We start from the raw sequence: 65,990 nt of genomic DNA on the forward strand, positions 1-65,990 counted from the left end.
AGGACAATGAAATTCTTGCTTTGGTTCAGCACAACAGAACATAGTAGGCATTTACTACAAAACAGATCAGTGTGTCCATATACCATAATATAAATATATACACACACGAATAAATAAACTGATAAAGTGCAAATAACAGATAATGGGTTATTAATAATCAGAGTTTTGTCCGAGCCAGGTTTAGTAGCTTGATGGCTGTGGGGAAGCAGTTATTCCTGAACCTGGCTGTTGCAGTGTAGGTATGTAGCAAAAAATAAGCTATTGGGAAAATAATTAAAACAAGAAACTGATGTGACAGCTCTGCCGGGAACCAGCAACAACCGATGGGCTGAAATGCCTCCTGTGTTGATTTAAATATTCCCATCACTTTTGCTCGTACAACACCAGTCTGCATGCTGGCACTTCAAACAAGACGTTTTTCAAACTTCTAACATCATCATTGCAACACACTCGGCTGAAGCTTCCTCTGTATCCTGCCCATTGTAGGCGGATGTTATGAAATTTGTCTTCACTGGAACTCGTTCTGTCTCACGGGAGAGGCTTCTGGCTGTTGCTCAGCAGTGAGCCGACAGGCTCGCATCTGACATGTAAAATCTTGTGCTATTTGGATAAGAGCTTGGGATTGTTCCAGGTCATTTACCATTTTGGAGTAATTATGTAAGGAAATAACCATTCCACTTTGGACGGTATATAATTCCTCAGCAAGGATGGAACACCACGGCACAGCAGTAAATCTCCCCAACCTCACACCTCCAGCGACCTGGGTTCAATCCTCACCTCCGGTGCTGTCCATGTGGAATTAGCACATTCGCCCTGTGACCATGTTTTCTTTCAGTCCCCTCTTTCCAATCTTTTGCTTCTTATCCCTATTTGCTGATCACCCCTCACCTCTCTCACACCTCGGTGACGGCTGTTGCTATCACAACATTGCCGTTGAAGGAGCACGGTCTAGGTCACGCCCTCGCTCGCATCAGCTTTCCCGCCCCTGGCGCGGGTCGAGTGCCGCGAGACGGGACCGCTCTCGCGAGGCTGGGCCGGCGCTCGCGAGCTTTGCCGTCAGCCAACCCCCCTCCCCCCCCGCCCCCGCCATGTTGTGCTGGTATTTTGGTTTCGCTTGGCTCGGCGACGGCCGCCACTGAGAGCCATCCGGCTGGCTGGGTGGAGCCGCTTGCAACGAGGGAGGAGCGGCGGCGACGACGACGACAGCGCTGACGGTAAGAGGAAGAACTCGCGGCGGCGTTTGATCGCTTCGCCTGTTAACGCGGCGCCCCAGCTACCGGGAGCAGCGACGGGGCCCGGGATCTGCGGATCAGCCCCCGGCTGTCACAGGCCCTCCCCTCCCGGGGCTGCGGGCTTCCAGCACCGCCGCCTGCCAGTCCAGTCCAACCCCCAACCCGGTGCTCTGGGGCTTCCACTGCTCTCTCCCGCCCCCCAGAGCGCATCCTATATCGGGAGGGGGGAAGCTCGGCTTCGTTGCCACGTCCAAGGGCCCATTTACTGAACATCGTTTGGACGGGCCGCTGTGTCCCAGATCCCTGCAGCGTGTGGCCTGGGCCCCTGTCAGTGTGGACAGTCCACTTTCGTTCCTTGGAGTAACTTATTGTGGCCAGTGACCTTTCTCAAACATCTTATCTATGTGGCCTGAAGCACTTTTTCTCCGTGAGTTTTAGTGCATGGATTTTGCTCTGAGTGTTGATCAGTCTGGAAGTCGGGCTACTCTTTGTAATTTTTGGTTTTATGTACTATGTGCCCCGTTTAATGTCCTTTTTTTTAAATGGAAAGGTGTAGCTTGACTGCTTCGTCGCAAGAAACTGTTAACATGGGCAAAGGTGGCCTGAGTATTCAGCATTTGCCTGTTAGTCAGTCCAGACACCTTGCTTTTGGGAAATGTGGACATAAAGTAGCGACAGTGGGCAAAAAAACAGCGTGCTGGAGGAACTCAGTGAGTCAGGCAACATATGTGAAAGGAATGACAGGCAGCCTTTCGAGTCAGAACCTTTCTTCAGACTGATCCAAAACATTGCCAACCTATTGCCTCCATAGATGTTGCATGTCCTGCTGAATTCCTCAAGCACTTTGCAGTTGCTGGAATCTAGACCAAAAACAAAGTTGTTTGTGTCTCCATAGTGACAATGGGAGTTTATTCACTTATCAGTGTGATCAACGTGCTTAGTTTGCAACTGAGTTGCTGTTTGCCCATGGAGAGTTAATGAATATTACCAGTTGCCAAAATGAGTTGTTGGATTACACAAAAAAGCTGGAGAAACTCAGCGGGTGCTGCAGCATCTATGGAGCGAAGGAAATAGGCAACGTTTCGGGCCGAAACCCTTCTTCAGACTGGGATTATTAGGATTATTCCTTCAGGGTAGTCTGATGCGAAGTGCACAAACATGCAGTTAAATTAGATTAATATTGACATGACTAAGAATGGTAGGTTACAACCTATTCTGTCTCTCTATGACGGCATCTGTCTGAACTGGTCAGATTACTTGTACTTTAGACTACACACCTTGCTGTATGGAAGACAGGAGAGAAAGTCATGTCACTGTATGATTGGGATTCTTGACTAGTTCATTTCAGATCAGCCTACAAATTTATGTCTCAATAGTTTGATGCTACCTGAATAGATTGCAGGACGCTGGTCAACTCTACCCTGAACAAACGCTAATCCTTGATTTCTCTTGGCTGTGCTGATTGAACTCTGAAAGCTATGATTGGTTACTCTTTAACCTTAAACAAATATAGATTCGTATAGAGATCATAGAGCTATTTAATAAGACAAACTCAGCACCCCCTCACCTCATTATCACCACTAACTATACTCTTCCTATTTGCCCAATTATTTTTTATTTGTTTTCAGTATTTCTGGAAGTTTGGATCAAATCTGCTTCCAGTTTTCAGGTAGTGCAGATCACAAGCCAAATTCTCCCCTTTCCTTTTGTTTCTTTTGCCAGTTATCTTAAAAATAAAATACTGCAGATACTGAAGAACTCAAGTGGAAAAAAAGCAATGCTGCAAACAACTGTGTCAGAGTGACAATGGAGAGAGAAATAGTTTGTTTTGGTTTAATCCCTTTGCAATTGGGGTTGACTAGATAAGTTTTCAACTCGATAATATTGAAGAAGGCTGTACACGATGAATGGTGCCAGTTTCTATCTTTGAGTCTTATATAGAGCCCATTCCACTGTATATTAATTTCGTTATTTTTTCTCAGACATTTGGTGGTCATCAAAGAAAGGCTTGTATTTATTTCAGAACGTCCGTGAGCAGTTTACAGTCCATCGAACAATTTTGCGGTAATGCAGTACAGCCATTTAGCATGGATTGTCTTTAAAAAAACACCAGAAACAATGTCCAGTAATCATATTGTTATATCCAAGCTGGATGAGGGATAAAAAATTAACTTGTTCAGTGAATCTTTGAAATAGTCCCTGTGATTTGTTGTACAGTTGCCTGAAAGACCAGGTTCAACATTTCATCCAAAATATGGACTCTCCTCAACTATGCAGTACGCTTTCAGTACTGGTCTAACAGCCTAGTTAATATGTTTGAACCCCTTGCTGATGAGCCCAGGTTAAGATTTGACATGTAATAACTGACATCTTTTAATCCCAGACTCTGCTTACAATGGCTGAAAAAGGTTAAATTGACGAGGAAGGATGATACCACATGTTGAGAGGAAAATCTTGAATTTGCATGTATTTTGTACCCTTCAGTATGCTGCAGACTATTCAAGACGTTTCCTGAATTTTTGTCAAATTTTTGTGTAAAATAAAAATTTGATGCAGTGGAGATTGTTAATTGTTCATCTAAGCATTGTCTGTCAAGTGTGCTGATATTGAACTGTCCATGTAAGCCACCCAGAAATCCCAGCAAGCTTTTTACTTATTGCAGCAATTATCAAGTAAATATTTAGCGTACTTATTGGCTCTGCTTTGACCTCAGTTTGTTACAGGGAGTTCAACATCCACACAAAAGCTTTTTCCCCCTTAAATTTCTCTTTGATTGTTTTTTAATTTAACATAGTTATTTCTAACCTTTATTGGCAGAGGGTGATGGTTATGTTGAAAAAGTTCCAGAGGATGGTATAATTATAGTGTTTAAAATACATTTAGGCAGGTTCGTGATAATAAAAGGGCCAAACACAAGCAAATAGGACTAGCTCAGATAGACATCTTAGTTGGCACAGTGTGTTCGGCTAAAGGCCTGTTTCCATTCCGTATAACTGTGACTCTATAAAAGACTAATTGTATAAGATCTGCCTGCTCTACCAGCTGAAGTGTTAAATTTCTATGCACAAAACCTTGTTTTAATTAAGTTGACAGGGAGAAAACACCATCCCTTGATTGGAGGGTTAGTAACCAGAGGATTCTATTGAATTACTGATCCCCATCAAGTAAACTGTCCCTGCCCAACTTCTTGAGAAAATCAGAGATAGGTAGTAAATGCTGGGCTGAAAAATGAATAAATAAATATTATCCCTTCAGATCTTTAAGTTTGTAAACCACTGGTAACATCCTGTTGAGCCTATGCTTTAAAGTTTTTTCTCTTTCTTAATAGTCCTGCTAAGAACTGTACTGCACCAAATATGGAAATGTCATACAAGCTTCTTTACATTTGGACACAATACCAAGATTGCCTTTGCTGTTTCTCTAACCGTGTTGGCTGGTACTGGTAGCTAGATCAGTTTCACTCTTTAACCAATTTAAAATCATGCTGATTCAAATGGATTTCCTTTTTCCTTTTTTCAGAATATATTAGTCAATATTTTTCTACATTCAATTACATCTGCTTCGCTCCTTTTGAATCTGGCATAATCCTCTGCAGCAGTTTGCTGTACTCCCCAGGTTTATTTTCATTGACTGGTTTCACTGCTGCCTTTGTTCCTACATCCATTTTTTATTGTACATAATAATAAAAGTTCCAGTACAGACTCTGTTGTGCCATTCATCATATCTTCCTGGATCAACTTGCCCTTTGACTGTTTCATCATTCCCTTTAATTCCAGTGGCAAATGCCCATACTATTTTCATCTGATCGTGTCTAATGCACCAAAAGTTTTTACGAAAACCCACATATGTTGCATCTCCTTTTGTAAATCTTTATAAACCACATTCACTATATTTCCTTCATGTATCCTCCGACTACAAATAACGTTAAAGGCTGATCAAATATGATCTACTTTGGATATCTATGTTCATTGATTGTTCTTTATGCATATGCTTAATTTTATTCCACATGGTTCCAATAGTTTGCCAACAATGAAACTAGGAAAAATGTCCTTTCCACAATTATGGAAATTATGATTACCTCAGGGTAATCCAGTAGATGAAAACCAGCAGGTCCTATTGCAGTTTGAGTGATTAAACCACTGCTCCAATCACCTAATGATTGTAGGCCCACTTCTGATCTGCATCTAATGTCTAATGAAAATCAGAGAAAGTAATTTTTCAATAATGTGGAGGAGGACTGCCTCCTTCATTTTGTGGTGCTCTTCCCCCAACCTCACTAATCTTTTAATTTCCCCATATCAATCAATTTTTCTTCTGTGTTTTTCTTGTCGTTTGATATAATGGTTTATGCACGTCCTGTGTTTATCTGATCTTTGCATTCTAAATCATTTCTGCAGAGTTAATTTCCCATTGTTTGAATTTTCCTCTGGTCAGATCTTATTTTTATGTGTCTCAGTAATCTAGTGGCTTTTAAAAGTGAATGTCATTGAAGGGTCAAATAAAATTCTTAAAGAGCAGGAGGTGACATGAAAGTTTTTAAAACCCATTTATAGAAGGATGAATGTAGAAGCAAGAGATTCTTTAGAAAGCCCTTGTCAAAAATTGATGAAACTAGAATAGCCACATGTATTTAGAATCAATAACTTCTATGGTAAAATCTTGTATAAGCTCAAATATTAGAATAAAGAATGGGAAAGCTCCGGGCAAATGAAAAGTACACTGCTTGAAGAGGTTCTATTACAATGCTTAGGGCCTGATTAATTGTTGGTAAAGGGCCTGTCCCACTTACGTGTCCTTGGCACGCAAATTACGCGGCCTCGTGGTCGCGTTGAGCCGCGATGGGCTTGCGAAGGTCGGGCGCGAATTACATGCGTACGCACAGCCGTCTGGAGCACGTGACGTCATTTGAAGATGGACACAAAGCTGGAGGAACTCAGCAGGACCGGCAGCATCTCTGGAGAGAAGCAATGGGTGACGATTCGTGTCGAGACTTCTTCAGTTCTGAAAAGAAGGGTCTTGACCCGAAACGTCACCCAATGCTTCTCTCCAGAGATGCTGCCGGTCCCGCTGAGTTACTCCTGCATGTTGTGTCTATCTTCAATTTTCTTGGCCCAACTCTGGGAGTATAAGTGGGGGCGGATCCGGATCACAACGGCCGTGAGCCCCAGGCAGAGTTCGGCGATCGTTTGCCTGCTTCTGCTGCTGTTGAAGGTGAGACGTTGCGTAGCGCCAGGGTCTTGGGCCTGTCCCATTTTGGCCGTCAGTTCCGCGGCTGGCTGTTGGCACTCGAAGATTTTGTTCACTACAAAAATTTTGGAGCCCCGAGCGATGTCGCGCATAACTACATACCCCTCCGCGCTCCTAAGTGGGACTGGCCCCGCGCGGCCATACGATGCCCGTATGCCTCAACGCGACCACGAGGTCGCGTAATTTGCGTGCCAAGGACACGCAAGTGGGACAGACCCTTAAGTGTTTGGTAAACAGTGTGTGATAGAACATTAACTTATTTAGCAGTGTGACCCTTGTGTGGTGGTGTTGTACACTGTGAAAGGCATCAATTTTTTTTATTCTAGTGTGGATTTAATTCTCTTTTAAATAAAATGTGTGCTACTGTTTCTTTTGACACTTACTCTTTTGAACCTCTTATATTTAACCATTCTCCATTCTGGGAAGGGCCTAGTGTTAACAATTTAGGGGAGTGCTTTTTCTGAATGTTGTGAATGTTTTATTCAAAATATAGGGAGTGTTCTTAGAAGGCACATAAAAACAGGTAACATTTTAAAGATTTGGAGAGGAAACATTCTAAATGTTGAAGGCAGTATAGAGAAGTTAAATTGAGACGGGAAGGTCATGTGAATTATTTTTTTTTTACAAGTATGTGACTTTCAATTAATTTTATACATTGGTCATCTGTGCAGACAATCTTGTGGATCTGGGCAATGCAGTTGGGAGGTGGAGGAGTCAGTCACATAAGAAGAATGAACCAATCTGAGGTAAGTAAAGAAGATAGAGCTATTTTATATAGTACCTTGTTTTATATAGTACCTTTCCAACCTACAATGCCACCTATTAAATGCTAATTGAAACAGGAAATGCTGAATACTTTTGTATAAAGCAACCAACTTATATTGTATGTTTTAAATATTAGGTCAAATTGTTCATCTTTCCAAAGCAGACATTCCTTTCTCATATTTTGCTTGGGCAGCTTTCACTCATTTCGACTTTCCACTGTTATTGCCTGACCTAGGTATTTCTAACATTTTCTGTTTTGTTTCGGATGTTCAGCATATGCAGTACTTTTGATTTTCTCTTTTAATTAATGTTGAGTTACTATTGTAAAGCAGAAAAAATGCAACAGCTAATTTTTCCATACCAAGTTCCCACTGGCATCCTTGAAGGAATGATCAGATTATCTGTCTTAGTGATTGAGAGATCGCCACCATTCCAGAGAGAGCTGCGTGTTTTTTTTTTTAATGTTGTGCCATGGGACCTCTATGAGAAAGGAGATGGAATACCAGTTTATGTTTCATTCAAAAGAAAACAGACCAGATTGTGCTGGTACTATACTAGACTAGCTGCCTGGATTGTGGTCATGTTCCTGCCAGCCAAAAGGTCAATGGATTATTAAGTGTGATCTTGAGTGCGGAAAAACATTGCATAAAACTGATAAATCTATATTATACTTAAAGAAGTTTCACAGTTAGTGTAAAATATATAATGTTATTGAAACAGCCCATTGGAAATTTATTTCAGTTCCCCAAAGACTTGTAGATTTATGTTGGTGACCTATGCACAGGAAATATTAAACCCCATCCCCCCCCCCCCCTCCCCAAAACTCTTTGGTGCATTTGTGAACCAACTTGCGTGAGACTGTGCTATTACTGATTGCTTCCTTTGAGGCCCTTGTGAAGGATATCCTGAAGGCGCAAATAGTGTGTTGTGAGGAAAAGCAGCCTATAAGATACAAGCTCGCGATAGTCTGGTGTTGGGGGTGATGGTGGGATAAATGTCTGGACTCTGACCATCAGAGATGGACCTGATGACACAATAGATGCTGGATCTTTGGACCAGCAATAGGCCTGATGGTGAACTAGGTACTGGAACTAGGTTTAGGTTTATTATTGTCATGTGCAGTGAAAAGCTTTAATTTGCATGCTATCCAATCAAATCTGATATTGTACATAAATACAATCAAGCCAAACTCAAGTACAATAGGCAAAATTAAGGGAAGGATACAGAGTGCAGAATGTATTTCTCAGCATTACAGCACAATAATTCCAGAGACAAAGTCCAATGTCCCCAAAGAGGAGGATGAGAATTGGACTGTATCCTAGCTTATGCAAGGACAATTCATATGCCTGATAACAGATGAGAAGAAGCTGTTTCTGAGTCTGAGGAACTATGGTGCTGGGGGTAGGGATTATGGTCAGCTGGGCCCTTCAGTAGTTTTTATTGGCGAAAGAAAATATAGGGGTCCCTTTCTCATTCATTCAGAAATACTCCTGACATCCACAAAGTAATGCCTTCTTTGGAAGGATGAATAATTTGACATAATATTTAAAACATACAATTTGAATTGGTTATTTTATACAAGCACACATTCTTAATGGTGATACGGCCTCTTGATATAGATAGATATAGATAGATATAGATAGATATAGAGATAGATAGATAGATAGATAGATAGATAGATAGATAGATAGATAGATAGATGCGCACACACACACACATTGCAGTTGACAGTGATTACGATCTATTCATGGTTATTTAACATGAAATGGTACGGGAAGTGAAAATTAGTGTTTCTTTTCAGCCTCCTGTTCAGAGGTTCAATATACAGTGGCTTGCAAAAGTTTTCATATCCCTTGAACTTTTCCCCATTTTGTCACGTCACAACCACAAACATATTGGGATTTTATGTGATAGACCAACACAAAGTGGTGCATAATTGTGAAGTGGAAGGAAAATGATACATGGTTTTCAAATATTTTTACAAGTAAAAAAACTGAAAAGTGTGGCATGCAAAAGTATTCAGCCCCCCTGAGTCAATACTTTGTAGAACCACCTTTCGCTGCAGTTACAGCTGCAAGTCTTTTGGGGTATGTCTCTACCAGCTTTGCACATCTAGAGACTGAAATTTTTGCCCATTCTTCTTTGCAAAATAGCTCAAGCTCAAGATTGGATGGAGGGCGTCTGTGAACGGCTATTTTCAAGTCTTGCCAGAGATTCTCAATTGGATTTAGGTCTGGACTTTGACTGGGCCATTCTAACACATGAATATGCTTTGATCTAAACCATTCCATTGTAGCTCTGGCTGTATGTTTAGGTCGTTGTCCTGCTGGAAGGTGAACCTCCGCCCCAGTCTCAAGTCTTTTGCAGACTCTAACAGGTTTTCTTCCAAGATTGCCCTGTATTTGGCTCCATACATCTTCCCATCAACTCTGACCAGCTTCCCTGTCCCTGCTGAAGAAAAGCATCCCCACAGCATGATGCTGCCACCACCATGTTTCACAGTGGGGATGGTGTGTTCAGGGTGATGTGCAGTGTTCGTTTTCCGCCACACATAGCGTTTTGCATTTAGGCCAAAAACTTCAATTTTGGTCTCATCTGACCAGAGCACCTTCCTCCACATGTTTGCTGTGTCCCCCACATGACTTGTGGCAAACTGCAAACGGGACTTCTTATGGCTTTTTTTCAACAATGACTTTCTTCTTGCCACTCTTCCATAAAGGCCCGATTTGTGGAGTGCACGACTAATAGTTGTCCTGTGGACAGATTCTCCCACCTGAGCTGTGGATCTCTGCAGCTCCTCCAGAGTTACCATGGGCCTCTTGGCTGCTTCTCTGATCAATGCTCTCCTTGCCCGGCCTGTCAGTTTAGGTGGACGGCCATGTCTTGGTAGGTTTGCAGTTGTGCCATACTCTTTCCATTTTCGGATGATGGATTGAACAGTGCTCCGGGAGATGTTCAAAGCTTGGGATATTTTTTTATAACCTAACCCTGCTTTAAACTTCTCCACAACTTTATCCCTGACCTGTCTGGTGTGTTGGGCTTCATGATGCTGTTTGTTCACTAATGTTCTCTAACAAACCTCTGAGGCCTTCACAGAACAGCTGTATTTATATTGAGATTAGATTGCACACAAGTGGACTCTATTTACTGATTAGGTGACTTCTGAAGGCAATTGGTTGCACTGGATTTTATTTAGGGGTATTAGAGTAAAGGGGGCTGAATACTTTTGCATGCCACACTTTTCAGTTTTTTATTTGTAAAAAAATTTGAAAACCATGTATCATTTTCCTTCCACTTCACAATTATGCACCACTTTGTGTTGGTCTATCACATAAAATCCCAATAAAATACATTTACGTTTGTGGTTGTAACGTGACAAAATGTGGAAAAGTTCAAGGGATATGAAAACTTTTGCAAACCACCGTAAGTTACCTCATATAAATTACAGATTTTATAGTAATAGGATTAAACTTTGTTCTTCAATGTTACTTCAATACTTTTACTCGAGACCTCAGCCTCTCAAAAGCCTGGGTCGTGCAGAGTTTTTTTTCATCCCTCAGCTGGGACTTATCTAAGTGCAAATGGAAGTCTCATTCAAGAAGTCTCATCTTTGTTTTATATCAGTACTTATGTGGGCTTTTATTACCCAAATGATTTCAAATCAAGCTTCACCAAATACAGAGCTGTTTTACAATTTGTCATCAAATCATCCGATGCTTAATCTGATGCAAAATACTATTTTATTTTATTTTTAAATTATTTTTTTTGCCTCGCCAATGTCTACAACCAATAAAGCCATTACAGTCATAGAGTGATACAGTGTGGAAACAGTGCCCTTCGGCCCAACTCGCCCATACTGCCAGCAATGTATCAGCTACACGTGTCCCACTTGCCTGCGCTTGGTCCATATCCCACCAAACCTGTCCTATCCATGTACTTGGCTAACTTGTTTAAGCGATGGGATAGTTGTGTGCTGAGTCCCATCTTGTATACAATATACACTTATGACTGTACACCAACACACAGTACAAACAGGATCATCAAGTTTGCGGACGACACGACTGTGGTGGGACTGATAAACAACAACGACGAGTCTGCCTACAGAGATGAAGTCCAAAAACTGACTGTCTGGTGTACCAAAAACAAACTGGTACTCAACCCATCAAAGACAAAAGAACTGGTCGTTGACTTCAGGAGGAAGAGGAGAGAGGAACCTGCTCCTTTATACATCAAAGGAGACATGGTGGAGAGAGTCACTGGCTTTAAGTTCCTGGGAATAAACATCTCCCAGGACCTCAAATGGCAAATGAACACCGTCACTCTCGTGAAGAAGTCACAGCAGCGGCTGTATTTCCTGAGGTCTCTGCGGAGAGCAAACGTCTCACAGCCGCTGCTGCTGTCCTTCTACCGATGCGCCGTGGAAAGTATCCTCTCCTATGGCATCCTGGTGTGGTTTGCTAGCTGCACTGTGGCTGAGAGGAGGGCGCTGCAGAGAGTTATAAAAACTGCACAGAGCATTACAAACGCTCAACTGCCCTCCTTGGATGATATATATATAGGGCCCGATGCTTACGCCGGGCCACAAACATCAAGCAGGACACATCCCACCCTGCCAACCACCTTTTCACTCTGCTACCCTCTGGGAGGCGATTCAGGTCTCTGAAGGCTAAAAAATAGTTTCTACCCATGTGCGATAAAAGAGCTTAATTCCAACAGCGAACACTGGGGAAGCAAAATGTAATTCCAAGAAATGCAACATTCTTTTAAAATTATTTTTAAATACTTATTTATTATTTTTTACTAATAAGTGTACATATGTCAATGGTTGTCGTGTTTGTATTTTTTAACCGGAGGAGATGCAATGGAATTTTGTTGCACAGTATTGTGCAATGACAATAAACGTATTCATTCATTCATTCATTCATTCATTCATAGTCCAAGCCTTAACTACCTCCTCTGGCAGCTTGTTCCGTACACCACCACCCTTTGGGTGAAAAAGTTACCCCTCGGATTCCTATTAAATCTTTTCCCCTTCACCTTGAACATATGTCCTCCGGTCCTCGATTCCCTTACTCTGGGTAAAAGACCGTGCATCTACATGATCTGTTCCTCTCATGATTTTGTGTATCTCTATAAGATCTCCCCTCATCCTCCTGCGCTCCATGGAACAAAGACCCAACCTACTCAACCTCTCCCTATAGCTCACACTCTCTAGTCCTGGCATTATCCTTGTAAATCTTTTCTGAACCCTTTCAAGCTTGACATTATCTTTCCTATAATATGTTCCCCAGAAATGAACACAATATTCTAAATGCGGTCGCATACAACTGCAACATGACCTCCCAACTTCTATATTCAATACTCTGACTGATGAAGGCCAATGTGCCAAAAGCCAACCTGCGACTCGACCTTCAAGGAACCATGCGCCTGCACTCCTAGATCCCTCTGCTCTACAACACTACCCAGAGGCCTACCATTTACCGTTTAGGCCCTTGTTCGATCTCCCAAAATACAACACCTCACACTTTTTTGTATTAAATTCCATCAACCATTCCTCCGCCCACCTGGTCAATTGATCCAGATCCTGCTGCAATCTTTCACAACCATCTGCACTATCTGCAAAATTCCAACTTTTGTATCATCAGCAAACTTGCTAATCTTGCCCTATATGTTCTCATCCAAGTCATTGATGTAGATGACAAACAGTAACGGACCCAGCACCAATCCCTGAGGCACACCACTGGTCACAGGCTTCCAGTCTGAGAAGCAACCTTCCACCATCACCCTCTGCTTCCTTCTATGGAGCCAATTTGCTATCCTTTCAGCTATCTCTCCTTGGATCCCATGCAACCTAACCCTCCAGAGCAGCCTACCATGCGGAAACTTGTCAAATGCCTTACTGAAGTCCATGTACACAACATCTACAGCTCTGCCCTCATCAACCTTTTTGATCACATCTTCAAAAAAATCAATCAGATTTGTGAAACACGACCTTCCACGTATAAAACCATGCTGACTATCCCTAATCAGCCCTTGCCCATCCAAATGCCTGTTTAACCTATCCCACAGAATGCTCTTCAGTAACTTACCAACTACAGATGTTAAGCTCTCCGACCAATAGTTCCCAGCATTTTCCCTGCAGCCCTTCTTGAAAACGGCCACAACATTTGCCACCCTCCAATCTTCCGGCACCCCTCCTGTATTTAAGAACGACTCGTGAATTTCAACCAGGGCTCTCGCAATTTCCACTCTAATTCTCCGCAATGTCCTCGGATAGATCTGATCAGGCCCTGGAGATTTGTCTACCTTCAAACATGACAGTACCTTCAGTACTTCTACGGTAACACTAACTGCTCTCAAGGTGCTTCCAGTGACTGCTCCAATTTCCCCCGTCCTACTGTCTTTCTCCCCGGTAAATACAGAGGAGAAATACTCATTCAGTACCATGCCCATCTCCTAGTGATAATCATATTCCTGACTTGGTACCTTGCTGTGGGCAAAATTGGCTGGCACATTTCTTGCAATATAGTAGTGACTACACATCAAAGGCACTTTGGGGAATTCTGAGGTTGTGAAAGTAATTTATATAAAAAATGTTTTTGAGTCAATCAGAGTGAAAGAGAAAAATAGAACCTTTGTTTTTAGCTAGGTTTCAAAGCACAAAACTACAAAACAGCCATTTTTAAACTTTTTATATTAAATAGTTGATTGTGGCTAAGCTCAGGTTTTTATAGAATTGTAGGTTTGTAATGGCACAGGAGGCTGCCGTTTGGTTTATTAAGTTTATGCCTCTCAGGCAGAACAATCCTGTTAATTACATTCTCCCTTTTTTTCTCCCCCAGTTAGCCCTGCAAATTATTTTTTCGCCATTGCTTTTCCTGTTACCTACTGAAAAAGCAAACTGATTCTGTTCTGTCACAGTGAATTTCAAATCTTACGTACCCTGTTGTTTTTCCTCTTATGTCCCGTGTATTTTTGTTTTAAAATTTTTCAATCTGTGATCCTTGAATAATCCACTAATGACAGCAGTTTACACCTTTTTTTCCTTTTCTAAAGTGGTCATGGTATTGTACAGCTCTATCTCATTGCTCACCTACCTTTTTACCCCAAAGGAGCACAGCTTTTCTTGTTTTTAGCCTTACAGTTGAAATCCCTAGCCCTTTGGACCATTCTAAACCAGCTAAAGTGGAATTTGAATTACAAGTTCAAGGTCAAGTGAGTTTATTGTCATGTGTCCCTGTTTAGGGCAATGAAATTCTTGCTTTGCTTAAGCACACAGAAAATAGTAAGCATTTACTACTAAACAGATAAATGTGTCCATATACCATGATATAAATATATACACACATGAATAAATAAACTGATAAAGTGCAAATAGCAGAAAGTGGTTATTAATAATCAGAGTTTTGTCCAAGCCAGGTTTAATAGCCTGATGGCTGTGGGGAAGTAGCTATTCCTGAACCTGGTTGTTGCAGTCTTCAGGCTCCTGTACCTTCTACCTGAAGGTAGCAGGGAGATGAGTGTGTGGCCAGGATGGTGTGGGTCTTTGATGATACTGCCAGCCTTTTTGAGGCAGCGACTGCGATAAATCCCCTCGATGGAAGGAAGGTCAGAGTCGATGATGGACTGGGCAGTGTTTACTACTTTTTGTAGTTTTTTCCTCTCCAGGGCGCTCAAATTGCCGATCCAAGCCACGATGCAACCGGTCAGCATGCTCTTTACTGTGCACCTGTAGAAGTTAGAGAGAGTCTTCCTTGACAAACCGACTCTCCGTAATCTTCTCAGGAAGTAGAGGCGCTGATGAGCTTTTTTGATAATTGCGTTAGTGTTCTCGGACCAGGAAAGATCTTCAGAGATGTGCACGCCCAGGAATTTGAAGTTCTTGACCCTTTCAACCATCGACCCGTTGATATAAATGGGGCTGTGGGTCCCCCTCCTACTCCTTCCAAAGTCCACAATCAGTTCCTTGGTTTATGTTTGGCAATACTTCATTTCCTTTGTAGTTTCTTCTGATTGTTTTTTTTCGTTATTAATCATAAGAATCTTATTTTCTGAATTGAATGAACATAGACAATGTTAAAACGCTCATATATTGCAGTATTCGGTGCCCTGGGCTAATGCTAGAAGTTTTTCAGATGGAATTATACACCTGAAAATGTGATTAAACTACTGCAAAATAACTTTCAGACAGGAATTGAATAAATATTTGAAATGTTAAAAAAGTAATGAATATAGAGCAGGGTACTTAAAGCATATATGGATTGCCAAATAAGGTATTGGTGGTTTTAAGTTAAATTAAAGGTAATATATCTCCACGACATGATCAAGTACATCCTTGTTGGAAGTGAGGAACGAGATTGCAGAGGCCCTTGCTGTGAATACTTGCATCATCATTAGCTGCAGGTGAAATTCCAGAAGACTGGAGAGCAGCTAATGTTGTGTTGTTATTTAAGGCAGCAGCAAGAACCAGCCAAGGAACCACAGCCTGAGGTCAGTGGTGGATAAGGTGTTGGAGGGGATTCTTAGGGATAGGATCTACCAACATTTGGATAGACATGGACTGATTAGTGATGGTCAGCATGGCTTTGTGCTTGGGAAATCGTGTCTCACAAATCTGATTGGTTTGTGAGGTTTTTTTTGTTTAAGAGATCACCAAGAGGATTGATTAGGCAGGGAATCTCACCAAGGTTCCGCCTGGTAGGCTTATCTGATAAATTAGATTACATGGAATCCAAGGTGAACTAGCCAATTGGATTCAAAATTGGTTTGGAGGAAGGAGTCAAAGCGTTGGTTTTCTAATTGGAGGTCTGTGACCAACTGTGTGCTGCATTGTCTTGTTTGCCACAAGATCCAGATCAGTTGGGAAAGTGGGCCAAAGAATGGCAAATGGAATTTAACTCTTGACAAGTGTGAGGATTGTCACTTTGGTATGACAAACAGGGCAGGACTATCATACTGGCCTGGTGCAGGTTACCAGCCCAGTAAATGGTAGTCCTGGAGAGTGTTGGAAAACAGGGGGATCTTGGAGTACAGGTGCATGATGTGGTGAAGAAGGTGTTTGGCATGCTTGCCTTCATTAGGAAGGGTATAGGACAAATGTTGAGGCATCATGATACAGCTGTACAGGTTGTTGGTGGGATCACGCTTGGAAAACTGCAGTTTTGGTTGCCCATCAAGGATGTCTTAAGTTGGAAAGAGTGCAAACTAGATTCACCAGTTATCTGCATACCACTCTTGTATGTTGCTCACAATACAGAAACAAAATGCTGACTTGCTCTTAAAATGGTTCACAATTTTAAAGAGCAAGACTATTGTACCTGGTATTTGAGGTTACTAACATGTGTATGTGTATTCTTGTTCAAGGTTTCAAGGTCAGTTTATTGTCACATGTACCAATTAAGGTACAGTGAAATTTGAGTTACAAAATTGTGACTATGTCATGAAAGTTCCACTTTCATGACATTCTACATTAAAAGTATTATACTGCGCACAATCTCTTGTTGCATAACACCTAATTCCTGGCAACTCCTATTTTGTTAGTTGGTTAAAAGTAAAACGGATGTTAAGCAGAAATTAACAGGTTGAGAAACTGATGAACAATCAATCCGGAACAGTTAGTCAGGGGAACCTAATGATTGGGGGGAAAAAAGCAGATGCTGAAAACATTAAGGAGATATACCGTATTTCCCAACAATGAAGACGCACCCCGAATTTAAGTTGCTAAATTTTGAAAAATGGATGGCAGGACAGGATCAAGGGTTTGGTTTAGTCCAGGGGTCGGCAACATCGCCTGCGTGCCCCAGCACTGGCTGCAGTTCCCAGATCCCTCGCGTCCCTGGGACTGGCTTCAGTTCCCAGATCCTTCACGTCCCTGGGACTAGCTGCAGTTCCCAGGTCACCTGCGAGGCCCAGGACTGGCTGTAGCACCCAGGTCTTCTGCCCCGCGACTGGCTGTAGCTCCCAGGTCGCGTGCGAGCCCCGGGACTAGCTGTAGTTCCCAAGTCGCTTGTCCCGGGACTGGCTGTAGCGCCCAGGTTGCCTGCTCCGGGACTAGCAGAGAGAGAGAGAGAGTAAGCCCGGGACGGAGCATCCAGCCTTCCGTTCAGTAGCTACCCGGCAACCACCACCTCCACCGGTTGCGCCTGTGCCGAGGGACACCATGGTCAGCTGGCGGGCCGACCGGCAGAAGGCGCAGAGGTGGCGGCCAGTTCCGCTGTCTGGTCCCGGCAGCCGCTCGCAGCCACCCGAGCTACTTCCCTCCCCGGGCCAGAGTCCCCACACGCTGTGAAAGGAACTCTTCCCACCTTCCCAGGCAACATTGTGCAGAGAAAGACATGGCTGATGTCTTGAAATCAATCTTGATGTCATGGTTGAAAGACACAAAGACATGGCTGACATCTTCTTGTCAGCACCTGTTGATACTTCTGAAGTGGGGATCATTCTGATGGAGGATCTAGAATCTCAATTGCAAATTCAATTTGAACCAAAAGGTTTGAATGTGGTTGGAGATTTTAATGTTTTATTGTGCTAGCTTTATTACTTAGTAACTGTAATACAAAATAATATAACATGGTTAAACTGTACAAAATGTTTAGATAGACTTTCACCCTGCCATCAAATTCACCTGGATTATCTCTCTGTCTCCATCCCAGAAGAACGATTATTAATGGACATCTATTACAAACCTACCAGTTTCCACAGCCACCTGGACTATACTTGTTCCCACCAAACCTCTTGCAAATATGCTATTCCTTACTCTCAATTCTTCTCCACCACATCTGCTCCCAATATGAGGTGTTCCAAACTAGGACATATGAGATATCCTCATTCTTCAAGAAACATGGGATTCCCCCTTGTAGATAATGCTCTCACAGATGTCTCCTCTGTGTCCCGTAGTTCTACTCCAGCTCCACCTCCCCACAGAAGCAACATGGACAGAGTTCCCCTGGTTCTTGCCTTTCACCCCACCACCTCCGCGTCCGACACATCCTACGACATTTCCGTCACCTCATAAGGGATCCCACCGCTAATCACATCTTCCAATCTCCACCTCTTTCCGCCTTCCGCAGGGACTACGTAACTCCTTGGTTCATTCATTACTTCCTACCCAAACCACCTTATCAGGTACATTGCCCAGCAACAGCAGGAGATGCAACACATCCTTATACAAGTCGTCAAGTCAACTTTATTTGTCACATACGCATACAAGATGTGCATGTGAACGGGTCCTTTTCACAATGGCAGGCAGTGACTAGTGGGGTACCGCAAGGCTCAGTGCTGGGACCCCAGCTATTTACAATATATATTAATGATCTGGATGAGGGAATTGAAGGCAATATCTCCAAGTTTGCGGATGACACTAAGCTGGGGGGCAGTGTTAGCTGTGAGGAGGATGCTAGGAGACTGCAAGGTGACTTGGATAGGCTGGGTGAGTGGGCAAATGTTTGGCAGATGCAGTATAATGTGGATAAATGTGAGGTTATCCATTTTGGTGGCAAAAACAGGAAAGCAGACTATTATCTAAATGGTGGCCGACTAGGAAAAGGGGAGATGCAGCGAGACCTGGGTGTCATGGTACACCAGTCATTGAAAGTGGGCATGCAGGTGCAGCAGGCAGTGAAGAAAGCGAATGGTATGTTAGCTTTCATAGCAAAAGGATTTGAGTATAGGAGCAGGGAGGTTCTACTGCAGTTGTACAGGGTCTTGGTGAGACCACACCTGGAGTATTGCGTACAGTTTTGGTCTCCAAATCTGAGGAAGGACATTATTGCCATAGAGGGAGTGCAGAGAAGGTTCGCCAGACTGATTCCTGGGATGTCAGGACTGTCTTATGAAGAAAGACTGGATAGACTTGGTTTATACTCTCTAGAATTTAGGAGATTGAGAGGGGATCTTATAGAAACTTACAAAATTCTTAAGGGGTTGGACAGGCTAGATGCAGGAATATTGCTCCCGATGTTGGGGAAGTCCAGGACAAGGGGTCACAGCTTAAGGATAAGGGGGAAATCCTTTAAAACCGAGATGAGAAGAACTTTTTTCACACAGAGAGTGGTGAATCTCTGGAACTCTCTGCCACAGAGGGTAGTCGAGGCCAGTTCATTGGCTATATTTAAGAGGGAGTTAGATGTGGCCCTTGTGGCTAAGGGGATCAGAGGGTATGGAGAGAAGGCAGGTACGGGATACTGAGTTGGATGATCAGCCATGATCATATTGAATGGCGGTGCAGGCTCGAAGGGCCGAATGGCCTACTCCTGCACCTAATTTCTATGTTTCTATGAAAGTGGCAATGCCTGCGGATTGTGCAAAAACAACAGAATAGAACAGAACCAGTATTTGCATTTTAGAAAAAAAATTTAAAAAGACACGACACAACCGTAAATTAGTCCCTGATGAGATAAGAGTTTACAGTCCGGATGGCCTGTGGGAAGAAATTCCGTCTCATCCTCTCTGTTTTCACAGCGTGACAGCGGAGGCGCTTGCCTGACTGTACCAGCTGGAACAGTTCGTTGCTACGGTGGTAGGGGTCCCTCATTATGTTGCTTGCTCTGGATCTGCACTTCCTAGTGTATAGGTCCTGCAGAGGGGGTTAGTGTAGTTCCCATAGTGCGTTCAGCCGAACGCACTACACTCTGCAGAGCCTTCCTGTCCTGGGCAGAGCTGTTCCCAAACCATATTGAGATGTTGCTTTCCAGAATAGAAGCACTGAAGGATCCTCGGAGAGACTCTGAATTTCCTCAGCTGCCTGAGGTGGCAATGGTGCTGCCTTGCCTTTCTCACCAGTGCGGCAATGTGTGTTGTCCATGTCAGATCCTCTGTGATGTGGACTCCAAGGTATTTAAAGCTGCTCACCCTATCCACAGTAGTCCCATTTATCTCCAGTGGCATGTACATCCTCAGATGTTGAGCCCTTCTAAAGTCCACAATCAGCTCCTTAGTTTTTGTGACATTCAAGAGGAGGCTGTTGTCCTGACACCAGAGTGCCAGATCAGCCACCTCCTCCTGGTAGGCGTTCTCATCGTTATCGGAGATCAGGCCCACCAACACAGTATCATCAGCAAACTTGATGATGGAGTTGGAGCTGAACCTGGCCACACAGTCGTGTGTACAGGGAATACAGTAGGGGGCTAAGGACGCAACCCTGGGGGGATCCTGTGTTCAGGGATAGGGGGTTGGAGGTATGTCTCCCCATCTTGACCACGTGGGGGCGAAGTTCCAGCAGCTTCTCAGCAAGTCTGGTGGGGACTATGGTATTGAAAGCTGAACTGAAATCAATGAACAGCATCCTCACATAGCCCACCATCTGGCTATCAAGGTGAGAGAGAGTGGTGTGCAGAACCTGGGAGACTGCATCATCCGTGGATCTGTTCGGACGGTATGCGAACTGCACCGGGTCCATGGTACGAGGGAGGAAGGCGCAGATGTGTTCCTTGACCAGCCTCTCGAAGCATTCCATGATTACCGAGGTGATTACTGGTCGGTAATCATTCAAGCAAACTGGAGAGGCATTCTTTGTCATTGGTACAATGGTGGATCTTTTGAAGCAGGCAGGGACCACGGACTTGGCCAGAGAGAGGTTGAATATTGTGGTGAGCACTGGAGCAAGCTGAGTAGCACAAGACTTTAGTACTCGCCAGATATACCATCTGGGCCTACAGCTTTCCCCGTTTTCACACGCGTCAGAGCCCTCCACACGTCGTGCTCGGTCACCGAGAATGTGCACATCCCCCGTGGTGGACCTCCCTCCAGCCTTGCTAGCCAGCACACTGGCAGTGTTGTTGATAGCAGGCGAGCTAAGGGCGATGTACGATTTGAATCGTGCGTAAAAAGTCACGACTCCCTCCAGGGACCCCGACAGTCCTTTCAGGTTTGACAGCGGTTCACATGTACCTCCTCTAACCTCATCTACTGCATGCGGTGTTCCTGGTTGAGACCAAACACCTGTGACCGTTTCGCTGAAAACATGCTGGGTCTGCCTAGGTTGACGGGATCTTCCCATTCCATTACTGCCCTTTCTGTCCTGGGCCGTCTCCATTGCCAGAGTGAGGCCACACGCAAATTGGAGGAACCGCACCTCATATTTAGTTTGTGTAGCTTACAACCCAGTGGTATCAACTTAGAATTCTCTAATTTTAAGTAACTTCTACTTACTCCCCTCCCCCCTTGCCTTCTTTGGTCATTTATGGCCGGCCTTAACTATTTCTGGTCCTTTCTCTCCTCGTGCTCTTCACTCCCACCTCCACCTCCACCCCCACCCCAACCCTCTACTTTTAGTCTGAAGAAGGGTCCCTACCCGAAACGTCAGTCATCCTTTCCTCCAGAGATGCTGTTGACCCACTGAGTTACTCCAGCAATTTGTGTCTATCTTTGGAGAAATTCTTTGTTTCTACGCTCTGTTTTTACAATATTTTTGTTTATCAGACTTTTGAACGTTTTCAATTAGTGTATTTTTTTTTCTGGAAATGCTCACTCTCTTGAAAATGCACACCCTCAGATCTTTAATGGTTTTTTTTCTATCAATTGGAATGGATGCAGAGAATTCTGGAGAATGTTTCACCAGCAGTTAGCTTACCATATGGTACATGTGTTTTTGTCCCTTACCTAAAAAAGAATAATGTAGCATTGGAGGCAGTCCAAAAGGGATTCACGAGGCTAATTCCTTGGATGAGATTTGTGCTTTTCAGAGAGGCAAAACAGTTTTAGTATTAATTCATTGGAGTTTAGCAGAATGAGAGGTGATATTATTTTGACCCAAAGATCTAAGGGGTCATGAGAGAATGGATATTAAAATGATTTTATTAGGGGGTGAATTTCGAATAAGGGGATGTAGTTACAAGATAAGAGACTATTTATTTAAAATTTGTCGTGTAAAGTGTGTCGAAATTTCTTTTTGCAAGGGATGGTGAATTTCTGGAATTCTTTGCTCGCAGGGAATTGTAGACTAGATCATTAGAAGTATTTGAGATGGAGGTGGATACATTTTTAAAAGCTTGGAAATTGAAGGCGATGGGGAACTGGCACAGAAGAGGAGTTGAGGCCACATGGATCAACGATGATCATATTGAATGACAGATCGGTCTTGAGGGCCAGATGGCCTACTCCTGTGCCTCGTTTCTTGCATTCATGGGCATATGCCTGGTTTCATACATTTTGCATTACCAAGAATATGAAGAAATGTATAACTATATTTGAATCTTTTTTTTACAAATAATTTGGAATTAAAACCAGATAATGAATTAGCATAAGTTTTTAACTTAATACTTTTTTTTACTTTTACATCAGACAGTGGGTCAAGCTGAGAGAGAGAATCGCAGAAACAGACAATCTTCACATTTGTTTTCAAAAAATTAGTTTCTTCGGCTGCAGCGGGTGAGTGGAACAATTAACATTTACTGAGTGGGGAAAAACCCCTGATACCATGTGAATTGATTCATGTTTTTGTATATTGACGATGTATATCTACAAGATATATTTAAAAATAGTGTGCCGAGGTGCAACTGTGAACTTGCACGTTTTTTTTTTGTTTACATTGATTATGTTTGCCAAATTGCTGTCAATTTGTCATGATGCAATTACATCATATCTCCTAAAGCATATACTGCTATACCATATCAACGACACATAATTATTACAGGTTCACAGATCTGCATAGAAAACTTCCATTACTTCCACATGTACAGGGCAGTTTAGGATGGAAATATAAAATAAAGTACTTAAGATTTTTGAATTGGATGACCAATATGTCCCAGTTACCTATCCTTGCTGTCTCTGAAAACTGCACTTGGTGCTGAATCCTCATGTATAATGTGTATTAACTGTTTACCAGGGCTTGATCCAAAGAAAATGCTTTCAGAGTCTTGTCTCGGAGAAATATTTTTCTGATGTAACAGCATTTGTTTAATGGGGATGGAGCCAGGCATAGTCAATGCTGGCTGCAAGCCCTGCTCTTCACCATTTCTCAAGCAATGAAAGCAGCCAAGTGTTCTTTTTTTTTCCAGGGAAGCAGAGACACAGACTACAGTGTGTTTATTTATGCAGCTGTGATATTAGTTTATTGAAGGAAAACAGCATTTATTTATTGTCCAGAAAGCAGTTACAAGATGCTTAAGTGAGTGTTGCAGCTATTTCTGCAAACGTTGCAGACTTGGAAACACCTCGGCCTTCTGGCTATGCAACCATTAGTTCTGGCAAGCCTATGCTTCTCTGTATCCTGCCTTTTGACAAACATCAAGGGAACTAAGACCATCACAACATTGTTCATTCTTCACTGTGCTCTAAACCTACAACCATCCCTATTCCCATGCCCCACTCATTAGAGTGACGCAACAGGAGGAAAAACTGCATTTTTTATTTTTCTATCATTTTTGATCAACTTCACTTTACTCCACAGTTTACCACACTCCAAAATTAAACAAATGGGGTAGAATAATAAATATTTGGGTAGTTGCCAAATGAAAAAGACAATATTCAGCCTTCTGATGAGAACCAAATAAATGGTCAAGGAATTGAATGATTGCTTGATACTTTGTTATCACATGTGACAGTGAATTTTTTAGTTTTGCATACCATACACAAAGTAGGCAAAGTATGCAAAGAGTCCCCAATGGTCCCTCTTTGTTCTCGCCCCCCCACCCCCACCCCGGATCCCTGTTTGCTCTCTCAGGGTTTTGGCACTTGGGAAGCAGCACAGCTGTTTTCCTGTTTTCAGCATGGAGAGGCCTGATCGATGTCTTTCATAGCATCCCCAGAAGTACTAAATGCATGGCATGCCCCCATACCATCCCCACTTCTCTCCACTCTTACACCTGGACTTCCTTCGTGCTTCCTCAGTACATGATTTTGAGTCCTGATCCATCCCCTGTTTTTGTCTATGCCCTTGGACATCCAGCATAATGCAGGAAATGGTACACTTGTCCCTTTACCTCCCCCCTCGACTCCATCCAAGGACCAAATTAGTCTTTCCAGATGAGGCAGAGGTTCACCTGCACCTCCTCCAACCTCATCTACTGCATGCAGGAGTCAACTACTCTACATCGGCGAGACCAAGAGCCGGCTCGGTGATCGCTTCGCTGAACACCTCCGCTCAGTCCATCTTAACCAACCTGATCGTCTGGTTGCTCAGCACTTCAATTCCCCCTCCCATTCCTACTCTGACCTTTCTGTCCTGGGCCTCCTCCATCGCCAGAGTGAGGCCCAGCACAAATTGGAGGAACAGCACTTCATATTTCGCTTGGGTAGTTTACACCCCAATGGCATGAACAATGATTTCTCTAATTTTAGATAGCCCTTGCTTACTCCCTCCTTCTCCACCCCCTTCCCAGTTCTCCCACAAGTCCTACTGTCTCTCCGCCTACTTCCTTTCTTTTTCTCGCCCCCCCCGGACATCAGTCTGAAGAAGGATCTCGACCCGAAACATCAGCAATTCCTTCTATCCATAGACGCTGCCTCACCCGCTGAGTTTCTCCAGATTTTTCCAGCATCTGCAGTTTGTTCTTAAACAACAAAGAACTGCTCATTGCTATTTCCAAATCAGGATGGTGTGCAACGGCAGGTGGCACTCGTCGATGGGTTCCCTTTGAACATCAAGAGGAAGTAGTTAAACCAACTTCACTTGTGTGGCACAAATGTTAATTGATGATGGGGTGTTTTTATTCTGTTTCCCACAGTAATGTGGAACTCACCATGCCTTTCTTTTACACATCTGTGATATTCATGGACTTGAGATCTGGAAATTTACTTCTTTCAATTTTCTTATGATTTGTGCAAGCGGGCCATTCAGCCCCATGAATCTGTTTTTCCATTCAGTTGGATAAATTTGGTCTGAAACTTCTTGCCAAGTTTCCATTACCATTGATAACCCTTATCTATCAAAACTCTGCCAGTTTCATGTTGGAATGTTTATTTGACCTCTAATTTCAGCAGTGGTTTGGGGAAGCTGTATCAAATCTCTGGCAAATTTTATGCGAAGAATGAGTAAAATGGTGTATAATGTGGAGTTTGATTCCAACACGGGTTCATTGGGATATACACTATTAACTACAAATTCTGTGAAATCTGTAGAAGTACGATTTATCTGTGGTTTTAAGTTAGCATTTTTACAAATTCAGAAATTAATTATTTCAACCCATAACTTTTAGAAAATGCCTGATGGGAGACAAGAGTTTTGCTGTGATTGAGACTTGCAACATTGTAAGGCAGAATACGAATGGCCCAGGGAAACCAACATATTAATGTTCAGGTTCTGCATGACCTGCGGCAAAAGTTCCCTGAAGTACCTGAGTGTGTTGTCTCCCACTGTATGCTGCAGGTAGGTGAAGTAATATTGGAGTAAATTTATTCCACTGTCCTGAACTTTGATTGTTGTCCTCTGATGTGGGAACAAGTCGATTGATCTTTTTGTAAATGTTAAATCCCTTGTTCAAAGGTTCAAAAAGGTTCAAAGGTTATTTATTAGTCACATACACCTAGGTGTAGTGAAATGCTTCTTGCCAGTGCAGCACATAAAGAAAGAATACAGACATAACATTAATAAGAGATTAAACATAAAGAACATCCCCCCACAATGGCTCCCACCATGAGGGAAGGCACAAAGTCCAGTCCCCAACCCCAGTTCACCCATAGTCGGGCCCATTGAGGCCTCCACAGTTGCCTCTACGGAGGCCCGATGTTCCTGGCCGTTCTCGCCGGGTGATGTTGCTCCGGCGTCGGGAGAATCCTCGCAGCGGCTTGGGACACCTGGAACGGCCGCTTCCGTACTGGAGGCCGCGGCTTCCGAAGCCAACAAGGCCGCGCCGGTTGGAGCTCCACAACTGGCGATCTCATCTAGAGATCCCAGGCTCCCGGTGTAAAGTTCGGCGCCGCCGCCCGCAGCTGGCCGCTCCTCAAACCCACAGCTCCGCGATGTTGTTCCCAGCGGTCTCAGCTCACTGGAGCTCCAGCGCGGCGACCCAGGCAAGGCATCGCCCGCTCCACGATAGCGCTCCAGCACTGTGCCGCTGCCGAAGCCGTGGTTCTGGGCAGTGCCCGACAGGAAACACCGCTCCAGGCCCGCTGGTAGGCCGCGAGGACGGGTTGAAGCTGCAGCCCGGAGAAAAGCTGCCTCTCCGACCAGGTAGGGACCCTGAAAGGTAGTTTCCCCCTTCCCCCTTCATCATGGAAAAGGTGTATATTTGAAAGGTCCTGATAGTTCTATTTTCTATTTTGCACTGATTCTTCGGAAATCAGCAATTTCTGATGAATTGCTTAATCAGAGCTGAATTCTGGTGACATAGCTGTTGGCTGTCTTTTCATAGGCTTTATTAGTCTTGATACATTGTATGGAGCTTATTACACTGTTTAAAAGGGTAAGGCATTCTCAGTGCACCCTAGCTAACCAACCAATGACTTCCTTCCATTTCTTTCTCTAGTCTTTCATTCTCTCTTTCATTATATTTTTTCACAAAATTCATATTCCTTGCTAATATGGGAAAACTGTTATTCTTGACAAGCAGTTGAAATTTGAGGAACAAAATTTCAAAGCATTGTTTTTGTTTGGTCTATATTTTCCTTTGCATTCTAAACATAAATTCACCATCAGAGGGAATATCAATGCGAGTCAAAAATAAAACACCATGGATGCTAAAAATACAAAATGTTAAACGCAAAGCACTCAGCTAATCAGGTAGCTTGTGAGGAGAGAGCAATGGTTAAAATATCAGAGGTCATTGATTTGAAAAACGATTTATTTATTTCTCTCCAGCCACTACCTGAATGTTTCCAAACATTTTTGTTTTTATTTTGGGATCAATGTGGGGTAAATTAATTTATTTCCTAATGTTCTCTTGCTGTTTTTCCTAGAACGGTAACAATTTGGATGCTTGCTGTAAGTTTTTAATGCAAGAGAGCACCAAATATCTTTATGGAGAAGGAGATCTGAACTTTTTGGATGATTCTAGCATTTCTGGACTTCACAATCACATGTCTGAACTCAATCTGGATGTCCAGTCCCAGAATGTATATCAGCGCTGGAAGGATGGAAGTCAATTAAATGGAAGCAAAACACTAACTCATAACGTTAGTGATGGGGCACTCCAGACTGCTGTAACCAGCTATGAACCCACAGAAGAGGCACAAATAACACCAACGCAATTGGCTGGAGGTTTTAATATGTTTGGAACAATGGATTTGAGTCGCAGCTCTTCTTCGCCCCAGCAACTTGGACTTCTTCAGCCATTAGGCTCCAAAGGAATATCAGGCACAGCTCAACAAATGCCCAGGTTCAACCCAATTACGGTCACTCTAGCGCCTAACATTCAGACTGGCCATAATGCTCCTAAATCCTTGCACATACGTGGTGTACCCCCACCTGTACTTAATAGCCCTCAAGGTAATGCTATCTACATTAGGCCTTATGTGACAGCACAAAGCAGTACAGGACGTCAGATGTCACAGCAGCCAGGTTGGATATCTACGCAACATACCAGTGCTTCACAGTTTGGCCACAATCAACAGCAGCCAGCCTTCCAGAGTCCTCAGCACTCCCATCAGGTGGAGCAAGTGCCAGGCTTTTACAGCCCTATAACTTCACAGTGTGGTTCAGCACATACCTCATCCCAGCAGTCTGCTTATCCAGGCCAGCAAAGCCATCAGACCTCTCATGTGTACATGCCTATCAGCTCCCCTACAAGTTCTCAACTGCCCCCATATCAGTCATCCAACAGTGCACCTTCAATTTACAGTCAGTATAACATACAGAATATCTCAACGGGGCCACGAAAAAACCAAATTGAAATCAAACTTGAATCGCCACAGAGGAATAATTCAACGATGCGTTCCTCCAGCTCTCGCACAGCACCTTTACCTTCCATCAGCACCCACCCTGGAAGCAGGGGTCAGCCCAAAGTCTACATTTCCGCCAGTCCCCCATCCTGCGATGAAATAATTGGACGCAACCAGCCAAAAGTCTATATCTCGGCAAATTCGACTACTGACGAATCAGGCCTGCGAAATCCACCCACTGTGTATATATCAGCAAATCCAGGGTCAACATCCTCGTCCCGAAGTGGTGCAGGACAAGTCAGTGTGGGCACACAGCAGGCCTCTTTCATTCAGCCTGCCTATATCCGCCATCATCCACCCAAAAGTCGGAGTGGGGGCAATTGCAATGCTGCCACTTCTCCACGAGTTGTGGTCACCCAACCCAATACCAAGTACACTTTTAAGATCACAGTTTCACCAAACAAGCCACCTGCTATTTCCCCTGGGGTTGCATCCCCAACGTTTGAACCTTCCAACCTCTTAAGCCTCCCCGATCATTATGCAGAGCCTGAACCTGTCCAGCATTTGCAGCTAGGGGCTGACCCTACTTCAACTCTCGATGATCGGATTCATGAAGCACGAAGAATGAGTGCAGGATCTGATGACGCTGCCTATACAGAAGGTATAAAATGTTTTTTTTTTAAATGTAATTTGCTTAGGAATTTTATAACTCTTTCATACTACATATGTCCTAATTTCCATATAATTTTTAAAACTAGATTGAATGCTGACATCATTAACCTTGCATTGGTAATGGATTCTTTACAGGTACTGAAATGAGAAGAAAATGATTTGCTTCGTATATTATTGATAAGAATTCTGTTTCATAAGAAGAATAAGTGGCACTCGTTCTAGCTGAAATTGCTGAATTTATTTTCTAAACCCACAGTTCTAGGTAGTTGAATTGTATGTAAATTACCTCTAGTGTCACTAAAGGCAAAGTGGGGTGGTGGCTCCACATGGAATCCAGAATAACACCAGTTACATACAAATGAAGCCATCAATAATTACATGAACTTGATCTAGGAATGGCTGTATATCTGTGGCATATTCCTATTCAATATTGTAACATTCCCACAATAAAACTCTTGCTTAGTTTATAGGACAACTGAATTACTGTGTGCCCTGGTATTGCAGAATTACTGCTGCCTTCCAGCGAATGCGATTGCATGCCTCCGATACTGCCTGCTGTTGGATCATCTTGCAGTACTGCTACTCTACTCCCTTTTGTAATGGTACAACTGTACCAGGACTATATCACCTTGTTTTATCGTATTTTCACAAATCCCTTCTGAGTTTTGTCAATGCAACTGTATTTCCTGCTGTAGCTTTCAACTGCTATTTGTTACTGAAGCTTTGTAAGTAATTGTTATTCTGCTGTGTTCAGGCAGTATTGTATACTATATTGCCAAAATATTACACTCTTAATACTACTCTATGCCATGAAGTATGACAGTAGTACTGTGCTGCTGTATTGTAACTTGTGCTTTAGTCTCCGTTGAGGATAGCTTCAGTAATCTTTAACAAGAGAAAATGCCTCACTATCTGGTTGAAGCGAGAATGTTCCATAGAACCATTTGGCATGACCAAAACGTCAATGTAAGGGATGAATTTTATGAAAATAGATAGATAGGGTTATGGGAAGATATTCCAGAAGCGTGGAATGGAAATTGTGAAATTGCAACTGCCAGTTGATAATATGCAAGAGGCCAAAGCCAGAGGAATGCAGTGTCCACTTGCAGTACTGAAAGTGTTTTATTAGAATGCTATAACCACACACAGACAGAGCAACGTTAGAATAGTCTTTGCTGGGATGTAATAATTCAGCACTTGTGAGAACAAGGGAACACCATGCAATTAATTGAAACATTCTTGCTCCTGCTTGTTTCACATACGGCACTGCATCACACTTGTGCATTTTACTTTCTATCAGTATTTCAGCAGTAGTATGCTGCTTCCTTGCTCTCATGTTGTATTGTAGCACTGTAACTCTATCTCCAGCTCCCATTCCATCTTGTAGCAATACTACTTTACACCCTGCTCACAAATGATATTCAGTGGGGGAGGATTTGAACTAAAATGGCACAGAACTGAATAACAGCAAGATTAGAGACCAGAGAGGAAGAGCAGTATCAACAAATCAGTTGGATTAAAAGCAGGAGGCTTGGCTAATGTAAACAGTGTGAAGAAAACAGTTTCAAAATATTAAACTGTATTAGAAAAACAGTTAGAGAATGTGAAAGTAATATAGAGCAATTTTAACTGAGAAAATCAGAAAACGTGAAATTCAGCATATTTCCAAGTTAGAATTAAGAATGTATATAAAGATTGGAATTCTCAGTTTGAGAGCATTGACAAATAAGGGGTGTAACATAATTGCTGTAATAGAGTTGTGGCTTAGAATTGGCTAGGGTTGCAATAATAGGACTGATGTTAATGTCAGCAGTTTACGAGCAAGAGACAAAAACAAATAACTGAAACCTCTTTTTGAATCGATGACATTGTTCAGTAGCACCAATGGTTTATTGCAGCAGGAAAACACTTATCTGGCATGGAAAGCATTTCAACATAAATTTTATTTTCATTTTTTAAAAGTGCTTCTACTTTTATCTACTTGTATTGTTTACAAAGTATCAATTTTTGGGTGTATGATGATGTAGACCTTCTGAAAGCCAAGTAGTTAAAATAAAAGGTGTGTCCAAGTTAAAAAGTGAATTATTTTTCTGAAGTTTAATTATCATGATCATTTTTTGGAGTATAACTTTCCTTCTAAGTGATCTGCACATTAACAAATTAATGTGCCTTCCAGCTTTGTTAGTGCATCAGAAGGCCAGAATGGATCGATTGCATCGAGAACTTGAGCTGGAGAAGAAAAAGTTAGACAAACTGAAGAGTGAAGTCAATAAGATGGAAAGTGACCTTACCCAGCGGCGGATGAAAAGATCAAATTCAGCTTCCCAGATCCCATCGGTATGATTCACTAATTTTAGTTGATTTTCTTTTCATTTACGTCTCGGTTCGGACTCGACAGATCTCACTCTAGAAATTTGAGCGCAGCAATCTGAGTTAATAATCCCAATGTTTCCCTAAGGATGTGTGCGCTACATATCCAAATAGAAGACACACACTGCCCTCCATAATGTTTGGGACAAAGACCCATCATTTATTTAGTTGCCTCTATACTGCACAATTTGAGATTTGTGATAGAAAAAAAATCACATGTGGTTAAAATGCATATTGTCATATTTTAATAAAGGCCATTTTTATACATTTTGGTTTCATCATGTAGAAATTACAGCAGTGTTTATCCATAGTCTTCCCCCCCCCCCCCCCCATTTCAGGGTACCATAATGCTTGGGACACAGCAATGTCATGTGAATGAAAGTAGTCATGCTTAGTATTTTATTGCATATCCTTGAAGTCTGCGATTCATGGACATCACCAGTTGCTGGGTGTCTTCTCTGGTGATGCTCTGCCGGCCTGTATCACAGCCATCTTTAGCTTATGCTTGTTTTGGGGGCTAGTCCCCTTCAGTTTTCTCTTCAGCATATAAAAGGCATGCTCAATTGGGTTCAGATCGGGTGATTGACTTGGCCACTCAAGAATATACCATTTTTTAGCTTTGAAAAACTCCTTTGTTGCATTAGCAGTATGTTTTGGATCATTGTCTTGCTGTAGAATGAATCGCCGGCCAATGAGTTTTGAGGCATTTGTTTGAACTTGAGCAGATAGGATGTGTGGCGGCGGCTCCTACAGCCTGTCTGTCTTTTTTTTATTTTTGTCTAGTTGAATGTAGTGTTTGGTGTTTTTTAAGCTTGGTTTTAAATGTGTATATGTGGGGGGCGGGGGGAGGGGGAAACCGTTTTAAATCTCTTCCCTGTACGGGAGACCCGACCTTTTCCCTGTCGGGTCTCCGTTGTCGTTGGGGCCTAGCACCGTGGAGCGGCCTCCAGCCTGAACGACCCGGGGGCTCGGGAGTCTGCGGAGCTGTGGAGCTGCGGACTACTCACCATCGTGGGGCTGGCCGGCCTCGGAACGTGGGGAGCGGTGGTGACTCGCTGCTGCGACTCGACTCCTGGGGCTCGGAGGCTCCAGCAACGCAGCCGCAGGTCCGGTGGACTGGGACATCGGGAGCTCGCGGGTCCGGGGGGAGAGAGAGACCGCTTCCCGGAGCTCCCGCAACGCGACTTATCCAGCCCGTGTCGCGGGGTTGGAACGACCTGGAGCGGGGTCATACATCACCCGGCACGGCTTCATGGCCGTGGGACTCACCATCGCACGCTGGGGCTCCGACCTTGTACTTTCAGACCAGGAGCGGGGCCGTAAATCGCCCCGCGCGGCCTAAAATGGCCGTGGGACTTATCATCACCCGCCTGGGGCTTGGACATCGGGAGAGACATGGAGAGCAGGGGAGAGAAAAGACTTTGCCTTCCATCACAGTGGGTTCACTGTGATGGATGTTTGTGTGAACTTAATTGTGTGTATGTCTGTAGGACATTGTCTTTGTTTGTATGGCTGTGGAAACAAAATTTCGTTTGAGTCTCACTGGGGCTCAAATGACAATAAATTGTATTGTATTGTGTCGATACACTTCAGAATTCATTATGCTACCAGCATCAGCAATTGTATCATCAATGAAGATAAGTGAGCTGGAGTAGGCCATTCGGCCCCGAGCCATTCAATGTGATCATGGTTGATCATCCACAATCAGTACCCCGTTCCTGCCTTCTCCCCATATCCCCTGACTCCGATATCTTTAAGAGCCCTATCTAGTTCTCTCTTGAAAGGATCCAGCGAACCGGCTTCCACAGGCCTCTGAGGTAGAGAATTCCACAGACTAACAACTCTCTGTGTGGAAAAAGTGGTTCCTCATCTCTGTTCTAAATGGCTTGCCCCTTATTCTTAAACTGTGGCCCCTGGTTCTGGACTCCCCCAACATCGGGAACATGTTTCCTGCCTCTAGCGTGTCCAAATCCTTAATAATCTTATATGTTTCAATAAGATCTCCTAAATTCCAGAGTATACAAGCCCAGCCGCTCCATTCTCTCAGCATATGATAGTCCCGCCATCCTGGGAATTAACCTTGTGAACCTACGCTGCACTCCCTCAATAGCAAGAATGTCCTTCCTCAAATTTGGAGACCAAAACTGCACACAATACTCCAGGTGTGGTCTCATCAGGGCCCAGTACAACTGCAGAAGGACCTCTTTGCTCCTATACTCAACTCCTCTTGTTATGAAGGACAACATGCCATTCGCTTTCTTCACTGCCTGCTGTACCTGCATACTTACTTTTATTGACTGATGAACAAGGACTCCCAGATCCCGTTGTACTTTTCCCCTTTTCCCAACTAGACACCATTTACCATATTTCCCGGCGAAGAAGACGCACCCCATTTTGAGTTGCTAAATTTTGAAAAAAGGCGGCGGGAAAGGATCAAGGGTTTGGTTCAAGGATGCAATGAGGACCGGGGAGCCTCCATCTTTGCCTGTCCCACAATGCGCTGTGCGGTTCAGATCTATCCCTCATTGCTGACAGCTGATTTATATTCACTGCAGTATATATGGCTGCAGAAACGGCATTTCGTTTGGACCTCAACGGGGTCCAAATGACAAATAAATGTATTGTATTGTATTGTATTCTTTGGCTGGTTGGCTAGGTCCAGTTTCACCCTTGCAAACACTTTGCTGATGGCAACATTCTACCAGGACTCGGATGTTTGCAAGGGTGAAACTGGACCTAGCCACCCAGCCAGAGATTGTAAATCAGCTGCCAGCAATGAGGGATAGACTTGGCTATCCCTCAGTACAGTAACATGTTCTTGATGTTGCTGAACTGAGGGATAGCCAAGCCTATCTTTCTTGGCTAACAACCTAACCTTTGGCCTCCAAGACGCAGGTAAATTTTCAGGCCTTGTTTTAGGCTAAAAAGTAGCGTCTTCTTCGCTGGGAAATACGGTAGATAATAATCTTCCTTCCTGTTTTTGCTACCAAAGTGAATAACCTCACATTTCTCCACATTAAACGTCATCTGCCATGCATCTGCCCATTCACCCAACCTGTCCAAGTCACCTTGCATTCTCATAGCATCCTCCTCTCAGTTCTCAATGCCACCCAGCTTTGTGTCATCTGCAAATTTGCTAATGTTACTTGTAATCCCTTCATCTGAGTCATTAATATATATTGTAAATAGCTGCGGTCCCAGCACTGAGCCTTGCGGTACCCCACTAGCCACTGCCTGCCATTCTGAAAGGGACCCGTTAATCCCTACTCTTTGTTTCCAGTCTGCCAACCAATTTTCTATCCAAGTCAGCACTCTACTTCCAATACCATGTGACCTAATTTTGCCCACTAATCTCCCATGTGGGACCTTATCAAATTATTTCTGAAAGTCCAGGTACACCACATCCACTGGCTCTCCCTCGTCCATTTTCCTAATTACATCCTCAAAAAATTCCAGAAGATTAGTCAAGTATGAATTCATTATGCTACTACCATCAGCAGTTTTATCATCAATGAAGATAAGTGAGCCAGTACCTTCAGCAGCCATGCATGCCCAGGCCATAACACCCCCACCACCGTGTTTCACAGATGAGGTGGTATGCTTTGGATCTTGGGCAGTTCCTTCTCACCTCTTGCCATCACTCTGATATCAGTTAGTCTTAGTCTCATCTGTCCACAAGACCTTTTTTACAGTCTTTTGCCTGTAGCGTTAATCACGTTATGCCCTCTCATCTAAATGTAAATATAAATTCCTTTGGTATTATTTAAAATAAATGAAAATCCAGCAAATTGCTGATGTTAGTAAACGTAATTAAAAACAAAGTGATTGAAACACGTAGCATCTGGGGGGAAAAAAAGAGATGGTTAACTTTTCAGGTTCTAAATCCTGTATAGTTAATAATAGGGAGGTGTTCCCTATATATTTGTTGAATTTATTGAATATTCGCAATTAATATTTGCATGTGAAGAAGAGTCCCAACTCGAAACACTGTATAACCATCTCCCTCCATAGTTGGTTCGCTGAGTTCCAAGGTTTCACAAGGTTCTAGCATCTGCAATCGATTGTTTTTCAATCAGTTTATTCCCTGTTGCAGTTCACAGAAGTATTAGCAAATTAGCAAAATCTTTTACTGACCACATTTTACGAAGAAAGCATGTAATCAGCTTTCAGATATTTTTAGATGACCTGAAGCAGTGAAGGATTTTGTGTAATGCATGTATTTTATTCTTTAATGTGAATGTCGAAAATGTGTTTAGTCCACACAGTAAAGGCCACTAATTCAATGTCACTGCTTAATATAAGCATGCAATGCTGAAAATGTATAATTGTTCTATAAAAATAATAATTTGTTTACTGAACAATAATTTGTCCAGTTAGAAATTTTAATTAGTTTGATAACAGCAATGTGAACACTCAAATGACAATTCAGTCGTGGGGTGGAAGATTGCAACCTTCATGTGGTCCGCCATGTTTCGACGAATGCAATCAACCCAGCGTGCACATTCAAATAAGATCAAATAGAAAAAGTTGTCCTACAACTTTAGGCTGTGCACGCCATACGCAAGAAGACAATTCAGTCTTCTGATCATTGCCCTCTCCAGATGCTGCCTCATGCTGATTTCCTCCAGAACTTTATGAATTGCCATTAGCAAAACACAGCTGTTTTCTTGTACAAATCAAATATCCAGTACCTCTATTTAAACCTGTTATAAGGAATTTTTAATTTGATAGTGCTGTTTCTTTGAAATTGCTGTAATGACAACCAATATACATTTTGGCCTTTCAGTTAGAAGAAATGCAGCAGTTACGAAGCAGCAACCGGCAGCTGCAGATTGATATAGACTGCATAACCAAAGAGATTGACCTATTTCATGCAAAAGGTATGATGTTATCATCAATTTATTAGCAATCAAACTGTGTTACACTAATAATGTTCTATAAACAGTTTTAAAGGATCACCAACAGCTTTATGAGTTAAACAAGTTGGAATGGATTTGCTTTAAACTATAGATTGTGAAAACGTAATTAGTTCAGCTACATCATTACAGAATCATCAATGACTTAAAAAGAGCTTGCCACACTGTGTAGCGTGTATTGAAGAATCTGAGAACAAGAATACAATAGCAATCATGCAGGCATAGACATCTGTGTATGTACTGGGACCCACCCTTACTTCTCTTTGTATCACAACATTTTCACATCTCTTTCGGGGAAAGAGATAGTTGGGCTGCATCAAAACCAGCATGAATCATGAGGGGTCAGGTGCTCAGCAATCGGTGAAAGTATCTTTAAGATTGGAACAGAAGCAATTGAGGGATTTAAGCAAGGATTTTGAAAGGTTTGTTCATTGATTTGTGAGTAACTCTTGCTGAGTGCTAGAATACTGCAGGAGGTATGGATTAGCTGAAGGTCCTGTCCAGTGGTGGAAGTATAAGTGACCAGGAGCTTTGGAAGTATTTCATGTAAAATGACTGTGGCATACGGCAGCACATGGCAGAGGTGAGCATTGTAATGGGAGGTCTGGGTAATGGAAAACATATTGAATAAGAAGCTTGGGTTAAGATCAAACAGAATGTTGCTATAAAAATGGGCATCTCTTCCAATCTCCAGCAAAAGGCCGTCACAACTTCAAGACTAAAAATCAGTCCAACAGCACAGAAGCAGTGGAGTTGTTTTGAGAAGGTACACAAAATTGCTGGGGAAACTCAGCGGGTGCAGCAGCATCTATGGAGCGAAGGAAATAGGCGACGTTTCGGGCCGAAACCCTTCTCAGTCTGAAGAAGGGTTTCGGCCCGAAACGTCGCCTATTTCCTTCGCTCCATAGATGCTGCTGCACCCGCTGAGTTTCCCCAGCAATTTTGTGTACCTTCGATATTCCAGCATCTGCAGTTCCCTTTTGAACAACAACGAGTTGTTTTGAGAGTTTGATTGATAACACTGCATATTATCAGTGGGGCATGACCCTAGCTCTGCAGATTATTTTGAAATTGGGTCAGATGGTAAATTAACTAGAAGCCCAAGGGTGAATCCTTGTGAGACTGCAAGTTATGGTAGTTAAATTGAGATAAGAGATACATTGCTGGAGTTGCCCTGGCTATAACTGGATAAGTTGTACAGATACTAAGACAAATTCCATTGATTTGGACTATTGTGTGCAACAACCAAAGCTGCAGAGGAGTCGGGGATGTTAATATACCAAAGTCAAGGTCACAGAGAAGAGCATTTTTTGACATTGATCAGCACTGAGATTTTTTTCATATGGGAGGTGAACACAAATCTGACAAATGATGAGTTCATTGCAAATGACGAGTTCATGAAATTTGAAGCACTGGATACTGAATACTGGACTGGACTAGATACTGAAGTTAATGGTGACATACTGAATAATGGGAGATGGTGATGATGAGGAACAATTTACAACACTGCTAGGAGGTTGCAGTGTGACTTGGATAGATTGAGTGAGTGGGCAGATGCAGGGGCAGATCTACTATGAAACTAATTAAGCTTAAGCTCCAGGACCCCTAATCCCGGAGGCAACTTGGTCCAGATATTCTTCTGATTTAAATCGGAAATTCCGATTTTTTTTTCTTTCCCCCCCCTAGAAATGAACCTGATTTTTCACCTCGACTAAATCCCTCGCCTCAACTAAACTTCACCTCACACTTAAACCTCAACTCAGTAAACCCCACCTCGACTGAACCTCCCACCTGATTACCGCCTCTCTCCCGTGGGGAGGGGCTCGACCTCAGCATCAGCGTGCGTGCGCCCCTCCACTCTCTCACCGGCTCTCTCGGGCAGTGTGCCTGCGCCGCGCTCTGCCCCACCCCCCTGGTTGGAGCCGTTCCGCTCATGCGAGGCGCTGCCAACGGCCGGGGAGGAGGGGCTATAAATAGCGTGAACAGGAGAGAGACGGCGATTAGTCGAGGCGCGGATTATGTGTGAGGTGGAGTTTAGTCATGAGGTGCGAGGTTTAGTTAAGTTGAGGTGGGGTTAAGATGTGAGGTGAGGTTTAGTGAGGTACGGTTTAGTCGAGGCGAGGTTTAAGTGCGAGGAGAAGTTTGGTGGTGAGGTATCGTCGAAGCGAGGGGTTTATGAGCGTGAGTAGAAGTGGGTGTCTGAGCTCAGGAAGGGAGACCGAGGTGTTGCTGAAGGAGATGAGACCACTGCCTTCTGTGGCAGAGAATTCCACAAATTCACAATTCTATGTGAACATTTTTTTTCTTATCTCAGTGCTAGGCAAAGAGACATTTCAGGTAACATTTTTTGTAAAGATTTTTTTAGCTGTATGAGGCCATTTATTGAAACATATAAGATTATTAAGGGGTTGGACATGCTGGAGGCAGGAAACATGTTCCCGATGTTGGGTGAGTCCAGAACCAGGGGCCACAGTTTAAGAATATTGGCTAGGCCAATTAGAACGGAGATGAGGAAATACTTTTTCACACAGAGTTGTGAATCTGTGGAATTCTCTGCCACAGAAGGCAGTGGAGGCCAATTCTCTGTGGAGGCTTTCAAGAGAAATAAATAGAGCTCTTAAAAATAGCGGCGTCAAGGAATATGGGGAAAAGGTAGGAACGGGGTACTGATTGTGGATGATCAGCCATGATCACAGTGAATGGCGGTGCAGGCTCGAAGGACTGAATGGCCTACTCCTGCACCTTGTGCCTATTGTTTATTTCATGAAATATATATCTTTTGGGGGTTATTTTATTGCTTATGTGTTAGAAAAATTTAAGCTTCTGTTATGTAAACTATCAACCGAAAGCTTAAGAATCACTTTCAATTTATTGAAGATGCAGGAGCTTGCCCCCTGAACCCCCACCGGGGTGCTGCCCCTGGACCACGCTGGGGGCCTAGCCAGCCTCTTGGACCCCCGGCCAATACTTCCTAATTAAAAATAATGATATTAATAATATAGTGTAATTCAACACAAAATAATAGTTAAAATAAAAATTTAAAGGTTATTAAAGTATCATGTAGGCTAGTTGTGCACGAAAAAACGTTCAAATTAAGGATGTTTCATTCTAAATATATTTAATATAAAATAATTACATTTAAAACACACTTAACATTTATGACAGAAATTAAAAAATGTTGGTGTTCTGTCGTGGAACAACCACATTGACGAAGATAACAGTGGTTACCCAGAACTCGTTGCTGGTTGCGAAGAGACCCCCATAACAGTTCAAGCTTCGTGACCCCAAAAATGTAGGTCCGCCACTGGGCCTCCTCCTGCACCTGTTTTCTATGTTTCTATGAATTAGTTGGGTGCCAGGAAGGAAAATGTTATGAGCAGAAGCTTAGAAGAGTGCATATTAGCCTCTTACATTGGAATTAACTCCATCTTTCATTAGCTGCATTACCTTCTAGTATCATAAGCAAGGAAATGTAAAAGCATATTAATTTTTTTTAGCCATGTTGAATCCTTATGTGAAAGGTAATGTGCCCAATAAATGTTATGTTACATTATCAAACTGTAAATTCTCCTCCTAGGACCACACTTTAACCCCAGTGCTATACACAATTTTTATGACAATATGGGATTTCGAGGTCCTGTGCCACCCAAACCGAAAGGTAAGCTACAGGTTTTATATAACGACTGAATGTTGCTTATGCTAGGGGAGAATTTAGTCAGCTGTAATTTAGCTGTATGATGTATTATTATATGTACTTAATAAGTGATGTTCATTTTAGTCAAAATGACGTGTCATTATACTATTTAGAAAGAGTTGAATAGATATTTAATGAGAAAATGGGTTTAAGGGGTGTAAGTGTTCCTGTTGATGGCACCATTTAGCCATCAAAGTCCCAAGTCATCCTTTACAATTCTGTCCAGCAATGGATAAGTGGTGTCAGTCCATGAGAAGATATAATTGCAGATTACTGCAATATCCCCATCACCTATCAATCCTCCGTGAGTTTATTAATTAAAGGAATGCACAGGCTAACTTAAAGGATGGCTAGTTCAGAGTTAAAATAGATTTCTAGTGTTACCTATTGACAAGGTTCGGAAACAACCCACCTTATGTGAGAAAGAGTACAGTGAACCTGCGATTACCTGTTGTTGGCTGATGTTTCTGGATAACTTAGGACCTGTATTGTGAGAGTATAGTGCCCTTTAGGTCACCTGAAGCCTCCTATACATGAATGCTGATAATTCCAGCTGCACTTCTCCAACATCTTTCTTGACTGTTTTCAATGTGCCTGCTTCAACTCCTTGCCTCGTTCGTTCGCTCATGTGTCAGACGATGTAGCTCGCTGTTGGCTTCTGTCATCGTCTTTGCCTGACATGGAGTCTTGGAGGAGATGTCATTTCCTTACAATAAGCATTTAAAATACATACTTGTCATCAGTGATCTCTGGCACAGCTCTGAGAAATGATTCCACCCCCTTCTTTGTCATTGTCTCAATTTGAACCAGTTTGTTGACTTTTTCTCCATCCATTTCAATCTTGAGATTAATTTCCAATCTTGTATCCACCCTGTTTGTAACAGGTGTCTATTTTACGCCATGTCACATTGTTTGGCACAGCCTACTGGATCTTTTACATCTGCTTTTATTTACCTTCCGGTTCATATAATCCATAGCTCCCAGAGGGATCACGATCGCCTCCCAATTTCAAAACTTCATAAACTTCGACTTGTTCAATACTCTGCTGCCCAGAACCAAGTCCTCCTTGTACAACACATTTGTTCTGTTCAATTTATTTTGGTTCTCACATTTCCCTAATTGCACCTATTTAAAACTTTTTCTTGGTTTGTTGTCATATCTATCTGTTCAATTAACTGATTCTACAAGTTACCCCTACTGCCTGTCTACTCCTGAAATTATTTTGTCTGCTTCCCCCACCCCCCTTATTTTGCCCCTCTGCTGGTTTCTCCATATTCAGTGGCCTTGCCACATGTGGAGTTCCTTTCCAAAACAACGCTACTTGCAATCACTCTTTTAGGGCACTTTGAAATCTCCCTCCTTACAAAAGTGTTTCAGGATGTTTTGGTTTCTTTTCCATAAGAAGGAGTGGAAATACTTTTATATTTTTAAAACCAATCACAGGTTTTGCAGGAAAAAACAGCATGACTCGAACCACTAAAAGCAGTAAAGTCAGCGAAAAGCTAGGGCGTGAGGTGATGATTAATGGGTAGGAGGGAGTAGGTAAGATAAAATGATAATTTAATTCTCAAATAGTTCTCTTATAGTTAACTTAACAATAAATTCAACTGGGTGTTTGAGGAAGTTGGGAGGATGCATTATTTTCAATGCCCTCTAACTTTTTGTTTCTAACAGAGCAGAAATCTGCAGTTAAACCATCAAAGCCAGTGCCAGATCAAGAGGAGGATGAAGGTGCTCAATGGAACTGTAGCACCTGTACCTTCCTCAACCATCCGGCCCTGATTCGCTGTGAACAGTGTGAGATGCCCAAGCATTTCTGAGCCATAATGCTCCCAGTGAAAGGAGGAATGCCCCATGAAATAAAGGAATTGTTTACAAAGCCTGCAATGACTCAGCAGATGCTATGCTGGAAAGAATTTTGATCCGGACCAGGTGGTCTCTATTGGAGGTTGTTGTTTCAGTACAGTGGTTTTTGAGATTAAATGCACAGATTTTAGATTCCACAGGCAATTGCTGGAGCTGGAGCTGATGTCGGGTTTGCCTGTGCCAGATGTATTGTTACTGATTGGGAAGAAGGATTTCACAAAGCCACATCTATATGAACCACTGTGTGTCTTACTGCCTCTTGCCCTATTTCCCTCACTTTCCTTCCAAGGACACATTTTAATGAGAAGTTATATGTTATCAGGACTGCAGAAGAGAATGGAAAACAAAATCAAAGCAATGTTTTTGACTAAATTGAATGGAGCCGAATCTTGTGAAAGAAAGGCGTTTGAACGTCAGCCCTGAAGAAGCATCTGTGGATGGGGTGGGACAGAATGTGTGCATCACGTATCAGCCTCTCCACTCAGTTTATCTTTCTGCTCTGCAACTTTTATAAGATTCAGCGATGGAATGGAAAAAAAATAAAACAACCATTTTACGTAGACTGAATACTCGCGTTTCCTACAAAGCACACGATCTACTCTTCAAGCTTCCTGTACTGAGCCCTACATATCAGAGATTCCTCTCTGACTTCTTCCTGTGTGCTCAGTTAGCTTCGGTCAGCAGAAACACTATAGGTACAAGAGAAGGCCAGGAAAATGTCAGCAAGAATTGCTGCTAGTTCCTATCTGTTGACTCCCAACCTACTCCAACTCAGCCAGCAACCCCAAGTTCTCTCCCCTTTGCAGAAGAGAGATTTTTCATCGGATTGTGCAAATTTTTATTTGGCTGTAACGTTCCCCTAATTCAATGGCCTTCTTGCACTCTCCATCTTAAATTCACACATGAAGAATGGTAATTTTATGGGTGCCATTGCTTTTGTGGAAGATAAGTAAAACTTGGGAAGGGTAATGTCTCTTTTTCTGCTCCAGAGTTTCCTGTATTACCTGTATGTATCATGCTTTAGACTTTGGTAGCTAACTTCATTGAGCGTTTTTTTTAGTAAAATCATTCTCAATCGACATGATACCTATGGGAAGTGAAGCCTTAATTTAACTTAAAGCTATGTATAAAGCAGCTTTCAGTGGCCTTTCTGTACAGCATTTCTATAAATTATGCTCTTGAACAGACCTGCAAATGCAGTTCGTAAGACAGTGTGACATTCGTGTGAAAATACGCAATTTATTATTTGAGACTCGATTTTATTTTTAAAATATATTTGTAGCTTTCCTGATTCCATAATTGTACATGCTTCATCATAGATTTTGAAATATTGAAGATGAATTTGAGATGAACAGCTGAGGTTTTTAAGCAGACCAATAACACTGAGTTGCTATTCTATGGTTCTGTGTAGTCTGTCAGGAATTTGAATTTTGCAGATTCAATTTACCTTTCGATTCAAATTTATTTTTAAAGCATCGATTCCTACTTTTCTGTTATTTATGTTGCTCAAATTGACCTTGTTGGATAATTGAAAGTTTTCAATGGATAAAAGGTCTGTATTAAGATTACAATGTATATAAAAATAATTATGTTGTCACATAGTGGTTCTGAGCTTCATCTGCAGGTCTAAATGAAAATTGACTGGTTTTAAGTTTTATTAATAAAACATAATGGGATATCTTAAGCGTGATGCTTTACCCTTTTAATTCGATACATTGTCTTTCTGACAAGCTATTTATTAAAAGTGAAGTTGAAATTTCTGAATACCTTTTGGGTTAGTGTACATTATACATGAGACACATTCCCCATTTTTGACTCTCACTATTTGAATTTCTATCCAGTGCAATGGAATCTTAGATCATTTGTGTGACAGAGAATTTGTCATCTGTTTCTGCCCAAGTGCCTGAGATGCACTCAATGAAAATTTCTTTTTCTGGTGTCTGCGTTGTGATACATGATAAAAAAAGATGCCGTTGTTTTTGGTGCACTAGTGTTGGCTACTATATATGACTGAGAGATCTCTCTGCCTCTGTTCTAGTACTCTGGATATCATTGAGATTACTCCCATGTCTTGCTTTAGTATCTAAGGTTTCAAATGGGGCCTGGAGACCACTTTAGTTTAAAAAAAAAGATAATGTACTTGACATTCCAAGACTATCAATAAATCAAGGATTGAACTTGCTAAAATTAAAATAGGAATTGAAAAAAAACCCTCAAAATGCCAACCAAAATCCAGGACCTGATGTTTGCCACCAAAGTTTTGAGGGTAGTGCATAGGCATAGTAGCCATGATCTTCTAAAGTGCTCATAGTTTAAAAAAACTGGCCCTTGAAACTGGAATATCAGACATAACTCGAGTATTTAAGAAAGGGGAGGGAAAGAAAAGTTACATCAAAGTCTAATATTTGTAATATCAGTTCCTAGAATCCATAAGGAAAACAGTTGACCACTTTGAGAAATTTAAATTGATTACAGTGCATATTTATAAAGGGTTATTCGCATTCAATAAACTTAAGTTAACTTTATTGAGGAACTCAATGGTTAAAGTAGTTGAAAATATGTATGGATGAATTTAGTAAGATTTTGCATGAGAGACTTTTAAGCAAAAATAAAGCTAATGGGGTTGCAGGTAAATGATTGGTCTGGGTAGGTGTTAAAACACTTGAATAACAAGAGTATGTAGTTGGCCACCTTCGGCCCAACTTTGTCCCTACCCAAGAAACCCCATCTATGTTAGTCCCATTTACCTGTGTCCCATATCTCTCTGAACCTTTCCATAATAATAATTCTGACCATCTACCCTATTTCTGCCTCTCATAAGTTTATATATTCTGTCAGATCTCCCCTCAACCTTTGAAATTCAAAAAAAAACAATCCAAGCTTGTCTAACATCACCTTCTAATTAATACACTCTAAACCAGCAACATTCTGGTTTACCTGTGCCTTCTCAAAGCCCCAACATCCTTCCTGTAATGGGTTTAACAGAACTTTATATTCAATGCCCTGACTTATGAAGATAAGTATACTATAAGCCTTCTTTCCCACTATCTGTGTTATGGGGCTGTCCCACTGTACGAGCTAATTCAAGAGTTCTCCCGAGTTTCCCCTGATTCGAACGCGGAGAATTACGGTAATAACTGCTCGTAGGTACTCGGGGCTCTCGTGGACATTTTTCAACATTTAAAAAATCTTCACGAGTCTTCCCGAGTTTACCGCGTTTCCTGAGTACCTGCCGTTAGCGTTATAAGCCGCTAAGAGACGTCCCGAGCTCCGACGTACCCGCTCCGTACATTCTACGTGCTTACCACGAGTTTGATTTTTTAAAACTCGGGAGAGCTCTTGAATTAGCTCGTACAGTGGGACAGCCCCTTTACCACTTTCAGGGAACTATGAACTTGGACCCTAAGATCCCTCTGAACATCAATACTACGAGGGGCTTTGCCATTAACTGTATGCTTTCCCCTTACATTTAACCTCCCAAGTGCAATGCCTCACACATGCTCGGACTGAACTCCATCTGTCACTGCTGTAGCCAATCTCTTATCCCTTTGACAACCTTCCTCACTGTCTGCAGCCTCACCAATATTGCTGTTGTCTACAAACTTACGAAGCAACCCATCTACATTTATGTATTTAAGTTCAGTTTAGAGATACATCGCGGAGTCCGCACCGACCAACGATCTCCGCACATTAAGATTACCCTACACAATTTTACATTTACACATTTATACCAAGCCAATTACCCTACAAACCTGTACACCTTTGGAGTGTGGGATAAAATCGAAGATCTGCAAGAAAACCGACGCAGATCACGGGGAGAATGCACAGACAGGCACCCACTGTCAGGATCGAATCCGGGCCTCTTGTGCTGTAAGGCAGTAGCTCTACTTTGTCGCCCAAGTCATCTATATATCCCCGACTACAGGGATCCCACCACAGTTCCCAGCGGACCTCCATTGGTCACAGACATCCAACCAGAATAACATCCTTTCATTACAACCCTCTTGTCTTCTACGAGTAATCCCGTTCTGAATCCAAACAACCAAGTCACTGTGGATCCCATCCATCTTCTGGATCAGCATACCATGAGGGACTTTATCAAATGCCTTACTAAAATCCACTGCCCGGCCTTTATCGATCACCTCAAAAAATGCAAATCGAGTTTGTAAAAGATGACCTGCCTTGGATAAAGCTATGCTGACTGTCCCAAATTAGCCTATTCTCTTCCAAATGTGAATAATTCCTATCCCAAAGACTCCTACCACAGACGTGAGGCTCTCTGGCCTATAGTTTCCTGAACTATCCCAACTTCCCTGCTTAGATAAACATTGGCTGTTCTCCAGTCCACTAGAACCTCACCAGTGGCCCAAGAGGACACACAAATCTTTGTCAAGGCGAACAGGAACATGCATGCATTGAACTCTCACCATCACTCTTTTAGAAACATCCCTATTTCTAATCACCATGTAGAAATTACAGCTGTGTTTATGCATAGTTTCCCCCCCCCCCCCCCCCCTTTTCATGGCACCATAATGGCTTCACAGGTGTTTGTAATTGCCTCCTTAATGCAGGTATAAGAGAGTTCTCAGCACCGTCTTTCCTCCAGTCTTTCAATTACCTTTGGAAACTTGTATTGCTGTTTATCAACCAAAGTTGTGCCAATGAAAGTCAAAGAAGCCATCAAAGAAAGAAGAATAAAATTGTTAGAGACATCAACCAACCCTTAGGCTTACCAAAATCAACTGTTTGGAACATCATTAAGAAGAAAGAGAGCACTGGTGAGCTTATTAATTGCAATGGGACTGGCAGGCCAAGGAAGACCTCCACAGCTGATGACAGAAGAATTATCTCTATAATAAAGAAAAAATCCCCAAACACCTGTCCGACAGATCAGAAACTATCTTCAGGAGTCGGGTGTGGATTTGTCAATGACCCCTGTCCGCAGAAGATTTCATGAACAGAAATACAAAGGCTGCACTGCAAGATGCAAACCACAGGTTAGCTGCAAAAATATGATGGCCAGGTTTGCCAAGAAGTACTTATTAAAAGCAACCACAGTTCTGGAAAAAGGTCTTGTGGACAGATGAGACAAAGATTAATTTATATCAGAGTGATGGCAAGAGCAAAGTATGGAGGAGAGAAGGAACTGCCCAAGATCCAAAGCATACCACCTCATCTGTGAAACACGGTGGTGGAGGAGTTATGGCCTGGGCATGTATGGCTGCTGAAGGTACTGGCTCACTTATCTTCATTGATGATACAACTGCTGATGGTGGTAGCATAATGAATTCTGAAGTGTATAGACACATCCTATCTGCTCAAGTTCAAACAAATGCCGCAAAACTCATTGGCAGGCAATTAATTCTACAGCAAGGCAATGATCCCAAACACACTGCTAAAGCAACAAAGGAGTTTTCAAAGCTAAAAAATTGTAAATTCTTGAGCGGCCAAGTCAATCACTCGATCTGAACCCAATTGAGCATGCCTTTAATATGCTGAAGTGAAAACTGAAGGGGACTAGCCCCCAAAACAAGCATAAGCTAAAGATGGCTGTGATACAGGCCTGGCAGAGCATCACCAGAGAAGACACCCAGCAACTGGTGATGTCCGTGAATCACAGGCTTCAGGCAGTCATTGCATGCAAAGGATATGCAATAGAATAGAATAGAATAGAATAGTAAGATTAAACGAGAACTTACCAGTTTGAAGTTTGATCTGTATTTTATGAGGAGCTACGATGAGGGATTACGTGAAGAAGCCCGCCAGGACGCATGCGTGCCATTCTTCAAAGCAGCGGTGTGAAATCACAGATAACTGTAATGACTAAACATAGTAAGATTAGAGAAGAGATACCAGTTAAGTATATGATCAAGGGTGGGAGCGGAGGGCACGTAATCCCTCATCGTAACTCCTCATAAAATACAGATCAAACTTCAAACTGGTAAGTTCTCGTTTAATCTTACTATTTTACTTCGGAGTCACGTGAGTGACTACGTGAAGATTTTAAAGCTCTGTGATTTCATGCCGTGGAAACGAGTCCATGCATCACGTCTGCCTTGATGACTAGGAGGAATTATGTTAACTTAATTTGGACATGAATTCGACATTGAAATCATAAAATTTGTTAACACAAAATTATAACCCCTTTTTATGGGTTTAAATTAATTTACAGAACTTAAAATTGTTTCTGCAAACGTTCCAGGTTTCATTACTGGTTTGTTGTAAAATAATTGGAATGTTTTTTCCCCAGACCATCCTGCTGCCTTGAGGATTTGGTCCATTGGTACATCCAACTGTATCGCTGCCGATGTAGCTGCAGCCCTGGTGGAATGAGATTTAAAAATATTAGTGTCCACCCCAGCCTGTGTTAGCACCTGTTTCAGCCATCTTGAGATGGTCTGGACCGTCACTCTTTTGTGTGGTTGCTTGTGGCTGACCAAAAGTGCCTTCTCATTGCCTCTTAGGATTTTCGTTGTCTCCATGTATAACGACAGATGTCTTACTATACAGAGACGGTCATCTGTTGGGTATGACCTAAATTGTATATTGAGGCCTGCTGATCCCTGTCTGTTCTGCTTTACTAACTCATAGATATGAAACTTAATATTTTCTGTTGAGGAAGTCATGTTGTCCAGTCTTAGTTTATGCAGTGACTGTACCCTCTGTGCCGTGACCAATGCCATTAGCATGACTGTTTTTAATGTCAGTCTGTGTAGGGACAGAGCTGTTGCTGGAGACCAATTCCTGAGCATCTTCAGGACAATACTTACATCCCATATTTGGGAGTACCTGGTTCTTGGGGGATTAGTATTAAAAATTCCCCTCATAAGTTTTGTTGCCAGTGGGTGAGTCCCAACAGAGTAACGCTCTGTCCCCTGCCATAGGTAAGTCGATAGGGCACTTCTGGCGCAGTTGATGGCACTGTAACTGAGCCCCTCATCATTGTGGAGGCCTGCCAGATATTCCAGAACAGACGGGATGTTCACGTCTCTGTAGGTGATGTTGTTTTTATGGCAGTACATCTCCCACTTCCTGATATAGACCAGATACTGTTTTTTGGTTGACTGTCTTTGTGCCGCCAAGATCATGTTCACTGTTCGGTCCGTCAGTCCCAGTTGTAGTAGAGGTGTTTTTAAACTCTACAAATTAATAAGTTCAAATGTTTATGGCATGGGTGGCTATCCCTTGTTACGGGATGTAGCAATAAATCTGGTCTATGTGGGATGGTGATGCATGGTACCATGTTTAATACCACTGGGAACCATGGTTGAGTAGGCCAATCGGGTACTACCAAAATACCAGACGCAGAGTCTTCTTGTATTTTCCTTAATACCCGACTGATGAGGCAGAAAGGAGGGAATGCGTAAATAAACAATTTCCCCCCAATGCAGCGAAAATGCATCTGTCGCCGCTGCCCCAGGGTCTGGTTCCCATGAAACATAATTTGATAACTGGTGGTTAAGTCTGGATGCGAATAGATCGATATCTGGTGTTCCATATTTTGCTGTAATATCAGCAAATACTTTTTTATTCAACATCCATTCGGTGTTTTCATTAATTTGCGTGGCCTGGTGTCTGCCACTAAATTTAGTCTTCCTGGTAGGTAAGTGGCTGATATCCAAATATCTCTCTGGATACACCATTGCCAAATTGTATTAGCCAGATTGTCACATGATGTCGATTTGTTTCCACCCATGTGGTTAATGTATGCTACCACGGTGGTATTGTCTATCTGTAGTCTAACATGCTGGTGATATGACCCAGTACAATATGACTTTAGGCCATGGAATGCACCCAACATTTCCAGGTAGTTTATGCCCAGTGTGAGTAATAATGATGCCTCCTGAGCAGTCCATCTACCTCCACAGCTGGTGATGGCAATGGTGGCTCCCCACCCAAGTGCACTGGCATCAGTTTGTAGTACCATGGAAGGGTTACTGACAATGATTGGATTGGAACAAAGCCATATCTATCCACCATTTTAGTTCCATTTCAGCTTGATTGGTAGTTTCATAGGTCTGTCAAAGTGACCTGCATTAGTTTAGAGTGCTTGTATTTTTGCTTTCTGTAAGTTTTGGTAATGTAGAGGTCTAATTGTGTGGCTGGAAAGGCAGCCACCATTTGCCAATTACTTTTGCTACCAATCTGATGGATGGTTTGCTGATGTCAATGAGGTTATGCAAGCCTCTATTAAATCTCTAGCCTTTCCCTTAGGCAGAGTCATCGACATGTGAACTGAGTCAATGGTGAAACCCCCAAATAGTCCATAGTAGTGGAAGGCGTTAGTTTAGATTTAACTGGATGGATAATAAATCCCAGTTTTTCAAATAACTGTTTTGTGGCTGTTACAGTTTGTTTGGCCAATTCCAAAGTTTTGCCCACAATAAGTATGTCATCTAAATATGCCATGACCATGTGTTTACGTTTCCGTAGAAACGCTAGGGCTGGTTTCAAAATTTTTGTGAACAGCCTGGGGCTGATGACCCATTTGGCAGTGCTTTATACTGCCAGAGTTGCCCATCCAGTTAAATTTTAAGTAACATCTTTTAAATCGATGCTGGCCATGAAGTAACCTTTGGAAATTAATTGTTTAGCAGTAACAAAGGTTTCCATTTTGAAGTGAATATATTGTACAAATGTATTCAATTTTGTCAGATCTATGATGATGCGACAACCACTATCTTTTTTGTTTTTGGTAAATATATTGGACACGAATTTTAATGATTCGTGTTGAGTTTTCTCAATTACACCTTTTACGTAAAGCCACTCCAGTTTAGCTTGCGCTTTTGATTTTTCTTTATGAGAAAACACGAACATTCGGTTCGGTATATGTTGAACTGGAGGGCTGTACTTGTGTATAAACTCTATTGTATATCCCTGGATACTGCTTAAGATGTAAGTATCGGTTGTTAACATGTTCCATGCATTCAGAAAAGAGTGTAATCTCCCCCCAACCTCCATGCTCCCTGTATTTTGTAGGGAACCAGACCCACCTACCTCCATAGTTACCAGTGGCAGGTTTACTTATTTTTTGTAGGTTCTTCGCTGCTGTTGTTGCGCTGGTGTCTGGATTTTCGGTTTGGTTGGCGTTGGAGGTCCCCGCATCTTCCAAGAAGGCCGGCCTGGGCCATGGCCTAAAAAGACTCATGTTTTGAGTACCGGGCCTTCGAGCTTTCACAAGTTCTGCTGGTGGGTGCGTAGGGGTGCTGTCTTTGGCTGTAGTGGGTTTTTGTTGGAGTCCCTCTACTCTGGAGTCGCACGAGCTTCATTGGCTCGTCTCCAGCTGGTTCAAAATACTGCCGCTCGCCTTTTAACCGGAACCCGAAAGAGGGAGCACATTACGCCAATTTTGGCCTCCCTTCACTGGCTCCCAGTGCACTTTCGAGTTCATTTTTAAATTATTTTATTTGTTTTCAAATCGTTGAATGGGCTCGCCCCGCCTTACCTCTCTGAGCTGCTCCACCTATATGCTCCTGCCCGGTGCCTCAGGTCAGCTGATCAGCTGCTCCTTGAGGTACCAAGGTCTAAGCGGAAGCTCAGAGGGGATAGAGCCTTTTCTGTTGCTGCTCCAGCACTCTGGAACACCTTGCCGTTGCACATCAGACAGGCCCCCTCACTGTCCATCTTCAAATCCTCCCTAAAAACTCATTTTTATTCTCTGGCTTTCAACACTGGCTGAGATATTGCTCCTGTTCTTAGTGCTTTTAATGTCTTTTAATTTTTACTGTTTTTTAGTCCTTCGTTTTACGGTTTTTAATGGTTTGTAATAACTTTTTGTCCATGAGTTCTCATGTACAGCACTTTGTGGCAACTGCGGTTGTTTAAAGTACAATACAATACAATACAATTCAATTTATTGTCATTTGGACCCCTTGAGGTCCAAACGAAATGCCGTTTCTGCAGCCATACATTACAAACAAATAGACCCAAGACACAACATAATTTACATAAACATCCATCACATTGCTGTGATGGAAGGCCAAAAAAACTTCTCTCTCCACTGCACTCTCCCCCCCGATGTCAGAGTCAAAGTCAAAGTCAAAGCCCCCGGCGGGCGATGGCGATTGTCCCGTGGCCATTAAAGCCACGCCGGGTGATGCAAGGCCGCACACCGGGTCTTGGTGTTAGAGCCCCCGGCGTGCGCTCGCAGAGACCCGCCGCCATTCCAAGCCGCGCGGGGCGGTGCTGTAAGGCCCCGCTCAGGTGCTCTTCAACCCCGCAACTCGGGCGGGAGAAGTCGCCACTGCAGAAGCCCCAAAAAGCGGTCTCCCTCCAGGGACCCGCGGGCTCCCGGTGTTACCGTCCGCCAAACCCGCAGTTGCAGCCACCGAATCTCCGGGGGTCGGGTCGCAGCAGCGTCCACCACAGCTCCACCCGCTCTGGACTCGGCCAGCTCCGCGACGGTGAGGTGAGTAGTCGGCAACAGAGCCCCCGGTCTTCCTGTTGGAGGCCGCTCCTCGTTGCAGCCCCAACGACAACGGAGACCCGACAAAGAAAAGGTCGGGTCTCCCGTGCAGGGAGAGATTTAAAAGTTACCCCCAACCCCCCCCACACCACCCCCACCCCCCCACACACATACCCCAACAAAAATAACAAAAACTACATAAAAACATAGACATAAAATAATAAAAATGCAGACGGACTGCAGAGGCCGCAGCTGACGAGAGTCGCGCCGCCTACAACGAGAGTCGCGCCGCCTACAAGTGCTTTATAAATAGAGTTATTATTATTATTAGTCCCAGGGTTTTTGCTTCCTCATCGAGCTCCTTGACTTGCTTCGATTGGTTGCCTCCAAACAATAGTATTGGTGGTTTTGTGGTCCCAGGTTTGCACAGTCCCTGCACCCCTTGCACACTTGTCTTTCCTTCTGCGGACCCCTCTTCCAGGTCAGCCCAGAACTGACCCGCAGTGCTCCCCTCTGATGAGGTAGAAGCACTGTGCAGCCCTTCAAGAGGTACTGCTGTGGGTTTATCATAGGGCCCACAGTGACCCGGCTCCATCTCCCGGAGTCTGTCACGTTGGAGCAAATGCTCCACACACCGCTCCATCCGGCTCCAGTGCTCTCGGTCGCTGGCCGCCCGCGGTTGTTCAAAGTCGGACTCCTCTGAGTCCACGACCTTGTTTGTTTTGTGTCTAGCCTTACCGCCCGGCCGCGTGGATCTGGCCGGTGCGGAGGCGACATCGGGCACAGCTGATCCCACTATCGGTGATCCGAGTGCCACTGGCTGCTGCTGGCTGCCCGCTGCTCCGCTGTCCTCCCTCACCAGCTTTGTCGCAGCCCGTTGGTTTCTCCACCTGTAATCAGCATGGGAAAACACAAAAGACCGCAGCTCTTACCTGCAGGTCCTGGTTTAAATTGTCGCTACAGGGGAACGTCGTTCCACCCCGCCTCCTCCGTTTTCGACTGTCAAAAGTCGACGGCCCCATTCTGAATAGTCTCCCGCCCGGCCGTGGTGTTCTGGCCGGCGCGGGACAAAAAGTCGGCACAGCTGATCCCTTATGGGGCTTGTGCCTTCAGCTGCTGCTGGCTCCCGCAACTTCGCGGTCCTCCTCAGCCAGCTTTACTCGCAGCACTTGTGGACACTATTTTGTCCAGCTTCCCCCCCTGTGTAAAAACAGCGCGGGGACAAAAACTACTGCAGAGTAAATCACTTACCTCGCGGTTTCAAACTTACCGCTGCGGGGGAACGTTCCACCCCGCCTGTCGTTTCGCAAGCGTGAAAGCGATATGACACGCATGCGTCCTGGCGGGCTTTTTCACGTAGTCACTCACGTGACTCCGAAGTAAAATAGTTTATTTATTGTCATTGTAACATGAACAACGAAATTTAAAAATGTCAGCCAGTCAGTGCACCATTCAAACATTTCTAAAAGCTAACGATACATACAAGGTAAAATATTAAAAAAAGATAAACAACTAAAATAAATATCATGAAAATAGCACGCATAAACATCCAACCCTACATCCTTCTGTCGATTTCACAGTGTACCACAGTCCCTTAGTATGTATCGCCCCTGCGTTCCTTGGCGGCTACATTTAGTGCCTTTATAGCAGTGGGGTAAAAACAGTTTTTAAGTCTGTTTGTCCTTGTCCTTGTAGATCTGTACCGTCTGCCTGACGGCAACAGTTCAAACAGGGAGAGTCCGGGGTGGGAAATGTCCTTTATAATACTCTGGGATTTTTTGATGCAGCGGGAACTGTGTAAGTCCTCCAAGGTAAGGAGAGGGCAGCCGACATTCCTCTGGGCGTTGTCAATGGCTCTCTGGAGCGCTTTCCTCTGAGCCGCTGTGCAGCTGGTGTACCATACGCATACACAGTATGTTAGGATGCTCTCAATGGAGCACCGATAAAAGGACAGCAGCAGTCTCTGAGTGATGTTATTCTTCCTGAGCACCCTCAGGAAGTGCAGTCTCTGCTGGACCTTTTTCAGCAGCGCAGAGGTGTTCACGCTCCACGTTAGGTCCTCCTCAATATGGATTCCCAGGAAGCGGAAATCCGCCACCCTCTCCACACAGTCCCCTCTGATAATTAATGGTACCATGTCCGTTTTATTCTTCCTGAAGTCTATTATTATTTCCTTTGTCTTTAAGGTGTTGAGGAGCAGGTTATTTTCTCCACACCACACTGTCAGCTGCTCCGCCTCATCCCGGTAGGCGTACTCGTCCCCCCCGGAGATGAGTCCCACCACCGTAGTGTCATCCGCAAATTTGACAATGGTGTTGCTGTGGTGGGCGGGGGTGCAGTCATGTGTGTAGATGGTGTAGAGCAGGGGGCTCAGCACGCAGCCCTGTGGAGAGCCGGTGCTGAGGGCCGTGGATGTGTGATGGCCCACTCTGACTCTGGCTGCGACCCGACAGGAAGCTATTTATCCACATGCAGGTGGAGTGTGGAAGTCCCAAGTCCCCCAGTTTGTCCACCAGTTTGTGGGGAAGGATGGTATTAAAAGCAGAGCTGTAGTCCACAAAGAGCATCCGCACGTAGCTCCCCCACTGCTCCAGGTGGGACAGTGCAGCATGGAGAGCTGTGGCTACAGCGTCCTCTGTAGATCTATTCGCTCTGTACGCAAACTGGTGGGGGTCAAAGCTTCGGGGCAGGAGTGATGTGATATGACCCCGGACCAGTTTTTCAAAACACTTCATCACCACTGGTGTGAGTGCGACTGGCCGGTAGTCGTTGAGGCTGGAAATGTGGGGTTTTTTGGGCAAGGGGGCTATGGTTGCGGACTTCAGACAGGGTGGAACAGTGGACTGGGCCAGAGACTGGTTGAAAATCCTCGTACAGACTCCAGCCAGCTGGTCTGCGCAGTCCTTCAGCACGCGTCCAGAGACGCCGTCGGGTCCAGTAGCCTTCCTTGGATTGATGGCCCGCAGCGTGCGCCTCACCTCATGCTCCTCTATCTTGAGGGTTTGGCTGCTGTGGACCATGTGGTGTGATGTGGCTAAAATACTAAACATGACTACTTTCATTTACATGACTTTGCTGTGTCCCAAACATTATGGTGCCCTGAAATGGGGGGGACTATGTATAAACACAGCTGTAATTTCTACATAGTGAAACCAAAATGTATAAAAATGGCCTTTATTAACATCTGACAAGGTGCACTTTAACCGCATGTGATTTTTTTCTATTATAAATTTCAAATTGTGGAGTACAGAGGCAAATAAATAAATGATAGGTCTTTGTCCCAAACATTATGGAGGGCACTGTATATATTGTACTCTACAATGAATCAACATACACCGTGAATACCATTGATGAAGAACTGTGGGAAAGTGAGTAATGTCGACGGGAACATAAAATTACATATAAACATCGAGTGTGAAACTGGCAGATCAATTTCAGCAAGTTTCTGGTCACATTTTACTCAAAGCATAGATTCAAGAAGTTTTTTAAATGACACAAAACTGGGAACAAAGAGGTTTGTGTGCCCTCTATATTAAAATTTAGGGTTGACAGAAGAAATAATTGCAATAATTGGGACATCAAAAGGCGTCATCAATTTTCAGTTTTGACAGGCGCTGCAGAGCCTAGTTAGGCATTTAGAACGATGTAGAATTCTCGTCATTGCACCTTAATCTTAGCCTTGGGTGATTGATCAGTCAAAAGGAGAGAGAGAGAATATATGCATGTGGCATGTTTCTCTGAAATATAAATTGTTAAGGGGTGACTGATTGACTAAGAATTTGAGAAGTTCAAGATATGATAAAAATGTCCTTATTGGGAAGGATTGGTGTAAAGGGTTAATTTGGGAAGTTTGGGTTGCAAAGGAGAATTGTAAAAAGTATGAGGGGATACAAAGCATACAAGGCCAATTCAGTGAATGATTCTAAAAATCCATGATTTTTGAATGCAAAGTATATTGAAGGACATGGTGAGTACACAGATGACATAAAGATCATCCAAGTATCAGCATTAAATAGTGGTACAGGTTTGAGGAGCCGAGTTGGAGGGCGGCAGCTACGACCACCCCGGGCCGCGGAGAACCGGCCCGTTCGCGGAGCTCGGTGAGCCGCGGGACTGATTACCATCGCCCGGTGGGGTATCGCCTCAGCGCAGAGGGAGAAGAGGAGGGAAGAGACAGTAACCCTAAGATTTTTGCCTCCATCACAGTGAGGAGGTGCCTGGTGAACTCACTGGTGGATGTTAATTTGTGTTTATTGTGTGTTTTGTTTATTATTGCATGTATGGCTGCAGGCAACGACATTTCGTTCAGACCGAAAGGTTTGAATGACAAATAAAGGATCCAAGTCTAAGTCTTCTATGTTTAAGTTAAGAATCCAAAATATCGAGAATGAAGTTGCTTCCATGTACGGTATAATACAGCAGTTTGAGCAGTGGAATCCTCGCCCCACCTCCAGAACCGTAGATTCCAGATCATTGACACAGCAGAATCCTGCCTATGTGTAATATCTGGATCGATACACCCCCCTCCAGATGCCATCTAATGGGGCTTTTTCACGGGGCGAGTTGACGCAAGATGTCACCAGAGTGAAGTGGTCGTGGTCCAGCACGAGTCTCGCACGATATAACGGGGGGTAGATAAAGAGTTCCCACGGTACTCGGCATTTCTGTTATTTGTGCGAGTGACTTGTCCGTCTCCCTTTTTTTTCACTTGGAAAATATGGATAGGTGACGTTTCAGGTCGAGACCCTACTTCAGTCTGAGGAAGAGTCTCGACCCAAATCGTCACCTATCCATCCTCTACAGGGATGCTGCCTGACCTGCTGAGTTACTCCAGCACATTGTGTCTTTTGTGTATTATGCAGTTCTTTGTATCTAACATTGTTAACTGTTTCCTAACCTCAATTGTTTTTCTTTTAAAGAAAACTATGCTTGACCTCCCATCTATACATAGCACTGCACTATGTTTGATCTCTCTTTTCTCATTTGTCTTTTCAGTTACTCCAAATGCTTTTAAGTGATTGAAATACAACTCACAAGGATGTTCCTCCTCATCTGTCAAAGCCTGTCATTAGTCTTGAAGCAGCTGACCACAGCAACCTTCTCCAGTGCCCCCCCCACCATTGTTCAGCCACTCATCTGATCCCATTCTTTTCTATAATATTAGGCCAGAGAATCACCTGCATTGTACTTTTTCTACTCCCATATAGAATATAGAACAGCACTGGAACAGGCCCTTCTGCCCACGATGTCTGTGCCAAACTAATGCCAAGCTAAACTAATCTCTGCCTGTATATGATCTATTGCCCTCAATTCTCTGCATATCCAGTTGCCTACCTGAAGAAGGATCCTGACCCGAAACGTCACCTATCCATGTTCTCCTGAGATGCTGAGCTACTCCAGCACTCTGTATCTTCTGCCAATCTAAAAGCCTCTTAAACACACACTATCATATCTGCTTTCACCAGCACCCCTGGCAATGTGTTCAAGCCACTCACTAACCTCTGTGTAAATGAAACCTGCCCTGCAAATCTCTTCTAAACTTTACCCCCTTCACCTTAAAGTTATGCCTCCGACTTTGAAATCCAAGTCTATTTAGGACGACAGATGGCACAATGGGCTAAGTGTTCGGCTGGCAACCGGAAGGTAGCCGGTTCGAATCCCGCTTGGAGTGCATACTGTCGTTGTGTCCTTGGGCAAGACACTTCACCCACCTTTGCCTGTGTGTGAATGTGTGTGAGTGATTGGTGGTGGTTGGAGGGGCCGTAGGCGCAGATTGGCAGCCACGCTTCCGTCAGTCTGCCCCAGGGCAGCTGTGGCTACAGAAGTAGCTTACCACCACCGAGTGTGACTGAGGAGTGAATGAATAATGCGATGTAAAGCGCCTTGAGTATTAGAAAGGCGCTATATAAATCCCATCCATTATTATTATTTTCCTACCTCTCCCTGCAGCTGAAACCCTCTAATCCAGGCAGTATTCTGGTAAACCTCCTCTGCACCCTCTCCAAAGCCTCCACATCCTCCCTGTAATGGGGTGACCACAACTACATGCAATGTTCCAAATGAGGTCTAACCAAAGTCCTATAGAGCTGCATCATGACTTCTTGGACCCAAATTCTTTTACAGGTCAGGTCATGAATTCTTGTGCATCCATCTCAGTGGGCTTGATTGGTGCCTAATTTGAAAGAAAGCATTTTAATGCCCCTGTCCACTTAGGAAACCTGAACGGAACCTTTGGAGACTGCGCCACACCCAAGGTTTCCGTGCGGTTCCCGGAGGTTTTTGTCAGTCTCCCTAATGGTCGAAAGTGGTTTCCGCTTCTTCTATGTTCCGGCGATTATTTCAAAAAATTCAATACCGGCCGTGACTAAAAATAGGTTGCCGTTTTAAAAATCGGTAATTTTTTAGTTGAAGCCAGTTGCGATGCTAGTTGAAGGTGGTTGCCTGAGGTTGCAGGTAGTGGAAGCTAAGGCCTCCCTGATGGAATAAAACTGGGTGAAAAAAAGGTCTTACCTTCCACTACGGAAACCTTGGGTGGGGCGCAAAGTCTCCAGAGGTTTCCGTTCAGGTTTCCTAAGTGGGACAGGGGCATAAGCCTTAACATACATTCAACAATGCACTGGTGCTACTTGAAAGCAACCTCATCAACACTAGTAAGGAGAGGCTCTCAGAATGTAGGTGGGTGATGGAATTAGCCTTTACATCCCAGCTTTCCACAACCTCGACCAAATGTGCAAAAAAAAGATCTTCCATTACTTCACAGCAAGCATGCTAAACCACTTTTAGAGCCGTTCTTGTGAAGTATAGCCAGTGTTGTAAGATAGGAAATGTGGCAGTCAACCTGAAATCTGCAAGTTCCTGGAAAGAATACACAACGAGATAACCCGTTTTAGTGATATTAAGAGATTAATACAAAATACTGTGGTGTCTGCCCTGCTCTTCTTTGAAATAGTATCACTGAATCTTTTATGCCCAGATGAGAGAATTGACAAGGTCTAGTTTAAATGAATCATCTTAACAAGTTCAAGTTCAAGTGAGTTTATTGTCATGTGTCCCTGATAGGACAATGAAATTCTTGCTTTGCTTCAGCACACAGAACATAGAAATTAGGTGCAGGAGTAGGCCATTCGGCCCTTCGAGCCTGCACCGCCATTCAATATGATCATGGCTGATCATCCAACTCAGTATCCCGTACCTGCCTTCTCTCCATACCCTCTGATCCCCTTAGCCACAAGGGCCACATCTAACTCCCTCTTAAATATAGCCAATGAACTGGCCTCGACTACCCTCTGTGGCAGAGAGTTCCAGAGATTCACCACTCTCTGTGTGAAAAAAGTTCTTCTCATCTCGGTTTTAAAGGATTTCCCCCTTATCCTTAAGCTGTGACCCCTTGGCCTGGACTTCCCCAACATCGGGAGCAATCTTCCTGCATCTAGCCTGTCCAACCCCTTAAGAATTTTGTAAGTTTCTATAAGATCCCCTCTCAATCTCCTAAATTCTAGAGAGTATAAACCAAGTCTATCCAGTCTTTCTTCATAAGACAGTCCTGACATCCCAGGAATCAGTCTGGTGAACCTTCTCTGCACTCCCTCTATGGCAATAATGTCCTTCCTCAGATTTGGAGACCAAAACTGTACGCAATACTCCAGGTGTGGTCTCACCAAGACCCTGTACAACTGCAGTAGAACCTCCCTGCTCCTATACTCAAATCCTTTTGCTATGAAAGCTAACATACCATTCGCTTTCTTCACTGCCTGCTGCACCTGCATGCCTACTTTCAATGACTGGTGTACCATGCTGCTGCATCTCCCCTTTTCCTAGTCGGCCACCATTTAGATAATAGCCTGCTTTCCTGTTTTTGCCACCAAAATGGATAACCTCACATTTATCCACATTATACTGCATCTGCCAAACATTTGCCCACTCACCCAGCCTATCCAAGTAGTAGGCATTTACTACAAAAACAGAATGTGTCCATATACCATTATATAAATATATACACACATGAATAAATAAACTGATAAAGTGCAAATAACAGATAATGGATTATTAATGATCAGAGTTTTGTCCGAGCCAGGTTTAATAGCCTGATGGCTGTGGGGAAGTAGCTATTCCTGAACCTGACCGTTGCAGTCTTCAGGCTCCTGTACCTTCTACCTGAAGGTAGCAGGGAGATGAGTGTGTGGCTAGGATGGTGTGGGTCCTTGATGATACTGCCAGCCTTTTTGAGGCAGCGACTGCGATAAATCCCCTCGATGGAAGGACGGTCAGAGCCGATGATGGACTGGGCAGTGTTTACTACTTTTTGTAGTTTTTTCCTCTCCAGGGCGCTCAAGTTGCCTAACCAAGCCACGATGCAATCGGTCAGCATGCTCTCTGCTGTGCACCTGTAGAAGTTAGAGAGAGTCCTCCTTGACAAACCAACTCCGTAATCTTCTCAGGAAGTAGATGCGTTGATGTGCTTTCTTGATAATTGCATTAGTGTTCTCGGACCAGGAAAGATCTTCAGAGATGTGCTCGCCCAGGAATTTGAAGCTCTTAACCCTTTCAACCATCGACCCGTTTATATAAACGGGTCTGTGGGTTCCCATCCTACTCCTTCCAAAGTCCACAATCAGTTCCTTGGTTTTGCTGGTGTTGAGGGCCAGGTTATTGTGCTGCACCATATGGACAGTTGCTCGATCTCTCTTCTATACTCTGACTCATCCTCATCAGTGATACGTCCCACAACAGTGGTCAGCAAACTTGATGATGGAGTTCGCACTGTGACCGGCTACGCAGTCATGAGTATAGAGTGAGTACAGCAGGGGGCTGAGCACGCAGCCTTGAGGTGCTCCCGTGCTGATTGTTATCGAGGCTGACACATTTCCACCAATACGAACAGACTATGGTCTGTGAATGAGGAAGTCCAGGATCCAATTGCAGAGGGATGCGCAGAGACCCAGTTCTGCGAGTTTGGTAACCAGCTTGGAGGGGATGATTGTGTTAAATGCCGAGCTGTAATCAATGAATAACAGCCTGACATATGAGTTTTTGTTGTCCAAGTGGTCCAGAGCGGAGTGGAAGGCCAGCGAGATCACATCACATCTGTTGTGGCGGTAAGCGAACTACAGTAGGTCCAGGTTTTTGTCGAGGTAGGAGTTGATTTGCTCCATGATCAACCTCTCAAAGCACTTCATCGACACAGGCGTTAGTGCCACTGGTCGATAGTCATTGAGGCACGTCACCTTACTCTTCTTTGTGCACCTTTAACAGTTACCTTTGTGGTTGTTGCAGCCCCTCAGTGTCGCACTGGAGTGTCAGCCTAAATTTTGTTACTTAAGTCTTTGGAATGAAAATCAAATACACAAAAGATGTTGGAAATTTGAAACAAAATGCAGGAAATTTTTCACCAGCAGTATCATGGCAAGAGAAAGAGTACCTGAAGAAGAGATTTTTATCTTAAACCAACTCAGTTCCTCTTTTCACAGATGCTGCCTGGCTACCTGAGTATTTCCATGCTTTTCTGTTTCTCATCTATGGAAGAGATTTTAAAATCACAGGATCACAATCTACACATGAAACAAAAAAAAACTATCAAACTGAAGCACAGATGTAAAGGTAAAAAAAAATCTTCCCTGAGATTAGTGCGTCAAATAATTGTTCATTGCTGGCATTTTCTGGAAATGTCGTAATGTGTGCCAAGGGAAAGACGAGGGTTTTTTGACTTGTACTGAACTGAACACATTTTCTCTAGTCCTGGCAATGAGGATGTTGCCAGGACTAGAGGGTCTGAGCTATAGGGAAAGGTTGAGTAGGCTGGGACTATTCCTTGGAGCGCAGGAGGATTAGGGGTAATCTTCTTTCGGTGTGTAAAAACATGAGAGGAATAGATCGGGTGGTTGCACAGAGTCTCTTGCCCAGAGTAGGGGAATTGAGAACCAGAGGATATAGGTTTAAGGTGAATGGGGGAAGATTTAATATGAATCTGAGGGGTAACTTTTTCACACAAAGGGTGGTCGGTGTATGGAACAAACTGCCAGAGGAGGTAGTTGAGTCAGGTACTCTCCCAACATTTAAGAAACAGTTAGACAGGCACATGGATAGGACAGGTTTGGAGGGATATGGACCAAACGCGGGCAGATGGGACTTGCGTAGCAGGGACATGTTGGCCGGTGTGGGGAGCTTGGGCCGAAGGGCCTGTTTCCACACTGTATCACTCCATGACTGTATAAAGATCCCATGCAAGGTTTGAAAGTTTATGAAGTTTGCATAGACAATTTTAAAATATTTTTCTGAATGACTTAAGCAGCCAAATAAAGGAAGAAAGTTTTTTTTCTGGCTTCAGATCAAGAAACAAAAAGACTGGATTAAGTAAAATACCTTGTGTTTAAATGATTTAGATGTTCTTTCTGACTACCATCCCTTGATGATCAAGGCACCACTTTGATACCCTTACAGCTTGTAGCTTCACCATTATGGTCATGAATGATGTGGTGATGGAAGGTTTCAGCAGCATATGAGCCAAGGCAGAGTTAGACCACATTGCGGAGATGGTAATAGGTGGTCTTCCTAACGTTGAGGATACAGTGCCCTCCATAATGTTTGGGACAAAGACCCATCATCTATTTATTTGCCTCTGTACGCCACAATTTGAGATTTGTAATAGAAAAAAAATCACATGTGGTTAAAGTGCACATTGTCAGGTTTTAATAAAGGCCATTTTTATATATTTTGGTTTCACCATGTAGAAATTACAGCAGTGTTTATACATAGTCCCCCCCATTTCAGGGCACCATAATGTTTGGGACACAGCAACGTCATGTAAATGAAAGTAGTCATTTTCAGTATTTTGTTGCATATCCTTTGCATGCAATGACTGTTTGAAGTCTGATTCACAGACATCACCAGTTGCTGGGTGTCTTCTCTGGTGATGCTCTGCCAGGCCTGTACTGCAGCCATCTTTAGCTTATGCTTGTTTTGGGGGCTAGTCCCCTTCAGTTTCATCTTCAGCATATAAAAGGCATGCTCTATTGAGCTGAGATTAGGTGATAGACTTGACCACTCAAGAATTGACCATTTTTTAGCTTTGAAAAACTAATTTGTTGCTTTAGCAGTATGTTTGGAATCATTGTCTCGCTGTAGAATGAACTGCCGGCCAATGTGTTTTGAGGCATTTGTTTGAACTTGAGCAGTGTTTATACACTTCAGAATTCATTATGCTACTACCATCAGCAGTTATATCATCAATGAAGATAAGTGAGCCAGTAACTTCAGCAGCCATACATGCCCAGGTCATAACACCCCCACCACCGTGTTTCACAGATGAAGTGGTATGCTTTGGATCTTGGGCAGTTCCTTCTCTCCTCCATACTTTGCTCTTACCATCACTCTGATATTAGTTAATCTTCGTCTCATCTGTCAACAAGATCTTTTCCCAGAACTGTGGTTGCTCTTTTAAGTACTTCTTGGCAAACTGTAACCTGGCCGTCCTATTTTTGCGGCTAACCAGTGGTTTGCATCTTGCAGTGAAGCCTCTCTATTTCTGTTCCTGAAGTCTTTGTTCATGAAGTCATCTGTGGACAGTGGTCATTGACAAGTCTACACCTGACTACTGAAGACACAGCTGTAATTTCTACATGGTGAAATCAAAATGTATAAAAATGGCTTTTAATAAAATCTGACAATGTGCACTTTAACCGCATATTTTGATTTTTTCTACAAGATAAGATACAAGATACATTTATTTGTCACATGTGCCAGTTGGCACAGTGAAATGTTATCACCATACAGCCATACAATAAAAATAAAGAACACAACACACGATAGAGTTCATCATAGAACATCTCCACACAGCAGAATCAAAGTTTCCCACTGTGAGGGAAGGCACCAAAGTCAGTCATCTTCCTCGTTGTTCCTGATGTTCACCCATGGTCGGGGCCTCCGGAGCCCTCCGTAGTCGCCGCTACGGGCGGCCCGCCGCTCAGGCCCGCTCGCCGGGATATTGAAACTCTGACGTCGGAACGGGAGGACAACCTCAGCGGCTTGGACCTCCAAATCGGCCGCTTCCCACCGGAGTCCGCGGCTCCCGACGTCCACAGGCCGTGCCGGGCGGAGATTCACGCTGGCGGCCCTCGGCAAAGGGCCCCAGGGACTCCGCGATCTCCGCAATGTCCGTGAGGAGGGGGGCGAGGACGCGACTTGGAGAAATAGTCGCATCCCCGCCAGGAAGCAACTGGGAAGCGGTTTCCCCCTTACCCTCCCCCCCTCCCCCACATAAAAAACGAAAGTATCCCCAAAACAAACTGTTAAGACAAACTAAAATTTAAAAAAGATAGAAAAAATTGACAGACTGTAGGCAGAGGCGCCTTCAATGCGGCGCCCCTAGCTGCCATAATGTTTGGGACCTATTACAAATCTCAAATTGTGGAGTACAGAGGCAAATACATAAATGATGAGTCTTTGTCCCAAACATTATGGAGGGTGCTGTATATGGCAAGTAGCTTGCCTTGGTCAAATAAGAATATTGTTTGCAAAGTGAGTCTGCTTGAGCTATCAGGGAGAAGAACAAAGTCAGTGGCTTGGGAAAGAGTTTGTGGAAGGGGCTGAAGACAATGGCTTCTGTCTTTCTCCTATTTAGTTGGGAAAGTTTTTGTTCATCTAATACTGGATGCTGGATACGTAACATGACAATTTAGACGGGTCAAGGGAGGTAATGGGGAGATATTTTTAGGCACTGTTAGTGCACAAGAGATTGTGACACCGTGGTTAGGTTGTTGTTGGTGATTGTGGAATACACAGGCAAAAATAGGTCCGGAGGTTGAGGGAAGACTTGGTAGAAGTATATAAAATTATGAGAGGTGTATATAGGGTACATAGTCAAAACCTTTTCCCAGGGTAGAAATGCCCAACACTAGAGGGCATAGTTATAAGGTGAGATGGGAGAAGTTTAATGGAGATATGCAGGACAAGGTTTTTATACAGAGAGTGGTGAGAGTCAGGAACACATTGCCAGGGGTGGTAGGGGACGAGCGTGAGACTCACGCATTTCGCCCAATTCTCACGCTGATCACAGAATTTCTCACGCTCTGTCTTGAGAAATTCTGTGATCAACGAGAATTTCAAAACTAATACCTACTGCATGGGCCGCTGAACCGGGGAGCTGCAGCCCCTTCACTTTTTTGGCGAGACATGCTTCATAACCTGAAATTATCCGGCCCGCAGGCATATTTTTCTCTTCTTCTGAGGATCTCCGCCATGCAGAATCTCAGAACAAGCTCACAGTGAGCGCAGCAAAACCATGACCAGCCGTGACAGAAACCGACTGCCCCCCCCAAAACCTTTCCTCCCCTCCCCTCCGATCATCGCCGCTCACAGCGCGGTTCACAGTCGAGATATGGGGCAGTGAACGAAGCGCTGTGATTAGCCGCCGAGAGGAAGGGAGGGTGTATCCCGAGAGGGAGAGAGAGAGAGGAGGGGGGATGGGGGGAATATATATCCCCCCACTTTTTGAGTTGGGGGATGGCCTGTATTATCCCCCAGATTTTGGAGGACGAGCAACATAGAAAAATCATAATTGTGCCACCCTCCCCCCGCTTGGTCGCTCCACTCCCTCACCGGGTACCCCCGAGGCCGGTGGGACAATGGGCGTGTTCAGCACTGGGAACCTAAGCAGGTAAGCAGCTATGATCAGGGTAGAATAGGGGGCCAGGTGTAAGACTGGACTCAGGGTCAGGAATGAGAGAAGGTATGCAACTGGAGTCAGGATCAGGAGTAGTACCAGATGTGCAGTGAGACCCAGGTTGGTCAACATGAGCCAAATGCTTGATTATAATCTGATTTCCATACACAAATACACTAAGATCATTCATGTGCTGTACCTGTTGATCAGAGCCTGGCTCTACTGTGGTAGGTAATTAGGAATGTAATTTAGCCTAACCTTATTCATAGCTAATCCAATTTAAAGCATGAATGTTGCATTCAAGTGTAAGTTAAAAGACTTGCTACAGTATGCACCAGATTGCACAATTTCAAGCTGAAAAATGCAAAAGACATGCCCCCCCCCCCCCCCCCGCTCACTACGCTCCCTCGGT

General features: G+C 43.6%; 1 protein-coding gene across 3 annotated transcripts; it reads left to right on the forward strand.

Annotated features, from left to right (window-relative positions):
- Positions 1–1,073: 1,073 nt before the first annotated feature.
- On the forward strand, positions 1,074–43,276 carry tab2 (TGF-beta activated kinase 1 (MAP3K7) binding protein 2). 3 transcript variants are annotated; one of them, XM_033026133.1, is made up of 9 exons: positions 1,074–1,214; positions 7,151–7,225; positions 22,524–22,610; positions 25,379–25,548; positions 27,078–28,659; positions 30,847–31,007; positions 35,827–35,920; positions 39,534–39,614; positions 41,325–43,276. In XM_033026133.1, exons 4-9 carry the CDS (start codon positions 25,447–25,449, stop codon positions 41,468–41,470), a joined length of 2,166 nt encoding a protein of 721 aa, XP_032882024.1. In that variant the 5' UTR covers positions 1,074–1,214; positions 7,151–7,225; positions 22,524–22,610; positions 25,379–25,446; the 3' UTR covers positions 41,471–43,276. The 3 variants fall into 3 exon arrangements, with proteins under 3 accessions (XP_032882024.1, XP_032882025.1, XP_032882026.1); XM_033026134.1 differs by lacking the exon at positions 1,074–1,214 and adding an exon at positions 1,640–1,659; XM_033026135.1 differs by lacking the exons at positions 1,074–1,214; positions 7,151–7,225 and adding an exon at positions 21,786–21,819.
- The last annotated feature ends 22,714 nt before the right edge of the window (positions 43,277–65,990 follow it).

Source organism: Amblyraja radiata, chromosome 8 (genome assembly GCF_010909765.2).
Source record: "Amblyraja radiata isolate CabotCenter1 chromosome 8, sAmbRad1.1.pri, whole genome shotgun sequence".
NCBI lineage: Eukaryota > Metazoa > Chordata > Chondrichthyes > Rajiformes > Rajidae > Amblyraja > Amblyraja radiata.

Excerpts from the sequence above, each read along its gene's own strand:
- tab2 (XM_033026133.1), top strand. The coding sequence starts at position 25,447 with ATGGCCCAGGGAAACCAACATATTAATGTTCAGGTTCTGCATGACCTG. Across the intron at positions 31,008-35,826 it reads CAGCTTCCCAGATCCCATCG|TTAGAAGAAATGCAGCAGTT; the intron begins GTATGATTCACT and ends TTGGCCTTTCAG. Across the intron at positions 39,615-41,324 it reads TGTGCCACCCAAACCGAAAG|AGCAGAAATCTGCAGTTAAA; the intron begins GTAAGCTACAGG and ends TGTTTCTAACAG.